Here is a 72089-nt window from a genome sequence, read left to right on the forward strand (position 1 = left end):
CGTAAGCATAAAACACAGTTAAAGGAGAGTGTGTGATTAATGCTAAAGTCTAAATGAGTGAACTAAATAAGAAAAAAAACGGTGGTAGTATAGTTTATTATTTTATAGAATCTTTTCAAAAAGTACTCTTGATCTGTCTTTGATTATATTACATTCTAAAAAAATAATCTTTTTTTTTAATTAAAGTGCTCTTTCTCCTTCCTTGAATCCCCTCCTTGTTTTTCTTTCTTCATTTTCATATTCCTAATTCATCTCATTTATCTCTTTTGTGGCGGTTGTATCTCTTCTACAATTTAACACTAAGAATGGTATTTTAAAGTGCTTTGTTTTCACCTCTTTCTTCCTCTATTGTCCCAAACCTCTCCTCTCTTTCTGTGTTTTGACGGCAGAAAACCTAGGTCGTTGAGTTCTAAGACTCCAATCAAACCAAATTTATAACTAAACCCAACCCTAGTATAGGGGTAAGTCCGGGTCGAACCTAAGGGAATGAGGTGTAAGCTATGGTCTCAAGTTAAGCTATCCCAAAGTCTAGGTAAACAGTTTGGTCTAAATGAATATGAAGAATGATATTAATTAAGGATAGTAGGGAATTAGGATCCACGTGCATTCACGACAATCATGCTAATTGGGCAAGAATTCAATCAATCGAATAATGCCAGGGAAGGTAGCAAATGCAATAAAAAAACACTTGTAAAGCTATTTCCTAGGATCAAACTACTGAAACTAGTGGTCTCTACGAGTGACTACCAAAGGAAAATCACAAAACAAGATCAACTGATAGAAGTAGCTTTCAAATCAATGTGTCATATCAATGAAAACTACAATGCAATCTAGCTTTATAGTTAAGGTTGATAACTCCTCAAGACATCACACACATGTAAAAATTATACTAACCAATTTAATCAAACTTAATCAATCAAAATCCCCTAATTAGCTATGAATTATCACTCATACATGCTTCACCACATCCCGAGCAAGTAATCTACTTACTACACATTGCAAAATTGAATAGAAAAACTAAACTAATCACAAATTTCATCATCAACATGTATTCAAATTATACTCAAGCTATCAAAAAATCAAATCAAACAATCAACTAGAAATTCAACCAAATGTCAGGAATCAAACACTAAAATTGCATTAAAGAGTAAAGAATTCTTACAAAACTTTGATAAAAAATTCAAAGAGGAAGAAGATTGAAAGTATCAATCATCAAAATCACCAAGTTTCTCTCTGCTAAGAACAAAGGTTTCCCCAATTTGAGCTTCTCTCTCTAAAAATTAAATCTAAACAAATTCTAGTCTAATCTCTCTTTAAAAGGAAGAAAATCTATATATAGTAAAACTAACAAAGGAGGAGTTAGTTAGACGTCAAAAAAGAACCCTACAAGCGCACCCTCTCCTCAATATGCACGGCTGCGGAGAAATGGGTACGGAATGGGGAAAGCAGAGCTGTGCGGACGCACCTCCCACCTGCGTGGTCGCGCCCCTACCCTGCGCGCCCGCGCCACCGTCGTGCGCGCCCGCGCCTAGGAGCAAGACATATTCTCTCATGCGTCCGTTGATGCCTGCAAGCGCTCCACTTGATGAACAATGGGAGTGGCAGTTTCTAAGAGCTTCCACGGTGGGTTCAACACCATTTTTGATGCCCACATAGCTTGAGAGCACGGCCTAAAAGACTTGGATTTTGCACCCCTTAACATTTGAGTTTTAAAGGGAGAGACCGACTTGCATCTTGAGCCTTACAAATTCCGAGAAAACACCATTAAGCTCCTTAAACATCACCAATCTCCTGAAATCAAAGGAAAAGCAAACAAATAAAAGACAAAAAGCAAAATAAACTAAGAAATGTAAGAAAACGGGAAAACAACTAAGGAAAACACAAACTAGAGAAATAACAAGTAAAAATAAAGGAAAAAGAGAGCTATAAAAGCGATTAAAATTCATTCTAAAAGAGGCTAAATGAGTAGGGGTGAGCATGAGACGGGTACCTGTACCGTTAGTACTAACGGTTTGGGTACCCGATAACCAAAATCACTAAAAGTGATACCCATAACCGGAACCGATAAGTTCGAGTACCCGGATTTCGGGTACCCGGATTTTCGGATCGGTTATCGGGTACTCAATAAGATATCCAATAATGATAATTAAACTTAATTATGTAGTTATTATGATATAATTTACAACTAATTAAAAACAATACCATATGATCTTGACCAAATTATTAATAAATTTACTAATCATTGATATTATAAAGTGATTATGAAGTAAAGTAAAAGTTTAGATTTATATTAATAGATTTAAGTAGGGAAAAAAGCAGAAAAAATGCTTATCGGATCGGATCGGGTAACCGTTAATTTTAAAATGATACCCATAACCATACCCGATAACAAATTATCGGAACGGGTACCCAAACCGTTATGGTTATCGGTTCGGGTACCCTAATTTTCGGAATGGTTACGGATCGGTTTTTGGGTTTTCGGTTTTTTTGGTAGTTTTGCTCAACCCTATAAATGAGTGCCATAAATGACACTCATCATGTTTCTTTTCTCTTGGCCTTTTCTACCTACTACATCTTTGAAAATTATAGGCAGCCCTTGCTCACTTCTCAAAAATTCCTTCATTTATTTGACCAAACTCCCTCTTTCTTTTGTTACTAATTATGCTTCATTCTTCTCCTTGTTAATTCCCTCTTTTTTATAATGGATATAAAATTATATGTTGTACTTGTTCCACTCACGCTCTCTGTCTCTCTCACACTCTTACCCCCTCCCCCCCCCCCCAATCTAGCACAAAGTCTTTATTATAAGTGCTTATAATTCATGATTACTAACTAATCAATAAATTATCAAAATTATTATAGGTTTTAAATGTTGAACAATTATCTTAAAGGTTTTTCTTTTATTATAACATAGATAGCTTGTTCGTATTGTGTTATTTTACAAAAGAGGTTTTAAATCTATAATCAATCTTCTATCTAATAAGAAGCACTTAAGTATAAATCTAGAATGATTCTACCAAAAACGTTTAAGAAAATACACTTTAATAATCTCAACTTTGTCCAATTTACTTTAAATAATACCAACTTTCGATTATTCTTAAATAATCCCAACATTCACATGCGTTTTCTTTCTCCAATCCCAAAGCGGTCAACGAAGTCAATTACCTCTTATTCTAGGTTACCTAACACATGTCAACACGTGATTAGTTCAATAAATTTTAAAATTAAAAAAAAAAAGAAAAAGGGGAAAAAAAAAAGAAAAATATTAAAAAAAAAAAAAAAATCCAAGCCACCAGCCACCAAAGGTGGCCTTCCTCTCTTAGCCAACCCTCAAATCACCTCCTCCCAGCCTCCCGCCACCAATATTCACTTGCAAATACCCCATACACCACCAGAAATCGACCACTAATTTTCGCCTCCGTGCCACTGCTCTTCACTATGCAACCATGAAACCATTCCCCTCCATTCCAAAAAAGTAATTGTAGAGCTTTAATGGCTGCCACAAAGGCTTCCATTGTGGTCGCCGCCGTTGATTCTTCATCTACCAAGAAGATTGCTACTAAAAGGTCGAAGCCCAATAACCAAAAGAGACCCCCGCCACAAAACCGCCACCAAACCGCCACCCAACAACCAAAAACCCGACCCCAAAACCGTCCAAAAACTTAAACCCTCCTTTCTTTCTCCTCCATATGCCGGCAAATGTAAACGCAAATAAAAATGGGGTGAGGATCAATGTTTCGGTATGGGGGAAAGGAAGATGGTCAGAATTGTGGGCTTTGGATCGGAGAGGATGCTTTCGAGTTGGGGTTGGTCGGTTGGGGAAGGAGATGATCACCACGGTTGGTAGCCGATGATATTGATCTTTTTTCTTTCCCTTTTCTTTAAATTTTTGTTTTTTTTGTTTTTCAATTTTATTTAATTTTTCTTAAAACCAATTGACATGCAACATGTGGCAAATAATTTGTTTTAAAAAAATTTAACTTTTTCTTTAGGTTACCGGTAATTGGGGTTGAAGAAAGAAAACACATGTAAAGTTGGGATTATTGTAGAATAATCAATAGTTGAGATTATTTAAAATAAATTGGAAAAAGTTGGGATTATTAAAGTATATTTTTCCAAACTCTTATTAGTGTTGTTATCTTTTGACCCCACCTTACCTCATCTCTTTCTTGTTTCATTGTTTTCCTTCTCCTTTAACTTCTCCCCATATTCTAAGGTTTTACAAAGTTCAAAAACTCTTTTTAACATGGTTTTTTTCCTTCCCATCTAAATTTTTCAATAACTTACATAATTAAAAAAAAAAAGTTCAATTGAAATTTATCCAAAAATCAAGGGATTTCCATTTGGTACCATTGTAGTTTTGGTTTTTCTATTTGGTAGCCAATCTTTATTTTTATTCCACATGGTACCATTGTAATTTTGATTTATTCTTTACTATAACATCCCGTTAAATGAAACGTTTGCTTTGTGCGATTTTGGTCCTTATTTTACTAATTTTGACTGCAAATTGTGATTCTTTAAAATCATAATGACCCTAACACTTTAACCAGACTTTTTTTTTTGCTAAACAAATCGAAATATATAAAATGAGACTTTTTCCACATAAATCGTGACATTTTAAGCGTTTTTTTTTTGTGCTAATTTTGACCTTAACCTTAAGGCCGTTAAGGGCTAAAACATCCTATTAAAATCTTAACCGATCAATTTTAATTTGTTGACACCCAACTTGAAGACTAAATAATTTATTTGATAGAATGCTATAGTAATATGAGGTGCATCCTCCCCCCACCCCCCTTTCTCTTCTTTTGCTCCATTTTCCTCTCTTTTTCACATTAGTTTTAATGGATTGTTTATTTTAGATCTCTTCGTACTTGATTGTAGAGTCAAACTATTTATTTATCCTTCGTAACCTATGCATAGCCACTTTTTTTTTAATGTTCCCTACTCATTCAGAAATTGTCATAAATTTTAGCAAGTCTCTTTCTACTTGCTCCATCCCTCCACACTGTCTCTCAACTTTCCTCCATCCCTCCCCTTTCCATATTACTCACCTCTCAACGTCCTCTTCTTTTCTCAATGCTAACTTTTATGATTTTGCAAAATTTGGGACTTCTCTTCCTATCCCCCCCTTCTTTTCTCTTTCAGCTTTCTTCCATTTCATTGCAAAAAATTAGATGATATCAATGCTTTTACAAAAATTGATCAATTTTAAGCTGGTATGAGAAAAATCTAAAACCATCCACATTTCCATTTATAAAGGAAGGATGTAAACTTTAATTAGGCCCAAATGCCAAAATTTGCACATGCTTGTTGTTTACCGCCCGTTCAATTTCTCAAGATTGATTGGGTGATTTATAATGCGTTATTGTACATAAAAGAGAATGAGAGAGAAAATGAAAAGAGGTTTCATTCCTCTTCCATTTGTTGTAGAGGTAAAAAGTGATTTTTTTTTACCCAACTTTGTATACATATAATTAAATTAATTTCAATATCATGAATTAATTTAAATTAGTGGATAAATATGATGACTACTTATTAATTTTATTGATTTCATATATAATTTGGTAATTTAAGGATGAGTTTCAAGCGAAGAATAAAAGTTGTTAGTTGAAGGTTGAAGATGAAATCGTCGTTAAAGAAGGTCGAAGCTATCTATATGATTTTGGACTGAGAATTATTTAGTTGATTTCTAAAATTAAGATAAATACAATACATAAGTATATATAAAAAAAAAAAAAAAAAATACTCTTACAAAAAGTAGCACATTGATAACATATCATGACATAAATAATGTGTTTAAGTGTCTAGGCAAGATGATATGACTAATTGGTTAGATGACATGATTATTTGTCTAGATTATATAAATAACTACTTGGATAACATCTTTAACACTTTATTTACTTGAAGGAAATGGAGGGAAAGGAAGGGAAGGGAAGGGAAGGGAAAATGAAAAATGGATTATCTTTCATATAGATAACAAATGAGGATGGAAAGGAATTGGAGGGGGAAAGAAGTGGAGGGATTAAATTGTAAGAATTTGATTTCTCCGACAATGAAGAGAATTGGAAGAAAAACTCGGCTTTTTTTCCCTCCCTTCCCTTTCTCTTCCCTCCCCTTCACCTCAATCCCCTTCCTTTCTTTCCCGATTATTTCCCAATTCTTTATCCATTGTATTCTATAATTCTCTTCCATTTCGATAAATTATATACTTAAACACGTATTCAATAATTTGTTATCGAGTATGGTTATTGGGTATAATTAGGGATGACACTGGGGTGGGTCGGATGTGGATGATGGTACCTTCATACCCATATCTGCCTAAAAATCTTATACCCATCCCCGCCCCACCACCCATGACGGGTACAATTTTCATATCCATACCCGCGCCCGCTGGGTACAAGACAAGATCCATACCCGCCCCAAAATCGTCCCAAACTCACTACCATAATGATGTATTGTATCACATTATTGACGATTACATCAAATTATGTTAAAAATTTTGCAAATTACGATTTGGGCGAATTGGGCCTTAAGGGGTATCAAGTTTCATAAATTTCAAACTCTTCTTAAGGAAATATGGGGCGGGTATAAGGCGGGTACGCGGGGCAGGTATGGGGAAAGTCTAATTTAAAATCCACATACGGCCCATCACCTACGGGGGTACACATTTTGTACTCATCCCCGCCCCATTACCCGCCAAACCTCCTTCCATACTTGGGCGGGGATGAGACGGGTCTCCCATTTAATCCAACCCACTACCATCCCTAGGTATAATTATACCCAATAAAAATGATACCCAACAACCATACCCGATAACAAATTATCGGAACGGGTACCTGAACCGTTATGGTTATCGGATCAGGTAACCTAATTTTCGAAACGATCAGATTGTAAGTTTCGATTTTTCGGGTAGTTTTGCTCAGCCCTAGACCATAAGGTAAATTTTATAATATAAAGTATAATTGTTAGAAATATATTTTATTGTTAGTAGGAGAGAAAAATCATTTTTAAAAAAAAAGTAGTATAAGTGTGGTTTGTAATAGAGAGAAATAATTAAATATTTATGCAAGTGGAGTGAGTACGTGAGAGAGAGAAATAATAAATTAAAATGGTAGTGGTTATTTACTGAAATAGGAAGTGTTGCAAGTCTTGCAACTATTATTAAACGGGTGTAAAAGAAAAGTGTTGCGATTATTATGCAACGGAGGAAGACAGGAAGTAGAAGCTACAACTAAAAATTGTAAATATCCAATCGACATTATATGCTTTTATTATTTGATATCTAATTTACGATTAAAATATTTATCTATCATTATTAATTTATGAGCTCATTCCCTAAATAATGTTACTAAAAGATCCAATTCCACAAATGATGTCACTTTTTTATAAATTCCCACTTTACCGTTTAAGCTATTTTTTACGGTTTTTTTGTGAAAACCGCTACTTGAAGTGGCGGATTATCTTGATAAACCGCCACTTCAAGTAGCGGTTTTTATCTTAGTAAACCGCAAAGTGGCGGTTTTAGGCATTTAAGAATTAAAAAGAAAAACCCTTTCATGTTCTAGTTTATTCTCTCTCCCTGAATCACGTCTGGCTTCTAGAAGGAAAAAAAAAAAAAGAACAACCTCACTCACATTTGCTCTCCTGCTCAAAGCCTCAAATACACATAAAAATAATCATTCAAGTCCCTATTGATGCCGCTAAAGAACATCTTCGCTTGACACCGGAGAACAGCTTCAGCTGTTGTCCTGCCGCCATCATTAGTACTTTCATTGTTGATGTTGTAATTTGGTGGTGGAGGGTTAGTAGTATAATCTATACCCTAATTTCAATCCAATTCTCAATATAAGCTCATTTCGTTTTTTTTTTTTTTCAATTCACTTGTTTATTTTTTCAATATTTGTAATTATGTAATCTAGATCTATTCAAATTAAGTATTAATTTTTTTTTTTTTTAAGTTTTGTTTTTGTTTGATTTGGAGTATTATCAATCTTAATTGGCTCCATTTTTTTTGTGATTTGTTTTTGTTTTTTGATTATTTGTTTGTTGAAAGAATCAGTTTGCAGAAATTCCAGCTCTGTATTTATTTTTAAAAAAAGTTACAACGGAAACCGATAAAAACCATACTTTCAGTTTTTGAAAACAGCCACTTAAGGGTTGGTTTGGCATTGTTGTGGTTTTCTGTTTTTTGATTTTTTATTTTTTAAAAGTATATGATATAATTCCTATAATGAATTCAAAAAAATAATTAAACTTATTAAAATCATGATAATTTTGAAAAATGACAATAGAAAAGTGGAAACACCTTTTTCTTGTTTCCTGTTTTTGGTTTTTGGTTTTCTAAAAATAGGAAACTGAAAACCAAAAATGATGTCAAACAAGCCCTAAAGTAGTGGTTTTTGCTGAACCGGTAAAAAAAATGGTTTTTTTTCCTCTTGCCTACGTGGATGGAATTTAGGGAATTTGTTAAAACATAACCGTAATTTAGGAAGTGAGTCTTTTGGCAGCATTATTCATGGAAAGGGCTCTTAATTTATAACCTTATTATATACTCCCTCCGTTTTTAAATACTTGCTTCATTTCTCCATGTGTGGAGTTATAGGAGAAGTTTGAGAAAGTAATAAAATAGGGAGGTAGTGGGGTAATTGAGAAAATAAAAAATTGTATAAAAAGCAAAAGTAGTGGAAGAATAAGAGCAGAGAGAGTATTATGTTGGGTCCACTCAGTGTAAAAAAAAGAATTAAATATTGTAAAAGCTTTCCAAAAAGGGAAATGAAGCAAGTATTTAAAAACGGCTGAAAAAGAAAAGTGGAGCAAGTATTTAAAAACGGAGGGAGTATTGCTCTCTCTGTTTTTTAACTTCTCATTTACTTTAATTATTCATTAACTAATTATAGCTTTTGATCTTATTCAAATCTTTTCAAAATGTAATATTTAAATATCAATTTTTCATATATTACATTTGTATGTAATTTAAGTTATAATTGGTCAAACATATGTGTTGAATGATAGATTATAAAACAAAATCCTTGGCTTCAACAATAAGGTTAAGCTTTTGGTTGAACACAAAAGTTTAAAAAAAAACGGGTTTACAATAAGTTATTGAATGGCGATGGTTATGACCCAATCTACACGTGTGAAATTTACAATGTGTTACCACTCTCATGTTTTCTCTCTCCTGCTTTATTTTCTTTTATTTCTGTTTCTTCTTTTATTTCTATTTCTTCTCTAGCTTTCCTCTGCTCTTCTTTTTCTCTCTCATCTTCTTTACCCCTCTTTCTAGTTTCTATCTCCTTTGTTCTTCAATTTCACTGTCGTTTTTCTATCTAATCTTGGTTTTCAACTTAATTTTGTAGTTTCTTTTGTTAATTCTTCTTTTACATCCAATATTGAGGTATTTATGTTCATATTTTTTTGTATTTTTGGTTATTTTAAGGTATGTTCATGTTAATTCTATTTTGATTTTGGTTTTCAAATATAATGTCGAATGTTAAGCTTTCAAAGAAGGAGACAATTGCTCCTCCTACTACTAGTTCAAACGAAAAAATTGAAGGTATATTTTCTGAATTTTGTGACCCAATTTTTTTTGAAGGTCGGCAGACAGTAGTGCGTTTTTGTAAAATATGGGTCACTTTTATGAAAAAAAAAGGGTCACTTTGTGATAAAAAAAAGGGGTCACTTTTGTGAAAAAAGGACCACTCCTGCGAAAAAGGGTAATTTTTGTGAAAAAAAGATCACTTTTGTAAAAAAATGGGTTACTTTTGTGAAAAAAGGGTCATTTTTGTAAGAAAAAAGGGTCACTTTTATAAGAAAAAAGGGTCACTTTCCGCAAATTGTTCGATGTACAATAAAATTATTGTAAATCGAGGGCATGCAAAAGTTTTTGTTGGTTGAAATAGTCCACTAATATGGTATCGGAGCCAGCGTGACACAAAGGTCGTGTGTTCGAATCTCATCAATTCCCCACTTTCAAGAGGAATATTTCACGCACGGTATGAGGAGGGCCCATGCTGCATCCACAGTGGAATATTGGATGAAACAGTTCTCTCTAGGTTTTCTCCTTGGGAGAGTTTTTTTTTCCTCTAGGGTTTCCCTTTTGGAGGGTTTTTCTAGCCTCTATTGCTAGGTTTTTTTTTGCATTTTTTAAGGTTTTCCTTCCCTCTTCTCTCTCTTTCTTTTTTTCTATTTTTGTTTTTATCTTTCTCTTTCATCTCTTTTCTTTTGATCTCAATTGTAAATATTTGTAGGGGCTTCCAACGGTGTTTTTTCCGGTGGTAAGCCCCAAAAAACTTCTTAATTGCTTTCAATTAATGGATCCATCTTTATGATGGTGTTTATTCAATTAGGCTCATTTCTTTTGTTTGTTCATGTGCTAAAGATTAAAGATTTTGGGTTTCATCGTTTCCGGAAGTATCTAGAAGGCCATGTGAGTTTTTTCACCCAAACAACTTCTCATATGTGGATCTCAAGCCGATTTAGTGCTAACTCACAGATTGTATTACTACCTCCGTTAATAGTTATTTGCAACAAAGGGGGTTTGTGCGGACTCCTAGGAAAAAGTTTTTAAGTATGATTATTGAAAAACAAGGGTATGTGCTTAAGGCCTTAACTATTAATCCTACTACTACCCAAAAAAAAAAAAAAAAAAAACACAATTACCCAAAAACCCAGAACCACCAAACCCAAAACCACCAACCACCAACAACCAACCGCCGGAACCACCAAAGCCATCGAAACCCACAACCCAAAACCACCACCGAAACCACCGGAATCCAACCACAAACCCAGAAAAACCACCGACGAACCCCTTAAATTCTTCGACGACCCATCAAAACTACTATACCCCCACCGAAACCCTTTAACGACCCACCAAAAACCACCATGACTGCTTCCCTTTGACAAACCACCAAAGTAAAACCACCCCCATGAACCACCATAATAAACAAAGAACCACCGAAACTCTTCACTTACCACCAAAACCAACCCCACGAACTCAGCAAATCCAACCACAAAAATCACCCCCACGAACCACCAAAATCACCGACACCCTCACACCAAGACCTAGACGAACTAACCCACAACCCACAAATTCAGATCCCAAACCCGCAAAACCAAGACCATTATCCCATATCTTAATTGAGTGTGTTTCTTCTTCCATTCATAAAAAGTGGTTGAAGGAGGAGAGAGAAAGTTAATGTTGAAGAGGATAAAGATGGAGATATTAGATTATGGAGAGGAGGAAGAGGAAGAAGATGATGGAGGAGGAGAGAGAAAGATAATGGGGAAGATGATGAATAGATGAATATGGATTGATGATTATTGAAAGATAAAATAAGCTTAATTAGATTAGATTAGTTTTTAATCAATTAAGGTTTAAATATGTAATTGATGTTATAAAGTTTTATGTAAGGGTGTTTTTGTAATTTCATTTAAAAAAAGTTTCTAAAAATGGAAAGATTTGGGAATGTTGCAAATAATAGTTAGCACCCGTTTTTAGTAAATGTTGCAAATAACTGTTGACGGAGGAAGTAGTTCGGATGAAGCTTTTTATTAAGGTGATCGTTCATCAAATATGTGATGTAACTAGTTATAGGGTGATTTGTACTTGTGTTGGAATTTTAGATTTTCTAGGAATTGTTTTTAAGTGTCGTTTGACTATCTTTCATTAATGAATTCCTTTTTCTTCACATAAAAAAAAATGATAATAAACAGTGATTACCACGCGTGACATGAGACCAAACCTAGTTTCTTTTATATAAATATATATATATATATATATAGAGAAATATATATGTAGCCCTTAGGGCTATATATAAGCATTAAATTTACTACCTAAAATGAAAATAAGTTGGGAATTCATGACAAAATCACGAGCAAATCGGTGTAATTAATGTTAATTTATCCTCAATATTTCCTCTTTAAGCTTCTTATAAATAGCCCTAAGGGCTATATTTATCATTTTCAAATTAATATCGACCAAAGTTAAAGCAGTGCTCGGAAAACCATGGATAACACCACAAGTAATTAAAGCATAGACATATATAACAGTGAGACATTATAATTCCAAGTTTTAGTCTTTTTCTTTGTTTTTTTCCATTAGATCACATTAATTAACAACACTTATAATAGTGAAGGTAATATAGATCATAGAAAAGTGACACACTATTGTAATTAATTAACTAAGAAGCTAAGCCAGGCTAGTACGTAATTTGTTCAATCAGTTTCAATGTTAAGAGCAGCAAGCTGTTGAATGTTCATCGGGTAAGCAACGTCGCTGCCTCCATTGAAGGCCTTACGCCCTAAGATAACGTTCACGTGTGATGTAGGGTGGAAGGCGTCCCAAAATACGTACTCGTCTCGGTTCATGCACGGTGTTTGGAACGGTAGACATGTTATTTGGCCTTGGTTGCGCCCGATTCCACAACATCCTCGGTCGATCACTTTAAATCCTGCATTTTACCATCCAACATAACGAAGAATTACAAAGTTAAAGTAGTTAATTTATATTTATGAAATTAATTAATCATCTAGGTCTTAAGAGAATACATGTACTAAACTACTATTACCTCAAATTTTATTTTGTTACACTAAAAAAAAGTAGTATGACCCTGATAAAGAGTTACAAGTAACAATTTTTGTTCAACCATTTATCTTTAATTTAATTTCTATCACCGCGATTGTGTGAATTTGAAATTATTGCATCCCAAATCCCAATACAAACTTTTGTATGAAACAAAATTTATAAATTTACACATAAAAATGATGGTAAGCGTACCATAAGTATCGGGACGAGTTAGGATGTCACGAAACATGCTAGCAATGTCGACGTAAATGAACTTGGAACCAGGGAGTTTAGAATTGAGATTGCTAAGCATGGTCTTCACATTGGCATTGAAAGGTTGTATAAGGTTGTTGACAGCGTCCGAGCATTTGCCCGTAGGGCTTTGTGCCAGTATGCTTGGGATGCACCCCATCATTCCTAGTCCGGCTATAGCGAATTTCCTCCCTCCAAGATTATACAATCTCTGCAATTAATTTATTCACATAACACGTTAAATTTACATAAAAAGTTAAGGCTCTATATTCTTTTCACCTGAAACTAATAACTTATTAAAAGTCAACGACTGAAAGGCTTACCGTGAGTTGAGTGGTGTATTGTTGAACCAAGAGATTGGCAAATTGTTGCCCGTTATATTGGTTACGAGTAGGGTAATTGGGCATAAGATAATTGTTAAGGTAGTCATTACTTCCCATTCCAACAAAGAATAAACATTGTGCCAAGCTTCTACCAACATCATCTGCCCCAAGATTTGCCGTAATTTGGTTTAATGTGTTCTCAAAGTTGCGCACTTGCTGATTGAATGGTATGCGTCCAACCTATCACCAAAAATAAAATGTCTTAAATTTTACTACTTGAAATTATCTACTAAAATTTATGTAATGTAAAGTATCAATGATGCATTTTGTATATAAGGAACATGTTTTTTAGGTACTTTTAATATGGTTACTTGAGACGTGTGGGACCATGAGATTAACGAAAATTTTTCCTAAAGTTGTTTCCATACATTAGAATTTTTTTTTTTTTTAAAAAAAAAAAGCCTTCTTTGGAATTCTTTTTTTTTTTTTTTTTTATGTATTTTAACTATATATGTAATATTCCGAGGCATTGAAGCTAATAAGAAATGTCTCTATTGTATAGTACGTCGATGTTTATTCAAAGAACTTTTTTTTTTTTTTGAGGGACAAAGAACTTAATTGTTAATCTAGAGTTCTCCACACAAATAAATGAGCAATAAATTAATTAAATTAAAGGACACATGAACAATCGGATATATAATAGATATTGCACATTTGCTCATGCCCTGTCAAAAAAACACCTAAATTATAGCATTGCCTTTACAATAAATTACTGAGAGCAGTAAATGATCTCATGCATGAGAATAGCTAGTCGCTTTTACAGCATCGGTTCAATTGGCTTGTTATAATTATTACTCTGTATTTAATTGGTACCAGGTTCTACCAATAGCATTCAATTCTTTGAAATTTATCCACTTGGTAAACCTTCCTACATGAGATTAACCAACCAAGATAAAAGTACCTAACATTGATTGTTCATATCATCCATAAATTGAAGGACAAATTAGTGATAATTTGAACACCAATTGGTCAAGCTAGCATGCGAGGACCAGAATTATTAAACTTAGTGATGTATGTTCAAAATAGGCACAATGACAGTTACAAATTACAAATTGGAGTACATATCGAGAGTTCAAATTATAACTCGATTACTGTGTACAGACCCTTGATTTATTTCTTTAAGCCAAGGCCTCATCCATATATTAAATTTAAAGTGTGCATATACAACTATGCAAGTCCCTCTTCTATTTTAAAATGACCTTTTTTTTTTGGAGATACTCTTGCTTTACTAATGTTAGGGTAATTTTTTTCAAAAAGAATTATTTATTTTATAGAATTTATTAGGGTAACAGTATTTTGATGCATTGATTATAACAATGAAATGTAAATTTTGAACATGATTGAAGTAACAGCATTAAAAAATATTAAAAAACAAATCTTAAAGAAAATAAATGGCTTACAAAATTTCTGCCAGTAACATCAAGAATGCCAGCAGCAGCTGAAGCATAATTAACACCGTAACGTACTTGATCCCCTCCTCTTGCTTGTGAGTATGCTGGTATTAAAGGCAGACCTAGTGACTCCGCTGCAATTACATATTTTAACCCAAAGTCATATTAATTTATTAAATTAATCATTTCATGAATGTTAAAATTTAAATTACACATGCATGCATAAGTTAATTCAAATCATGCAACTTTAAATCTATAATTGTCTAGCTTTCCATCCATCTACTTTTAAAGTTAAGTTGTTAGATCATACTCCGTAGTAATTTAAATTAGCAACGTGACTAGTGTGAGTCTGACACTAATTTGAAACGAAGAGAGTATCCTGTTATTTAGCAAATTTGCATGTTAAATACTCTTAATTTAATTGCTACACCCATAAATAAAAGCTCCTTTTTCTTGGGCAAGGGTTCTAGGTAACGAATTACACTAAAGTGATTTTTATTAAAGTAGTATGAAAAATAAGATAATGAAATAAATTTCTTATTTTTAAAGAAATCAAGAGAAAAGGTAATTAGTGAATTACGACTTTAAATTATATAGAGACAAAATTTTTGGATGAAATAAAATTAAGATAATACTCAAATCCTCAAATTCAACATGCATGCAAACACAAAATTTTGCATGAAATAAAAGAGTACAAAAAAACAAAAAATTAAAAAATTAAAAACATGTACCAATGGCATCTACAATGGTGTAGGCATTAGAGAAGCGACCAGTTGGACCGTCATTAAAGTCAATACCATAAGGAAAATAATTAGCCTTAGCAAAAGAAGGCAAATTATTATTATTTCCATTATCAATCAACGAGTCTCCAAACACAAACATTGCCGGCACCAACTCCTTATTCCTAGCCACTCCGCCATTCGATGGCGGTGTCGCAGTCGTTACGTCTCCGTAATCTTGTGCGACACATACATTCATTACCACCACTGCCACTACCACCACAAACACTAGAAAACTCCTCATTATCTTTTTTTTTTTTTTTGGAGGAGTACAATTTTGTGTAAGAAGATGTAATAGTGTGGTGTAAATAATGAGAATGTGTGAAAGTGAAGGTAGTATTTAAAAAGTGAAGGGTTAGAAGTTTGGTAAGAAGGAAGTAATTGCTTAAAATAAATAAAGACTTGTTTTGTTGGTAAATAAACATAAATTCTGAACACTTCATTTAATTAGGCTCAACTGTCCCACTGTGTAAGACGCCGCAGGAAAGCTGAAAATGAGATGTAAATCATGTTATGGCATTCAATTCAATGCATATAATTTTTTGGGTTTTGCTATATTATTATTTGTAGGCTCGTAGCTAATCGCCTAAGTTTTTTTTTTTTTCCTACGTATATTGTAGATTTATCATACTACTTACTTCGTATAAAATAAATAGCTAAAATTAAATTTGTAAATAGTTGTTAAAATGAATATTAGGAATAATCCAACATAACAACAAGTTCATGATAACGTTAATGTTTTTATGTTACTCTAATCCATTGATTACATTTGGTGTTCTTATACGATTATTAAGGAATTCTGATTTAGCACTTGTGATTGTGTGAATCTAAATAATTTAGATAGCACAATTGGGCTAATTATACAACAAATTATTAAAAGTCTGCCTTAATGAAGAATGTGTACATATAAATGAAAATTTGCAAATTGTAGCCATTTTCTTTTTTTTTTTTTTTTTTTTTTTGTCAATCCGAGCTCAATTCGGACCCCTAAAACCTAAAATGAACATTTTTAACACACAAACCGATGAAAAAATTATATTAGGGCAATTCATAATTTATAACAACTTTTGGGATGCAATTTGCAAACAAAATAAATAAATAAATAAATAAATTGCTGCAATTTACAAAATACAAGTTTTAAATGGCTGCAATTTGTAAATTGCAGCCAAACACAGCCTAAAGTATGAACCAAACATAGCCTAAAGTACAAGACTTGGCCAACAACCCTCCTTTCACATTTGAAGTCCCTTTTCTCATGGACACATGTTTATACGTGGTCAGCCACACCATTAATTATTTTATGGTGGTCACTTCACATATAAGTAATTAATTGAATATTTGGGATTACATTGTTGATGATCAAATGGGGTTAATTTGATAGGTATGTAAGGGTTAACGCAATGGGAAAATGAGATTACTATTATAGACAAGGAAATTATTCTCGTAATTTTGAAACAAACAAAGAGGGGCCGAGACTCTGAGAGTATTTGAATGAACAAATGGGGTTATGTCTTTTTAATTAATAGATGTTATGTGATATATTTCTCTTATGGACAAAATAAGGTTACCTTCCTGAATAATTGAGTTTCTAGATTGATGAATAAGAGCAAGAGTTAGGGCCTAATCTCATACGTTGAAATTCAGCTCAGTTCAGTTCAGTTCAGTTCAGTTCGGTTCAGCTCAGTTCAGTTCAGTTCATTTCAGCTCCTAATTTCCTTCTCTTATAAAATATTCAGTTCAGTTCAGCTCAGCTCAGTTCAGTTCAGTTCAGCTGAGTTCAGTCAATGAGAACAGGCCCTTACTCTTAATAACATATGTAGTCACACACAAGACTTGGTGTTTTCCATGTGGCTTGCTCACAGTACATATGGTCCATTTTAACTTAGACCCATTGCACAAAAATCCTGGACATGAGTTTAACTATAATGCTCCCTTCGTTCGTTTTTTTTTTCTTCCCTGGGCAAATTGCAATTGAGTTGCATTCGTTTAAGTTTTGATCGGGTTGGATTAGTTTGGGTCACTCAAGTTAAATTCTGATAAATTTATTATATTGGGTTAGAGTTGATTTCAATTTAGTTCAGGTCTTGTTTGAGTTAATCTTGGTTTGGAACGGGTTTGTACCAGTATAATTTATTCGGGTCAAGTTTGGAATAATTGAGTATCGAGTTCGGATCATATCCTAACAAGAGAACTATACACTCGAGTCAAGTTAGGATCAAATGTGGGTCGAATTGGTTCGGGCTAAGTACAAATCAGATGATTTCTCAAGTAGGGTCGAGTTTGAATTCAAGGGTGTAGGCCAAGTTTGTATTGTATAAACCTTGGGTTCAGATCAAGTTTAAACATGTAATCAAATCAACGAGTTTTAAATATTTATAATACTCCCTCCGTCTCCGATTGATAGTCACTTATGCCATTTTTGGGCACCTAAAATGTTAGTCACATTTGCTTTTTTTCAAGTACCATTAATATTATTTTTTTACCAAAATTCTCCAACATTTGCAAAAATATTTGTGCAAATTTAACTTTTCAATGTAAATTTTACTTTCCCATGCACTTTAATTACTTTATCTATCTACTTTTTTGCATACCCAATGTAAATTTACTTTTTTAATGTACTTTCTTTAATTCTCCGTAATTTCTGTGATTTTTCTTCAAAAGTGACTATCAATCGGGGACGAAGGAAGTAAAAGAGAAATACATCAAATCGGGTTATCCTATACTCCTAAGTATGTAATTAATGAAAATTCGAGTTCAATTAGGTTACTTATGTTGAGTTATATTGGATGACGTTCAATGCTCAAGTTGATTAAGGTATTAGATAGAGTTTCTTCAAATTACAAACAATTCAGTTGAATTCAAGCTACAGTTGACTTAAGGTCATGTCTAGAATAATAATGCAGGTTGAATGGGATAGATCTTAGCCTGTTCGAACTCAATCTCAGGTTATATAAAGTAGAACTTGATTCTACATTATGTAAGATCGGAATAATTACAATTCTTCTCGAATTAAATTGGATTTTAAGTTGTTTAATTTATCGATCAATAAAAGGGATCCTTACTCTTAAATACCTATAAGTTGTGAGAATCCGAACTTAGCTCACAAATGAGAAACCATAACCAATTAGATCAAGCTAACTTACTTTCTTTTGAAGTGAATTGAATAGAGAGGTGTCAAATTGTCAATATATAGTGGTCCATTAATAAATTACAAAAAATGGTAGAATGTGATACGACCAATAGCAATAGTCAACTTTCATACTGCTACAATTACAAACACTGCAGTTTCACCAACACCCCTAACACTACATGCCTACATTTACTTCTTTAATTTATCTATTCGCAAAAACAAAATTCGTCGGTGTAGTATTAGTAGTAGTTAGAATTTAACACACTACAATTTCATTTCTTGGAACTAGCTCATCATTATTGTTATCTTCTCTAGCCGCGTAAGTTTTGCAAACTGCACTGCTACACATACATACACTTGACATTTCAATATTTATGCACTTTCTTTTAATTCTTACTCACTATGATTTAATTTGACTTGCATGTCAAGAAATTTGAGAATTGGTTATTTAGTATTTTGCATTCAATAGTACTTGCTATATTTATGTCTTGCTTTACTTTATGTTTATTATTTCAAGGGCTGTAATTTTGATCTCAAAGCCTTGTAATCATATATAGTACTTCCTCCGTTCTTTTTTACCTAACTTGTTTCTTTTATCACGCTTGCCAATGCAAAACTTTAATGATCAATAATTAACTTAAATTCTCCATAAGTAAAAATTATAAGAGTTATATATTATGATATTACTTATTGAGACAAATCCAAAAATATCATACATGAACATTTTTTTCCTTACATATTATTCAGAAAAGACGGTCAAAGAAGGAGTGGTGAATAGTGTAAAAGTCAAAGCGGGTCAAGTAATAAAGAACGGAGGAAGTATGTGATTAGGCATCATCCCCTCCTCTCTACACTCTCCATATGCTTAGCCTAACTTATGCATGTATTTTGACTTAATTCAAAATGATGATCACCTTTCCAAACCCTACTAATTGCTAATTCAACAAAGACCATAAACATGCATATTTCAAAATGTTGAATGTGTTCAAAGTACTTTGCAATGTGCACTAAACCGATAAAAAATAAATCAACTATTTCAGACCCTAATCTTTAGATTTAATTTCGTCAATCTAAACCTGCTTCTTATCCAAATAGAGTCAATTTATTAAGGAATATATAATTCTGGTAAAATTATGGTGGCAACTCTTCTAAATTAAAATTATTAAACCATGCTCGTGTCCCCAAAAATAAGTAAGGAGAAATGTCCTTTCTAGGGAAATGCATGTGCTTCTCTTATTGATATGATTCTTTGTCATGTTATATGTTCCAATTAAGTTTTGTTGTATTATTCATCTTAGTTTATTATGCTTTATTTCTTCATTATCATGTTATTATTGGCCTCTTGTTCCGTCATTTATAGGTGGTAATAGTAAAAAAATCCAAAAATTAACAATGCTAAATAGATGTCACATATATCCAACATACAAGTTACTTTTTGTTAGTTGAAACGAACACTACAAGAGGGGGGTGAATTGTAGGTGAGTTCCTAGTGACTACTTTTTCAAATTATAAAACAGAACACAAAAAGAATTTTGCAATGCACACAGGATTTTACGAGGAAACCTTCCAGGGCCCAACTGGAAGTAAAACCTCGACCCTTCTAAGGGATTTCCACACAAAAACCAATCCACTATAATAGGGCAAACACCAAGTTATAAACCTATTATAAGACAGACCTTTACTCATAAGTTCCAATTAGAACTTGCTACACAGTAGGACTCTATCCTACCCAATTCAAGTTCCCAACTTGAATTCTCTCGTACTCTCACAATACTAACACACAGCTTTTGCACTCAAAGCTATATTACCTGTATGCAATATTGAATTCATACACACACACCCAATAACCCAACCAATTACAGAAAATATAACACTTAGAATATGTTAGGCAAGCAATGCACGAAATCCGAAACTAACATGACAAGATAAAAGCTTGGCAAACTTACACAAATTAAGCTCAGAGATTTCTTCACGCAAAACTCACAAAAAACTTATGAAGATGTGACCTCTACTATTTATACAAGATTAACTCGTATAGCTAGTAGGGTTTTTCAAAAGATAAATAAGTTAAATTAACTAAATCACAAAATATAGTTTTAAGTAAATCTTTTAGAAGAAAATCTTTTTTGAAAAATAAGATAAGGTAAGTTTTAGCAAAACGAATAAAATCTTTTGTTAAAACTGATTTTAAGAAACAAAACAACTCGAAAATCTTTTCTTAAAATTTATCTTTTATCTTTTTTCGTATTAATTATATTTTCCAATTATCTTGTCACGCTTCTAATAAATTTCGTGCATATCTATTTAACATATTTAACAATATATCTAGAAGATAAAATCTTAACTAAATTAATATTGTCGTGTCGTGTTTCTGTAATCTTGAATTACTTGGGCTTCACGCAGATCAGGAACAAGTTCCTGCTGTCACTCGTTCTCCAGTCTTCAACTGGAACTTCGCAGAATAAGTTCCTTTTAGAACTTACTGTCTTCAGCTTGCATCCTCCAGGTTCCTGTTAGGGAACATTTCTGTTAAGGAACTCAATTCTTGTTAGAGAACTCTTCTTCTATTTTGCTTGACTTTTCTTCAATGGCTCTTCATGTCTTCATAGTCTAAGTTACTCTTCCACCTCCAAGGTCAACTTCACCTGTACTAATCAAACACTTATAAACCTTTATTAATTGAGTTTGCTTTAGTTTAAGTTCATCATCATCAAAACCTTTAAGCTTCAACACTTTTATATGTTTATCATCGTCAATAGTATGATTAGTTCTAACAAGAAATTTTTGACAATTAATCCTTACAATTATTGCTGTTTTAGGAATCACCACCTATGGTTTTTTTTTTTTTTTTTTTTTTTTTTTTTTTTTTTTTAATTAAAATCTACCACCTACATTTTATAAAAATGATAAAACTTCCCACTATTTTGAAAGATAACATCATGGTGGGGCCCACAAAACGGTATTTCCTTCCTCTTTCAATACTCAGTAGTCTTTCTTCTTCATCTCCTTTTTAATTTTGCACAAATACTAAAATCGAATTATTAAATTAAAAAATTTAGGGTTTCAAAATCCGTTGTTCTTGCTTCGAATCTTAAAAAAATAGGGTTTCTAGCAATTCGATTTCAAGATATGCCTCAATTTATATTGAAGTGGAAGAAGAGGCAAGTGAGAATCGAGTGACGAAGAAAGAAAATGGAGGGAATTAGCAATGATGACGTCATCTTTGAGGGGTTGGTCAAAGTGGTGGGAAGTTTTTGTGTTTTCATAAAATGTAGGTGGTAATAAAATAGCAACAATTACAGGTGGTAATTGTCAAAAAATCCTTCTAACAAATTGTAAAATTCTATTATGTAACTTATGATTGAAATAAATACTCCCTCCGTGTTTTTTTAAGTGTTACACTTACCAAATTCAGCCGTATTTTAATAAGTGTTACACTTCCTTTTTTGGTATAAAACTACATTAAAATATTATATCTCTCTCCTCTCATGATCCCCACCCAAACCCACTACTATTTTTTTTTATTATATCGCTCCTCTCACATTCATTACTTTTTCATAAATTATTAACCCCACTATCTTTCTTTTACAATTTTTTAATGCTCCAACTACCCCACTTACCTCTTATTTTATTTAAGTCAATTAAATTGCCTAAAACTATGTGCCGGTCAAACTGTAACACTTAAAAAAACACGGAGGGAGTAAGGGCATGTTCACTTTAGCTTAATTTCAGTTCAGTTAAGTTCAGTTCAGCTCCAATCAGTTCAATCCGGTTCAGTTCACTTCATTTCCTAATTTTCTTCTCTCATAAAATATTTATTTCAGCTCTACTTAGTTCAGTTTAGTTCAGTTCAGCTCCAATCAGGTCATTTCAGCTCAGCTCATTTCTATAAATGTGAATAGGCCTTAATTTTGATAACTATAATAAACTTATTTTGAGGCTAAGTGAGGTGTCAAAATCTTCCATCGATATGCACCAACAAATTAAAAGTATAACTAGTGTTAGGCCCGGGCGATGCCCCGAGTTACTGCGTTATTTCCATGACAAAAATCTTTATTAATATTTTATTTTTATTGAATGGCATGTAATATGCTAATAGTTTAGTGGCTAATTAAAACGTTGAAATTTAAACTTAAACTTGAAGTTGTGGGTTCAAACCTTCTATGAACCATATTTTTAGACATGGAGTGAAAATCGGATTAAATGAGAAGAGCGCCACGTGGCACCTAAAATTCATTTGGAACGCCTTGAGGAGAGCGCCGCCGCGCCACGTGGCATCTTAACTTCTTTAGGAACGCCTTTTAATATATACTATAGATGTATGTTAAGGTATTTCGATCTAAGCTTTGCCTGAACTTGTTTGTTTTAGTCGATAACAAGAGTCATATTAATTGGAAGGGGGTGTAGTAAGTAGTAACTAAAAAATTAAATAAAAGCAAACCAAACACATTGGTTACAATACATAAATCCATGCCATAATTGAGTGTATTATACAAGCAACCACTAAGCAAACCATGACACAAAGTTTCAATAGTATGATCCCAAACCTTACATAAGATAGAGATATATTACATAGAGATTCGATTGAGCCAAATTGTATCTCAATTTTATTCATTAACTACAAAGAAATATAGGTTGTTAGTACACTAACTAGTATTGGTATATTTCATTTGGTATAGTAAGTGTGTATGGGATGTTAGTTGTCAGTGGTTCAACATTATAAAACCCATGTTGCTCTTCAACCTGCAAGTGTGGAAGGTGATAAATAAGTTTATACATTGTAATAATTTCTCTGTTCGGAATTAATTGTGATACTAATAATGAAATATAATATGAGCAAAATGTCAAGTAATAATGATGATAAATTAAGCTACCTTTTGTTGAAGATACTTGTTCGCTGCCCTCAGGACACCCTCCTTAACAATCAAACCAAATAGATTTTCTATTAAATTAAGAAAACAATAAATAGTAGAGCGTAAAGATTAGTATTATAACAATAAGAATCAAATGTAAGCATTTTAATTAAAGCTTTTTAGTTGACTAGAAAAAAAGCCTGGCCTTTTAGTTTTCACTTCCGCATTACAAATTATATGTTTATAAGAAGTTCTATAATATTGCAAGTTTGCAACATCACCTGAATTTGCATGTTTTTAATAAAACAAGTCCATAATATTATTATGCTTATTAGCCATTGTTTTGGAAAAAAAAATATATATATAAAAAAGCTCTATTATATAAGCCAGCTCTTAAGAACTGAAGTTAATATGTCCCCCTAATTTCTTCCCATGTTTTATTTTGCTTAAAATAATATCAAATACAACTTTCCCATAATTAAACAAAATCAATCCAATTGCCAATTAAATGAAAAAAAAAAAAAAACAGTTGGATGATTTAAACTAACCTTGTTCTTTAGAACTTGAATCTCCTGAAACATAATTTTCATCTGCAATTGGATAATGAGTAAATTAGTTGTGGTCATATTATAGATATATACTATGTACTTCTTTTAATCCTTTGGGAATGAACATCCAATAGAGGCCCCTTAACCAGTGGCTTGACAAATGCCCAGTTATAAACGGCCCAACAAACCTGGGCTCTGATACCATGATAAATTTTGAAACAATATGAAATGGGCCTGGACAACCCAAATAAAGAGGAGGAGAGTTTGGTCCACAAACAAGGCTTTGGAGCTTTTACACTAAAACCAATTGGCAATAGTAGGAGTAACTCCTCTACCTTATAAAGTGGAACTATCTCTCCTCTTTCTCCAATGTGGGACACTCACAAGTGGGCTATAGTGGGTTTCAACACCTCAACTTGGTGCAAAGAATAACATAATGTAGTAGGGCATAATGAATGAAATATATGACACTAGAGGCCCCAAACTCCGTGATTTTATTGGTTTTTAATTTCAATTTTATAACGCTACTCCTTAATAATGTGAACACGGGTTATGATACAATATTTGTGGGATAGATGAAGTATTAAATTGTTTTTTGTCAGTGGAACTAAAAAAGTTAAAAGGAAATACAAAGTAGAGTAGAATTAAAAAGCACCTTGGTAGCACGAATTTGGTAAATCCATGACTCGAGATGCTTTTCCAGTGCATGCAGTTCATCCAATGTCATTGCTCCTTCTGCCCCTCCAAATATGGACCTATTTCCAGCTCAATTTTTTTTTTTTTTTTTCCCATTTTTGTAGCGAATTAATCTCATGAATTGCATGTATATAATCAATTGATCTATTGCATGTATGTGTATTGATGTATTGAAACTTCGTACATGATTAATAAAAACACGTAGGTATAGTGCATGGTATATATGTTAAATGCGTAGTAGTATGGTGTGACCAAACTCTCCTTCTAATAAAGTTTATACCACATGTACGTCCACATGTCCCTTAACCACATTGATATTAAGTTATCTAATTATCTTCTAACCTATGTATGATTAATTGCAGCTTTATTTTGTATGATAGTATCTGACCAAATTTGTTTGAATTAAATTTATTTAAAATTTGTTTAACTTATGACTGTGCAAATTAAACACGGACATAATAGGGCCTAAGCCAAGCCTACTATAAATCCGATGCTCATAAGTCAAAAGACCAATTGAAAATAAGATCCAGTTACCTAATCAAGTAAATTCTTAGTGATCATAAATTATGTTAGGCCATGAGCAATTCATCATTCATAATATTCAATTAAAGGGAAAAAATGGTGATTTTGAAAGGGAAAAAATTAAAAGGATTTAGCTTCTAACCTTTTCTTTTGGATAATTAATAAACCAATAATAAACAAATAACTAAAAGAATTACTATGGTGATGGTTCTTATACCGTACCAGAGCCCTTTCTCAAGTAATTTGATCTCATGTGTCATCATGTTGACTTCATCCTTGGATTCCTATTCCAGAACAAACAAAAAAAAAAAAAAAAACAAAAAACAAAAAAGCTAAATAATTGATAAATGAGTAAATCTTTTGCACATATTATGTGTATATTCTCTATCACTACTGGTGTAACTTTGTAAAACTAAATAGTACAAATATTTAACCATGGCATATGTATCTTACTACGCAAATGTATGAGAGGTAAAGATTTCCAAAAATTCTTTGATGGACCAATATTCTTCCAAAAGCACTTAGAGGTAAAGATTATAATTTTTGAAAGAGAAAAATACATTCATATATTAGAAAAACTTTTGTATACACCCGATTTACACTAATATTAGGCCCTGTTTGATTCACCTTAATTTTGCTAAACTAAAATTATTTTTACTGAACTTAAATTATTTTTACTGAACTGAAATTATTTTTTTTTTACTGATTTTCTATTATAATTCTTCTTTAAGAAAACTGAATTTTACTGAACTGAACTTATTTTTACTGAACTGAAATTATTTTTACTGAACTGAAATTAATTTTACTGAACTGAAATAATTTTACTTAATATTATTTTTTTAAGGTGAATCAAACAGGGCCTTAGTGTACATCGAGCAGTATAATAGTAACTTTTAGCTAATTTTAAGGTAACTTTTTTGCCTTTTTTTGGGTAACTTTAAACATAATACAATTTTTATATAAATAGACAACAAGAAAAGTTTTATAAAGGTAATTTAATTACATTCAATCACTAATAATTGATTTTTAGTCATTTAAAATGTGATTCTTTATTAATAAAGCGTAGATAATTTTTATTTATATTGGGCTACTTTTATTCATATTGGGGTAACTTTTATTCATTTCAGGGATAACTTTTGATCACTTTAAACTATCTTTATAATGGATGCACAATATTGTACATCCCATTTTTTTAATAGTATGTGCATATATTAAAACATTCAACGATAATAATGAAGACATTGACTTAACATTAAGTTAATGGGAGAAGTGCAATACCAGTAAGTGCTTCTGTGTGACACTGTCACATTCAGCTGGGAGAAAACCACTTGTGCACTTCATGTACTTCTCAATCAGCCCTTGCATGGTTCTTTATAAAATGCACACTAGCTGGTTAGCAACAATAAGTAAAAAGTACATAACAAAAATGTAATAGAATAAATATGGAATTTTTGCTTAAATTATACGATTGCTTTAATTTATGGGAAATTCTCAATGGTAGCCTCCTGTTTTTGCTTATTTCCAATGGTAGCCAATTTTTTTTTCGATTATTTTTGGTAGCCCTCTACTGTTAAAAACTTACATCCGTAACCTTATTAAGCCTAAAACCGTTAACTAACCGTTAACTTTAACCATGGTCAACTTTTTTTGTCTCTATTCAACCATTCTCTTTCCTTAGCTTCCCTTCTTTCATGGCTTCCTTCCAGCCTGCCACCACCCAACCCCAAAACCCCCACGACAACAAGCCAACCACTACCCCTATCTTCTATCTATCCCTAAAAATACCACAACAGGCAGCCGCCGACGCCCACCGTAGCCAGGCCAAAGCCCAGCTACAACCGCGACCAATTGATGGCTTGATGCCCAACCACGGCAGCAGCAACCCCCTGCCCCGCCCTTAAATTTGCCGACTTGCTGCTAGTTTGAGCGTCGTAGTAGATTGACTGAGCACCCTGCCTAGCCGCAACAATGCCTAACGGCGTAGCCAGGCATAGTGCCTAGCCACGCCATTGGGGTCTGGGCTGGGGTCGGGGTCGGGGTTTGGAGAGAAAGAAAGGGTCGGGGTTAGGGGAAACATCGTGGGGTCTAATTTGGATTGCCGGCATGAGGGGTTGTTTCGAAGGTGGACGGAGGGAATGGGGATGTTGGTCGACGGTGGCCAGCGGGATTCTGGTCGGTAGGTGGTTCCTGGGATGCTTGTCAATGGAGGTCAAGGCTGGTTGGGGATGGGTATTTTATTTTCTTAATAATTTAATTTTTAAAATTAAAATAGTTAACATTTTTTTCCTTTTTTTTTTTTGAATAGTTTAACCTTAGTTGAGTAGTAAGTTAGATTTAACGGAAAAATCATCATTAAGGTCACGGTTGTAAAATAATGAAAGTTTAGGGTTACCAAAGATAATCGAAAAAAAAATTGGCTACCATTGGAAATAAGCAAAAACAGGAGGCTACCATTGAGAATTTCCCTTAATTTATTATCTAAATACCTAGTATGTTTTGAATATAACCCTATTACATATGCGTTTGTATTTTGATTAGGGAAAATCATGTAAAATCATTTAGAATTATCTCATAGTATATTTTCAAACATTAATATTTTTGAGTTATTATTAATTTGATAATCAATTGATATCATGATACTTGAAATTCTAACATTTTATCTCTATTGATTATACACTTGGTCATGCATAAATTCTTAAATGAAACTGGTTCACACTAATTTATTGTGGACCACTAGTATTAGAGAAAATATGGTTGTTTTATTAATAATAATAAAAAAAAGTCACTATAATAAAAACAAGGTCACTATGTTTAAATTAAAGTCATTTTGGTAATATATAGGCTATAAAAGGTTAATTTTTTTAAGGAAATATTTTATACTGGTTAATATGAATCATAAAGGTCACTATGTTCAAATTAGGGTCATAACATCGTATTCAAATTCACAATAATATTAAACGTTATACAAGTTTTAATAAAGGTTACTATGTTAAAAATAAGGGACACTCTATTCAATATAATGTCAGTTGCGTGTGTATAAATCTCGGGTCCACGCAAGACTTTGTCAAAAGAGGTGGTCGGTTTAGTCCAAAACCCAAACTTTGGCCAAAAATTTGCATCCTATCCCAAAATTTTGGGCAACACAAAAAGGTCTTTTTTGGCAAGTCAGAATTATATACTTCCTCTGGTTTTTTAGTTGACATCTTTCTATTATATCACGCTTACCAACACATGTTTTTAACGATTAATATCTCTAATTATCAACATTGTAAAATTATAATAAGTGGATATTAATAAAATATACATTGAAACGATTCAAACAATAAGATCCCACATGAATTTCTTTTGTCGTATCTATAAACCACAAAAGCGAGTCAAAGCGTCTTGTGTGAATAGTGTAAAAGTCAAACGGTGTCAACTAAAAAAAACGGAGGAAATAAAAATTAACTTTTTTTTTGTAAATAAAAAAAGAAGTTCTAAAACACACTAAATATCATTCATTAAAGCCATGCATACGACATCTACAATTTACAATTAAGATAATGAAATCGAATTCAATAAAATCAAAGAAGAATTAATCGGGGAAGGGCTATGATTCCAAATACATAAATATAACAATTAGGGACATTCCCGATTTGTTGTCTCATACAACTTTTTGAATGAATCCGTCATTGCTTTGTAATTTTTTTAGAAAGAAAATTCTGGTGCTAATTTGAATTTGTAATAACCCGAATCCGAGCAATAATCAATCATAGCCTCGCACAACTGGAGACCAAATTAAACACAAACTTAGCCTTGCCTTTCAAAAGATTTCAAAAAACCTTGTCTTTAGAATGAGATTGAAAAAGACTTGTCTTTCGAAGGATATAAACCCTAATTTTTGAGGAAGACATTATTATAACCTAAGAAATAATAATAATAAAAAAAACTGAACAGAAATAAAGATTGGGGCTTTTCACCAGTGAAATTCAATGAAAGCCCCTTCAAAATTAACAAAGGAGGCTAGTTTAGGAGAGAGGAGAGAGAGAGGAGATTAAAGTAATTTTATAAAACTTAATTTTTAAGTTCCCCGAAATCCATAATAATGATTAGGAGAGAGGAGAGAGAGAGGGGGGAGACTAAAGTAATTTCATTTCTTAACTTGTATCCCAAAAACACACTAATTACACTGATCTACGCGTGTTTTTATCATGAATTCCTAATTTTATACAATTTTCAAAAGTGTTTTTAATGCTATATATAGCCCTAAGGGCTATATATAACATTATCCTTAATTAAAACCTATGTCGAAATATTAAATCATTGGAGTTTCAAGTAATTAAAATTAGAACAATATTTAATTTGCAGTCTCATCATTTCATTTTAACAACACATACATGAATTCAATTTTATTGAAGACTCCAACAAAATATATATATATATATATATATATATATATATATATATATATATATATATATATATATATATATATATATATATATATATATATATATATATATATATATATATATATATATATATATATATATATAATTAAAAATAAAAAAAAAGAAAAAAAAAAGAATTTAAACAAATATCCTACTCTCTCTTATTCTTTTGTTCGTTCCTATTGGAATATTGACACTGTAATTTTTTTAAATTACTCACAATAAATAAATACTTCGTAAATCATAGTCATATTTATTGGGTTTATTTGTTTCATTTCAATGAATACCTTATAAATAAATTATTATAATTTTTTTTATTAATATGGATCTAAAAATATTTATCGTAAAATTAATAAACTGTCAAACATATATATATAGGGGGAGGCTCTCGTGAGAATTTTTCTTATGTGAGAACACTTTTTATGTTCTAAATTTTTACTCGTATGTTCTAAATTTTAAACCTGATGTTCTAAGCTTTTTCCCAGATGTTCTAAATTAAATAAAATGTTCTAAATTAGAACTCGCATGTTCTAAACCATAAATTAGTTAAGTTAGATATTATAAATTTCGAATGACTTATTCCGAAATTTTAACTTATATGTTCTAAATTTTAAAACGTGCGTGTGTTCTAAGATTTTTAGTTATATATTCTAAATTCGAAAGCATATGTTCCAATTTTGACTCACATGTTCTATATTTTTACTTATATGTTCTATATTTTTACTCCCATTTTCTATATTTTATACCAAGTGTTCTAAATTTTTTATTCATACGTTCTAAATTTTAAATCAGATGTTTTAAATTTTAATCATATGTTCTAAATTTCATAAAGCAAATTTTTAAAATTTTGACTCTCATGTTCTAATTCTTGAATAAGATGTTCTAAATTATTGCTCACACACATGTTCAAAATTATTAGTCATATGTTCTAAATTTAAATTTGAGTCGCATATTCTAAATTTTTACATACATGAGATTCTAATTTCAATTAATTCAAGCTAAACCAGTCAAATTATCAATATGTATGGGGAAAAATCTACCCAAAGATCGTTTATGTGTTTAGTTATATGGTATGGACATATTTGTTTATAAGAGTAAGGCTCGTTCACTTTACCTTATTTTTGCTGAACTAAAATAATTTTTAGTGAACTGAAATTATTTTTGCTGAACTTAAATTATTTTTACTGAACTAAAATTAATTTTACTGAACTGAATTTATTTTTGCTAAACTGAAATTAATTTTACTGAACTGAATTTATTTTTGCTGAACTGAAATTATTTTTTACTTTTTTTCTATTATATTTATTCTTAATAGTTACTAAATTTTACTGAAGTGAAATTATTTTTACTGAAATGAAATTATTTTTACTGGACTGAACTTATTTATACTGAACTAAAATTATTTTTTACTGAACTGAAATTATATTTGTACTTAATATTTTTTTAAGGTGAAGTGAATAGGGGCTAATATATACTTATCCATCATAGCTAAGGGCCTGTTCCGATTGACTGAACTCAGCTGAACTAAACTGAACTAAACTGAACTGAACTTATTAATTAGTGATTTTTAACTACGGATTAGTGATCTTTGATTATTTATTGATTATTTATTACTATACATATGTGTATATACAAATGTACATATTAATAATAATAATAATATTATTATTATTATTATTAATTATTGATTATTATTATTATTATTATTATTATTATTATTATTATTTATTGATTATTATTATTATTAATATTATTATTATTATTATTATTATTGTTATTATTATTATTATTATTATTATTATTATTATTATTATTTATTGATGATTATTATTATTATTTATTGATTATTATTATTAGTATTATTATTTCAATTATTATTGTTATTATTATTATTTATTGATGATTATTATTATTATTATTTATTACTTATTGATTATTATTATTATTATTGTTGTTGTTGTTGTTGTTGTTGTTGTTGTTGTTGTTGTTGTTGTTGTTGTTGTTGTTGTTGTTGTTGTTGTTGTTGTTGTTGTTGTAATAAGAGCTTAAAAGAATGAAATTTGGCTTTATATCATTAGCAATATCATTAGACGTCAATTAAGAGCTGAACTGAACTGAACTGAGCTTAACTGAACTGAACTGAACTGAACTGAACTGAATTTCAACGAAAGAGAACAGGCCCTAAGGTGACCTAATTTTATCTAAGGTAACCTGAATGCATCATACGAGTAACCTACATCATTTTTTTTTTCTCTAAAGTAACCTCATATTTGTTCATTTCAATGTCCCGACCTTCTTCTTGTGGTTTTATAACTTTTTTTTTTTTAATAGCTTGTGGTTTTATAACTTAAGAGTAAGCCGCCCCCTCTTCTCTCTCCTCTAAGGTGGTTATTTTTTTTTTTTTTGGGAATTTAAGTAGAAAACAATCTAATTTTCTCGGACCCTTGTTCTTTAATTTAATTCAGTTTTTTGCATTGTTTTGCTTGTTCTCTTCTTTTGTAAAAGTTTATCCCAAATTCCGGAATTTTGTCAAATTTTTTGGGATTTTTGTTCTTTTTATGGATGAGAATTTTATTTTTAGGAATCTAATAATTGTTGGGAAGGTGATATGAATTCATATGGGTTTAGGGTTTGTAATCAACTTTACAATCAAAACATCATTTCTCGAGTCAAGTTTAAAACGGTGGAGTGTGAGCTATGCAAAATAGTTATGATTTTGATTGTAAAAGTTACGTTACCTCTAAATAAACACGTGATTTACAAATCTTTATTATTATTATTATTATTATTATTATTATTATTATTATTATTATTATTATTATAAATATGTAGTCTATTCAATAAAGATATTATTGTTCTTTTAAAAAAAATAAAAATAAAAAAATAAAAAAAATTGTGTAATAATCAATATAAAAATAACTTTACTTGTTTGATTGATAATTTTATTTTGGAAAATTTGCAAATTGCAGCCATTTAAATTTTTTTTTTTTGCAAATTGCAGCCCAAAAATTCATATAAATTGTAAATTGCAGTCCGATTCAACTTTTCATCGGTTTACAAGTTGAAAAATCTTAGATTAAGGTTTTCCGGGCTACTTTAGTCCTTAGGGGTCCGAATTGAGTTCGGAATCAGCAAAAAAATATCACAAGTATCTTGTTTTGCGTAACAAAAATGTATCGATTTGTGGGAAACTATAAATATGAGACACTTACGTTTTTTTTTTTTTTTTGCTGATTTCGAGCTCAATTCGGGCTCTTAAGGACTAAAATGACCCCTAAAACCTTAACCGAAAATTTTTCAACATGTAAATCGATGAAAAAATTGAATCGGGCTGTAATTTACAATTTATACGAACTTTTGGGCTGCAATTTGCAAAAAAAAATTTAAATGACTGCAACTTGCAAAATATGAACTTTAAATGGTGCAATTTGCAAATTTTTCTTTTATTTTCTATCATTTTAAAAGCCCTAGTTTGATTACCACTGTGACCCTGTTACTCAATTACATTAATTTCTTATGCGTAAAGTGATGATATTATTAATTAATAATGTTGGTGATATGATCACATATATATTAAAAATTTGCATTAAACATAGAGTAATGATAAATATACTAAAAATATAGAGTAATAAATTAAAAATTAAAAGGGAAATCGTTCTGCGCACCCCCAAAGTTTTAAAAAATGCACCGTGTACCCTTGAAAACTTTCAAATGCATCATGTATCCCTGACTCCCTGATGTTTGTAAAAAAAAATGCACCAAATACTCTAATCCTCTAACAAATGCGCATATCATAGACTTATCAAAATAAAATCATGCCCACATATTAACTCACTTTTAATACTTTATACTACGTATTTATGCAGGAAAACATCCTAAGTACTTAAATTACATCAAAATTTGAATTCCGACTATCATTAGAAATTCTAAGCTTTTGGGTAGAGGTGTAAATTCACATAACCGGATGGAGTTTGTGTCGGGTCTATTCGGATCGGGTCTGTTCGGATCAGATATTTTCGGGTCAAAATTATTCTTATAACTCAGGTCAGGTCAAGTTGGGTCACGTTCAGGTCGGGTCAAATTCGGATCATGGTCTATTGAGTTGAGGTCAAATATGGGTCGGGTCAATTCCAGATCGATCGGTTCATATACGGTTCAGATAAATTCGAATCGGATTCAAAATAAGTTAGACCGGGTTAATTTTGGGATGGATGAATTAGGGTCGGGTTGATTTCGGTTTGAATGATTTCAATTTGGTCAAGATTCGTTTGATTAAAATAATGTTGATTCAGTATTTGGTCAATTCCGATTCAAATCATTTACGTGTTTGCTAGATTTTATTTGGTCAAGTTGACCGAATTCAATTTTTAAACTAGAGTAACTATTGAATTTTTACCATATTATTGGGTCGATATCAAGTCATCCATGTGTTATTTTTCATATTGCATGATTAATTATTACGAAGTGCGAAGAATTGGTTTTCTCATTCAATCAACTCTTGTGTAATATTTATCTTGGCGCCAAATTTAGATTGAATAATTATCGATGAGTTATGATACCTACATACATAAGTGAGACAAATAGTAATGAATTAGTGATAGATTGATAGATTGATGATAGTCACATATAGTGATATACAAAAAAGAATGTCCTCTTTTTAAGGTACTACTGTTCAATTCTTTAATCTCATGAGGCTATGAGTACTATTAGTTTACTTCTTTACTAATCCAATTTAATTAATATATTTGTTAGAGTTTTATACTTTCTAACTTATCAATAATTAGTAAATTTGTAAATATATGTAGTATAAGAACTTGAAAAAAAAGGGTCAATAATAGGTTAGGTTTAAAATTATGGCCGGGTTAAAATCGGAACGGGTAAAACCGGATCGATTTAAAATCGAGACGAGGTAATATCAGTTTGGGTTAAAACGAATTTGATTAAATCGGTTATTTGTCGGGTCATTTTTGAATCGGGTTGAGTTCAAGTCGAATCAAACCAGTTCGGTTTGAGTTCATATCGGGTCATATCGGGTTCAGGTTGAGTTCAAGTCAAATCAAATCTGTGTGGAGTTAAGTTCAGATCGGGTTAAATTCGGATTCAGATTAAGTTTGGGTCGGTTACAGATCGGATTTGGGTCTTGAATTTCTCGGGTTAAATTGGATCTATTACAACTCAAAACGGATGATTTTTTTCGGATCGGTTTAATTTTGACACTTCTACTTTTGGGTGTTAGAATTTGCTTTATTAACTAAGTTTACTTTATAATTTTAATGGTGTAACATTATAGTAGCATTAAACTGTAATAATTTAATAGAATTTGATGTTTAGGGGTCTTAATTTAACAAAATGAACATTTATTGTGAACCTAAGGGTATTTGGTGCAAATTTTTACAAACCTAAATGGTACACGATGCATTTAAAAGTTTTCAGGGTACAAGGTACATTTTCTAAAACCTCAAGATACTTGGAATAATTTCCCTTTAAAAAAGTATAAAATTAGTACATAAAATTTTTAAAGATTATAGAATATATTCTATCTCATCAATCCCTTAATCTTTTCTCCATATGAGATATCTCTACCTACAATTTGACAATTAAAAAAACGGGACGACCAATTGATGCTATAATCTAGAAGACTTTTAAGATAATGAAACCATTAGTCCAAAAAGCCAAAAAGGTTTTTGAAGTTTTAAATTTTTTCATAGTTTCAAAACCACAAAACAACTTAAATCTGCGTAATAACACGTAAAATTAGACAGTTTTCCCCTTCTACTCCTTTTTGTACCACTCCTTATTTTGCTTATTGCTTACTGCTTATTCATGGTTTTCAATGTATTAATATATATATATATATATATATATTTTTTTTTTGACAACGTCAATGTATTAATTTGATTATGAATACTTTAATTACACATTGTTACAAATCATAAAAAAAATTCACATATTGAATATATGATATATTAACAATTACAACAAGATTTTACTTAACTATATTTTATTTTACTCTCTCCGTCCCTTATGGGCAATTTTCACGAGAATTAATAAACATAACTAAGTAGTAAAAGTACATTAAAAATGTAAATTTACATTGGATATACAAAAAAGTAGAGAAAGAAAGGAATAAATGTACATGGAAAAAACAAAATTTACATGAGAAAGTTGAATTGACACAAATATTGTTACAAATTGAAATTTTTTTTGATAAAATATTACTCCGTAATATTAATGTTACATGAAAAAAAAGCAAATAAGACTTAAAAAATGAAACGGAGGAAGTATATAATAATGAAAATTTACGTTAAAATTCTAAAAGTTGACATTCATAAGAGATATGATTCAATAAGGCCCTGTTCTCTTCACCTTTAAAAAAATAATATTAAGTAAAAATAATTTAAGTTCAGTAAAAATAAGTTTAGTTAAGTAAAATTAATTTCAGTTCAGTAAAAATAATTTCAGTTCAGTAAAAATAAGTTCAATTTAGTAAAATTTAGTTTTCTTAAAGAAGAATTATAATAGAAAATCAGTAAAAATAATTTCAGTTCAGTAAAAATAATTAAGTTCAGTAAAATTAAGTTCAGTTCAGTAAAAATAAGTTCAGTTCAGTAAAAATAATTTCAGTTCAGCAAAATTAAGGTGAATCAAACAGGGCCTAATTAACAGAAAGAGATCGATGTAGATTAAACTTCTGGTTAAGTGCATCAGTTCTATATGCTCAATGTTTAGACAAGAATATTTAAGTGAATTTTATTTTATTTTATTTATTTAGAAATAAAGTATATTCAAGTGAATTTTATTTTAAGTGTGCGACTGGGTAAATTTAGAAATTTAATACTTCATATACGGGTAAAAAAAAAAGTAAATGAAAGAATATTTTATTCACACATAAAGGGAGTATCAGGAAAGATCGAGAGTTAAAAAAAGTTTTGAGTGAAAAAAATATATATACTAATATAGATGAATATTTACATTCTTTTTTTTTTTGAAACAAGATGAATATTTAGTATTTACATTTTAAAAAAGTAATGCACTTATCTAAAATGGCTAGATAAGTCAACTGATCGATGGACTTATATAGGAGGTTTTTTTTTTTTTTTTTTTTTTTTTTTTTTTTTTTTTTAAAAAAAAAAGAAAATAATATCAACGAAGGGAATAAATGATTTTGTGTGATCAAACTGATTGGTAGCATAACCACAAAATAAAATGCCAAAGGTTATATTTTATTTAGCTGATCAACATTTTTCATCAAAATAACCAAATCAAGTCAAGGGTCTGTTTAAACGGTTTGGTTCCTCTAGTTTTGTCTGAAATTATTTGATCTAAAATTAATTTATTTTATATAAAAATATTTCATAAGGAATTTATTTTATTTTATCTGAATTCATTTTATTTTATTTTATCCGAACTTATTTTAATTTATTTAACTTTTTTCAAATACTCTATAAAATGATCACAATTTTTTAATTACGTTTTGATATAAATTTTTTCTAAAGCAAACTAGATAATTCTTGAGCCATCCTCGGTTTTAAAAATTAATATAAAGTAGTAATTGAAATATAGAAGTCTTTATATTTTCTTTTTTTGAACAAAATTAATTGCCATTCATCAAATGAAATCTAAATTATCAAATACATGAAATAGAATCAAATAAAGGTGATAATTCCCTCCAAAAAAGACTCCACTTTTAGGGTATGTTCACATTTACTTAATTTCAATTCAGTTAAGTTCAGTTCAGCTCCAACATCAATTCAGTTCAATTCAGTTCATTTTAGTTCAGCTTCAATCTTTAGTTCAGTTCAGCTCCTAATTTCTCTCTCTTGTAAATATTCATTTCAGTTCAGTTCAGTTTAGTTCAGCTCCAATCAGTTCAGTTCAGCTCCAATCAATTCAGTTCAGCTCAGTAAATGTGAACATGCCCTTAGTAGTTATATGGATTAGTTTGTGATACATGGAGGATTAAGGACAATAATCCACAAAAAAGTTATAAGAAATTTTAAGGACAATACTCCATAAATACATATAAGAATTACGGAGTGTATATATATTATTCTGTTTGAGCTTAATTTTTTTTTTTTTTTAAAATTGTTTTATTTCAATCATGTGAAACTTATAGATAGCAATCTCATCATAAACTTCAATAAATATTCTACATAATGGAACCATGACCACTTGTTTATTAGAGTTAAATTTCTAAAACTCCAAATGTCACTTGTTTATTAAAGTTAAACTTTTAAAACAAATCCAAATGACACATCATATGAAGAAAGTTAATTTTAAAAGAGTTAATCATATTTATAAAATTGTAAATATTTAAGTTTCAGCTTATATATCTATATTCTTACAATTTAAAATGATAAATCTCATATCTTTCAATTTATTTGCTCACACCTATTACTAAAATATGTAACCCAACTAAAAATGTATTGTGATTGTTAAGTTAATATTTTTTCTTACTTTATTTTTTGCCACAAAAATGTGTTAGCTTTCAAAGAAGTTCTTATAATAAAAACTAACATTCCAATTTTTGACATTTTTTTTTTTTTTTGACAATTTAAATACTCATAAGTCCTAACTAATACAGATTATAAAATTCAGGTTACTAAATAATGAACAATGAATTTTGATGTTTTGCAAAATTAAAGTTTAAATGGCACTTTTCATGAAAACATCAACCTCAAAATAAAGGTAACTAATCTATGTTAATATTTGACCTAAATTAATTATAAATTTTATTTTCAATATACATATAGTGACCTGGGTCATCAAATTACTCGAGCCAAAAACTAATCAAAGATGTTACACGTAAAATGTATAGGTACGTACCCTTTAGTAGCAAGTTCATAGAGTTTGCCTTGAGGTGAAAAAACAATAACCCCAATATCAGCATCACAAAGAACAGATAACTCCTTAGCCTTCTTCAGCAACCCTGCTCGCCTCTTGCAGAACGTAACTTGCCTATGCACCGGGTTCACTATCCGCTTCAGCTGCACCTTTCCTCGCGCCATTCTATCAGTTTTCGATCTCCAATTAAGTTTCTGTATCGATCCTTCACTCGTTCTTTAGAAATTATTAACCAACAAACTAATATTCGATGATCAATGAAATATTTTTTGTAATATAAATTTTTTGTGAGTGTTTTTTGAATGCTTAATAGCAAACAACCCCCCACTAGTTTGAACTAGCTTCGGAGTTGCCGCTTGTAATTTTGTGAGTTTTTGCTTCTGAAATGAAGCGTTTGTTTTCTTCATTCTTAGCTCTTGAGACCTCTTATATATACAAGTACAACTATTTTTTTACAAATAATTATAGGATGGTATAGCTTTATTATTTTTTTTTTTACCGTAACTTTTTATGTTGGACTGTCCCCCAATTAAATTTTATTTTTGAGAAATTATTTATTAAAATTTAGTATCACTTTTATAGTGCTATTACAAGGTGGCAAAATATGGCTTAAAATTAAATTATTCTGATGCTTTGGAATGATTTATATAGTTGATTATTCAGTGGGTTTGCGAATGTTAGACAGTCTTTCAAGGTTATTATTCTTTGTTAAAATTGAAGACACTTGTACGGATAAAGGGGAGTATGATCTTAAAGAATCACAAGTTATTCATCAAAACTAAAGCCAATTAAAGGTGGGATATTACACCTATTGGCATGTTCCAAGCTCACAAGTGCTTAGCCCTGGACGATGTCATGAATGGTGTGTTGCACTGGTATGTCCGCGTGTGTCATACGTACGAGTTTGAAATTTGGATAATTTCAAAAAAGCTCTAGTCAAAATTTTCAACATACCTAACTTTGAGAGTCAACTCTATCAAGCTTGCCAAAAAATGCTGTAAAATGTGCCTTAAGTATGGTAATTTTTTATTAGCACTTATGATGAATAATACGGAGTATATATTTGTCTCACAGATATAATTGCAAATTTTAAAGGTCATCACTTTATAATGATTGATATTAATAAGATTGATCAAATTTTCATTTAGTTTTAATACAATATATATATATTATACGGACTATCTTAATAATAATACCTCTTTATTGCAAATAATATAAAATGGAGATAATATATATTTCATTAAAATTGTATACGGAGTATGCTTATTGTAGAATTTAATTTATTGTTTAGGGCTTTCATTCAGTTTGGGTATTTTAATTCCTAGGGCTTATGGCTTAAATTAAATTAGGAGTTTTGCTTATTTCCACAACTAAAAATTTAGGGTTCTAATTTGAGCAATGAAAAATTAGGGTTTTCTACATATTCAACAACTTGTAATTTAAAGTCCACAAATTTCATATTAGTAATTCCTACATTGTACCTCGTTCATCCTTGTTTTCATTCACTACTTTCTGCATTTACTTTGCCGTCCTCTTTAGCCATTGATGTAGTATCACCCTCTGACATAGAATTACTCAAAACAACAAGAAGATGAATAGGAAAGAGAGAGATGACAACAAAGAAAAGGGTTTTAGACTTTGTCAATTTTCAAAAATGGGGATGAATTTGGAGATATGCTTAGATTATATTAAGATAGTTAAAGGTGGAAGGTCAAAGAACATGAGTGAAAATGGAGGGAAAGTAATATAAATTTAGGAAGATAGCTAGAGACGGTTAAGGACGGGAGTTAATTAGGTGGAAACCGTAGGAGTGGGCCCCACAAATGGCTCAATTGGACAAAAACTATTTTATTAGGGGTGTGAAAAAAAAACCGTAACCGTTAATCGGTATAACCGACTCATTTTATAGGTTAATTAACCAAACCATTAAAAATAAACAGTTACGGATAACCGAACCGTTAAATATAGCGGTTAAGGATTATGGTTATGGTTACACTTTTGAGTAAACAGTTAACCGATGGTTAAATCGTTAAAATAAAAACTAATTTATATATATTTTTTTTTGGGAAAAGAGAATTATAATTAATTAAGTTAGCCCTAAGATAATATTTATTGATTAATCAACTAATTTGAGTTTATTCTTGTTTACATCCAAATTAGTATTAGAGCTGAATCTCTTGGAAGGGCAAAAAGTATTGATTTATAATTTATTTATTGATTAACGATTAACCGGTAACCGTACCGTTAAGAAATGGTTAACCGTTTTTTAATGGTACGGTTACGGTTTGTGTATTTAAGTAACCTCTCTAACGGTTAACCATGTTGTAAGGAAGGTGTTCCCATCGTAGGGGATCCTTCTCCTTAGATGCCCATGACCCTTTAAAGCCTAGGACTTTACACTTGTTAAGGTGTATTAGGATTTGAATTCCTGACTGTTTGGGAGACCTTTGAATTAGAGATGATTCTATCATATACGCTTTTTTGTAAGAAACAAGTAGGAGTCGCCAATGAGTTTTAGGAAAAACCCATAAACCTCGTTCATGCCTTTCTCCCAAGTAGGGTTCAAGGGATATTTAGCATGAATCATAAGTTTACCCATGCCCAAATTGGTCTAGAAAACTAGAAATGAGTTCGGGAGCAAGGGTACTAAGATAACGTTCCCTTTAGAGGGGAATCGCGATCCTAGCCACCTAGTGCGGCCTCTACTAGCTCTTCCTTTGCACAATTTCATTGCCAAACAATATATGCAACGTGATACCTAAAAACTATGTTAATTGATTTTATTTACACACATTAATTCACATAGGAATTACATCGTAAGGTCGTTATTCTTATTTAATCAAATTCGTGAAAAGAACAATAAAATAAACAATATTCGCCTTGACTTAGGTGATCAACCAACAATTATTTTATTCAATTCTAATCTTGATTAACGAAAGAATACTATGTGAAATCAATTAATTTATTATTTTAAGGCGATCAAACAACACTAATTAATTAAAGTTCTTTTAAACAATAAAAATAATGGTGATTTAACTAAGTTCTCGGGAATTTACCACTTCTCTTTGCTAGATCTCCGTTTAGAACACTTATGGACTCCTTCTTGTTGGGGAACCTCCACCGTAGTCACAAAATATCGAAAAAGGTGAGTGTTTAGGACAAGAGGGTTTGGATATACTAGTTCACAAGTATTCTGCCAGAGTTTTGGTTAATTTTCTGTGTTGAAGCCTCGGATTAGGGTCTTATTTATAGGGAATGATTAGGTTTAGGGTTTAGAGAATTTTGCCGCAGTAGGTGTCGCGCGCAACTAAGTAGGTTGCGCGCGGCTGTCGCGCGCGGTATACGCGCGCAACTATTTGTCTTGCGCGTAGCTCTATGGTAAGATTCGATTTTCCAATATTTTAATATTCTGGATCTTACGCGAGCGCATCTCTGAAAGTTGCGCGGCCTGCCGCGCACAACTTAATAAATTGCGCGCGACTGCTGAGCGCGACTTTGTGAGATGCACGCGATATTTTCCGCGGCAGCTTTTATTTTAACCTAGACGCTCCTAAATCCGTCATTATTGGGTTTTAAGCACGGGCTTAAGCCTAATTATGACCGGGTTTAGTTAATTTGGACCTTGTGTTGGCCTTGTTCTTTTATCTGGGCTAGTCTTTTGTGTTTTGTGGCTTAACCAGTTATCCATAAGCATTCTTTACTTTGATCCAACACGAAGATGGTTTTATTTATCGTCGTTGCACTTCCTGTCGGGACAGGAGGCTAAAAGTAGATGTCTACAGTTAGCCCCCACTTTGATCGAGTCTAGAATAGACGATGATCAAAGTAGTCAAGGAAAAATCCGAGACTCATTCTATGAAGTTCTCCAAGGTTAGAGAATCTTTCAGTAAGGTTTAAGGATGTCGAAACAGTACTTGGTTCGCTAAGTGTTTGAAACAAATAGCTATTAAGGCTAGAAAAAGTTTCCCCTAGTCTTAATGCGCTAAAGAATCTAGATTGATCCTTTGCAATTGTAGAATGCTTTTACAAGTAAAGGTGTTCTGGGTGATGTCAAGTCATGAGAAGAGATCGGTTTTAAAAGAATAAAAGGGGATGATTTCCTCCCAATCATGTCATCGTTGGTCTAAAGTCCCTCGATATGTCATTGAAACTTTAGCCTGACTTTAACAAAGTAAAAAGAATGAAAAGCGGTTTTCGATATGCGAATTGAAAAGGGGTCTGGTATTCGAGCCGAGTCCGGTATTCGAGTCGGATGTCCACAAGATAGAAATACATGTCTCAGGACTAGAGGCATATATCCAAATCCAGTGAGAGAGAAGAAAGTCAGCAACTCTCTCAGCAGTTTTGTCCACAAGATGAGTACACGTGTCTCAGGACTGGGGGCACGTGACTATATGGGTGCGACATCGTTCCGTCGCTCTTTATACAGGGGGTGGACGAACACCCTAACTGTCCGATAAGTTAGTAAGCTCACAAACTACCGTATTTGCTTCCCTTCACGAAGTGCCTGTTCCTGAAGGTTCGACGCGCCTGTCGACTCGTGAGATAACGCCTACAATAAATAGTCTACCTTTTAGTTCCGAGAGGTAGATCTCGCAAAGCTTGGGTTGTGGTGAAATTTTATGCAACACCTACGCCGTACAATTTTACGTTGTACGCTAGGCCATTTGCATTTTTACGCTGCATGAAAACGCCTTCCTTTTGCTTCAAGAAGAAAACTCGGACACTTATATCGTCAGTACAGTAAAATGACAAACCTGTCTATGGGTTCTTTTACGTAAAGCACCACCATAGAACGTCTTAAGGCATGCTTACGAAAAATGTTCAAAACATATGCTTGGGGAAGGCACAAAGCACGATGTGCATGCAAAGATGATGCAAAAATCTATCAAAGAAGAAAATAAACTACAAATGCAAAGCAATTAAAAAAGGATTTTGATAATTCGCGCGCTATTACGTCTAATAACGAGCGAAAGCCGTTGAAAAATGATCAAACGGATCAAAATCCGGATACCAGTCATTTTAGTGACCAGTATCCGCGCGCAACTCAGTAGGTCGCGCTAGCCAGGCACGCGCATCTTTCTGAGTTGCGCTCGTGTGTCACGCGCAACTTCTGAAGTTGCGCCGACATTCAGTTCAGCAAAAAGAAAATCGCAGAAGCGATTTTTCATTTCGATTTCTCTTTCTTTCCTTCCTCCATTTTCGCCCCTTTCTCTCTCTATAGAACTCAGATTTTCGTGATTTTCGAAGCTAAAGGAAGCAAATTTCGTTCTTAATTCATTTTTGCCATAATCCAATGTAAGTCTTTTGCCTTTTTTGCTCTTTTTTGGCTAAATTCGAACGATTTTCGAATCGTTAAACCCCAATTTTTGAATTTGAGGTTTTTCGATTTCGTCCATTATTCTTGAAATTGTTTGTTCCATGTTGTCATGCTATGCTTAAGGAGTGTTTTGCAACAAATTTAATGAAAACATGGTTAAGTATTGAACCTTGTATGAGCATTTCTTCGCTTAAGTTCGTTCTTGCCTTTTTTTGCTTGAATTCTGCTCGAATTTGTTTTTTTTTTCTTGCTCATTTTGGCTATACTTGTTGATTATGAAGTAGATTATAGTATTAGAACTAAAATTACTTTCATAATTCATATTTTGTAAATTTTGAAATTGATAAATGGCGCGAAGTATATACTTAGTTTTTTTTGCCATATTCGAACTTCAAGATTGTTTGGTAGACGATAATTGCGTTTTGTTGTTACTATTATTTGCCTGAAAATAATTGATTCCTTGAGATTTTGAAATATAATCTCTTGAATACTTAGTTGAAACTGGTATAGGATGGCTTTTGTGGATGTTTGAAAGCCCGCATTTACTGAGTTTAATTGTAGGATCGTAGCCCCCAAGCATGGGTGGCATTCGATTTTCGTGTTTCATCCTATCGGTAGCCGTTCTGCTGTCGAAATAGATCTAGAGCACGTTTATTAGCTTAGTTTAGAAAGTAAACTAATAGAGAAACCTCGTTTATCATAGCATGGACTCGCCTCCATTCGTCGATGCTGAGGAGATTTTAGTAGGTCCTGACGAGGTAGTTCGCCCTCGAAAGAGGGTGACCCGGCCTCGTGGGGAGGTTCGAGAGCGATGTGCCGCTGCTGATCGGCGTTGCCAGGAGGATGTGGTCTGGGAGGCTCCTCCCAACTAGGACCCTAGGGTCCTTAAGTGGGACCCAGACCATCACGTCTCGGTTCGAGGGTGGCGTGGCATCGTGAGTTTCTTACGCCTCTTTTTATTTCCCTCTTTTCTTTTAGGAACCGTCTTTTATTATCTTGGTTCTTCTTCTATTTTTTTAGGGTGAGTCTAGCATGAGACTGTACGGTTCTGGTGACTTGCGGACCCGTTTTAGGAGCTTATCCGACGTGGTAAGGGACATTGTGGAGCTTTCCGGGATTGGCCGCGCGCTGGCGACTCTTCGGGACTTGTCGAGTCAGTCTGCTTTGTCAGCTTTCCTTCGCGGATTGCTGGAGTTTTGGTGGGATTCCACCAACACTTTTCACTTTCCATGGGGAGAGATGACGGTCACCCCATACGACTTCTCTATTATTACGGGTTTCCCTTTTGTAGGCGAGTCTATAGTTATAGAGACCGTAGCGGGGTCAGACTCGAGGCTGAGGGACCTCGTGGGGGATCGTCTAGCGGCGGTCCTTCATGTGTATCCTCAGACTTGTCCATACTCGATTCTTGCCAACTAGTTGTTGGCTGATGAGGTTGATCAGCAGTGCACACTTGAGCAGCTGGCTCGGATATACATTGCCCACATTCTTTCCGTCACTCTCTTGAGTGATCAGGGAGAGCGTTTCCCTATCGAGTTACTTACTTGCCTCTCAGACTTGGGGCAGGTAAGTAGCCTGAACTGGGCAGAGGTGTCGTATGCCCGTATGCTTAGAGCTATGGGCAAGGCAACCCGGGTAGTGGATCCTGCGACATCTATTGAGGTGCCTCGGATTTCCCTTACATGGCATGGTCGTATCCTTGAGGTATGTACCTTTAAGTTTTCCTTTTAACTCATATATACATTTTTTTTTTCTTTTTAAGCCATTTTTCTTTTTGTTTAGGCTTGGGGATACTCGTACCTGCCTTTCTTAGCCCCCAGGGTGCTCGGGGCTGCTTGCTTTCCTATCGGCCATTGACTGGCCATGGTTAAGAAGAAGCGAGCTACTTCAGCCGGTGACTTTCGCCAGAGGATTCTTTCGGCGACTCGTGCGTCGGTGAGTATTTTGACAACACATGTGACATGTATATCTCTTTTCTTTTTTTATTTTATTTTATTTTGTTTTTATGATTTTCATGTGATTGTATTAGATCGATCTCTGTCCTTGGCGTTTGATCGTTGGAGTTCCTGAGGATATCCGGTCTGGCATGGTTCGTTTCCAGTTCCGGGCTCTCTACTCGGGAGTTCCAGTGCTGTAGAGGACGGATGCTTGGTTTTTAGGAGAGAGCGTTCTCTGGCAGCATTCGTCAGAGGAGCCTGTGGTCCCTATGGATCCTTCGGTCCGGATGCTACGTCCGGATTTTCTGTCGACCGAGGATCGAGCTCAGGCGATCCTTGATTATGCGACAAATCAGCTGGTGTTGCCGGATGCTTCCTATCCGGCTTTTATTGCATCCAGGCTGACTCCTTTCCCAGCTTTTGTTCCGGTTAGTATCTCGATTCTCTTTTTTTGTTTATATTTTTTTTTTCGGAACTTCGACCCTCTTTTTTTTATCGTTTTATTTTTTTTTATATTTTTTAGCGGGTCGAGCTAGGTGGTTGGGTGCCTCCTTCAGCGGAGATCACGTATACCGATGCCGTTGGATTGGTAATTCGTGAGATCCTTCCAGCAGCGGAGGATGATGAGGGGGTACCATTTGTTCTTGAGACGGTTGAGTCGGTATGTCCTTTTGTATATGTACTTAAAATACTTCTACTTTTGTTTCATATACATTTATCTATTAACTGTCCTTGTATTTTTTTTTGGAACAGGTTTCGCGGGGGACCGTGAACAGCATGGTGAGGACCTTACGTGCTTTCCGAGCTGCTTATCGGAGAGCCCTCGTGACTTTGTCATGCCGTGATCATCGGATGATTGCGGTAAGTTTTATTTATATATTTTTTTTACGAAGTTATTACATTGCGTGTATTAATCTTCGGTTTGAGATTTTACAGGATGTACAACAGCCGTCTAGCAGTCGCAGAGCACCCTGAGCCCTTTTGTACACATTTTATTATTATTATTTTTGTAGGAAACATTGTACATAGGTTTCTTGTTTTTGTTGTACATATGACACACATTTTTTTTTTGTATATGTCATATTATTATTTTTTTTGTTTCCATGTGTACTTAAAAAAAACAAAAAAAATTTCCGAGGGAGGGAAAGGGTTCCCGACTTACCCCCCTCAAAAAAATAACAAAAGAAAGAAAGGAAAAGGAAAGAAAGAGAGAAAAAGGAAAAAAGAAAAGAAAAAAAAAGAAAAAAAAGAAAAAAAGAAAAAATAAAATAAAATAAAATAAAAAAGAAAAGGAAATAAAGAACACAAGAGTTAGCAACAGGCAAGCATATTATTAGTCTTAAGATTTCGTTAAGATTCCGTTATTATGTAAGTCAAAATACGGAAATAATCCTAAACCACATGTCGCAACAGAGGAGACGCGCGAATCTGAAGGAGTTGCTCGCGGCTGTAGCGCACATGTGATTTAGTTGCGCGCGCCACCTGTTTCTGAACTTTCTTTTGGGCAAAAATTGCCGAAAATTTTCCCATCTTGGGTCTATTTAAGCATGGCTTCGTATAGGTTTCTAATCATCTCGCATTCATTCGCTTAGTAATTTTATAAGAACTAAAAGAAATAATCTCTCTAAATTCTTATTTTCTTCTTTTCTCTCTCTCTCTCTCTCTCTTTTTTTTTTTTTTTTTTTTTTTTTTTTTTTGTTTGTATAAATATTGAACAATGGTAAAAACCTTTGAACAACAATTGAAGCAATGGGTCACCTCCCTTTCAAACGAGGATAAACTAGCTTTCAAAATTTATCACCTAGATCCTCTATTAAACTATATGCAATTAGTGATTAATTTTGACTTCCTTCATGACGCGGTTAACCATTGGGATTCCAACCACCATCTTTTCTTATTTAAAGGGGACGAAATTATTCCCCTTCCTGGTGAGTTTGAGGTCTTGCTAGGCTTCCCTACAAATACTCTCCCCGTGACTTATTCGCCTACATTGTCAGATCCCAAACCTGTTTTCCAAAGATTTTTCGGCTTGTCTGACAATGACATGACTAATATTGGAACTGATGAAGGCGTGAATTTAATTCAATTTATTGAACATTTCGTCGCCCCTCGTGACAACATGACTAAACAACGCTTCAAAATTCGTGCTTTATGTTATTGTCTTGTTATCAACTGTTTACTTAGGACAGGCAAAGAATATGGAGACTATTCCATGGTGTCTGTAGTCATTCACCCGCTCCTTTGGCTTTGGCGGAAACCATTCTATGCTTGAATCACCTTAGAGGAGATCCTAACGAAAATGGCTTCACGGGGAGTCCACTCCTATTACACGTAATTTTATTTTTTATTTTATTTATTTTATTTTTTTTAGCGCATGTTAAGGAGTTGCGCTGGCACTGCCAGTGCAATCTCCTATGCTCCGCGCGGATGGCGCGCGCAACTTCTCAAGATGCGCGCGTGTAGACACCCATTTGTGTCTCCCCAAAACCAAACCCAGTGATGAGTACCTTTCACGTCAAATCATAATCGAATGAAACGAAAGTGTGGAAAGGTCTAGTGTTGCGGAAAGTTTTTATTTCTTTTCTCTTCTTTCTGTTTTTGAAAACTTATTTTAAGAAAACAGCCAATCCAGTTTGGTTGGTCCATGATATGGGTCCAATAGTAGTGTAGTTGGATGGGGCTTGCAAAGACCTTTCCAATGATATATTATAAGCCCAATTCCGATGAATATTGAGGAAGTTATGGCCAATTTACTAAACTGGACCCGGTTTGAGCTTTATGTGCGGCCCAATGATCTAGGGGAGGGCCTAATATGATTTATCATTCCTAATGCAATTAGGAATGGTTTTAGTCTTCTAGAATCTTCTAGAAGGTTCTTTTCATTCCTAATTCAATTAGCATTGATAAGTTGACTTTGTTGACTTTTCAGAGTTTTAATCAAAATCAAATAGCATTTTCGAAGAAATTATATTATTTTATCCTCCAGTACGGTAAACTTATCGGATTTTCGAAAATGCGTTAAAATCAAGACTGGCGTCCAACCCCAGGCCTTGGCGCCAGACGCTAGCCATTGGCGCCTGGCGCTAGCCATTGGTGCCTGGCGCCAGCTAGCCAGGGTTGGCGCCAACCTCGTTTTGTGTGCGTCAGACTCTGTTTTGTTAAATTATCTTTTTTGGCTGATTTTCACTATAAATATCGTATCAAAAATTCCGTTTTCATTCACCTACAATCATTCACCAATTCTCTTCATTCACAAGTTTTAATTAACATTCATCTTTCTTTCTTACTTTGTTTTCATACAAAATTCCGCATTCACAAGATCTAGAAACACCTAGCCATATTCGAAGTTGCTTTCGCTCTAGACGTGAAAGGTTTAATTTCTGAGGGTTTGGTCCCAAATCTCTCTTTCAATTATTTAATTTAATTGTTTTGTTTATTATTTTCCTTGAAGTTACTAACGTGTGTATTTTGTTATTAGAAAGAGGTACGAGGCATCAAAGTAAGTTCTTTAATTGATTAATTGATATTATGATGTAGAAATCATGTTTATATTGTTATTATGATATTCCTAGTATCATGTCTAGGGTATTTTTTAATATCAAATATGCTTAATATGATTGTTACGATGCTTCCTATATTCTTCCTAATATTTATGATTGTTAGTATCATGTTAGGGTTAAAGATTTGATTTTTATTGCTTAGTGACATGCTAGGGTTTGTTATTAATCTTGTTAGTATCATGTCTAGGATCTTGCTATTTTATTATGCTTTAATATTAACATGAACATGATTATGATTATAATTGTTATAATTTATGATAATTTATGATTATTATTATTATTATTATTTTTATTATGATGATATTATTCATGATGATTTATTATTGATTATGTTGCTTGATATATTTATTATTATTGCTTGATCACCTTTTATTGCATGTTTAAAGGGAATTGGTACTTGTAACCACGCTTAATAAGATAATTAATAATCTTGTTAGGGTTACTTTGATTATAATTCAAGTGATCACCAATAATAGTTTATTTGTGCATTAATATTCAACCAACATATATAAACAGGTTTAGGGTTAATCCTATTGATTGCATGTTAGTCAGAAAGCGCACATGAATACGATCAGAATAAAGTAGAGGCCTATTATTAGGGCAGGTTCAATCTCTTTTAGGTTGGATTTGTACCTTCATCCCCGAACCCTTATTTGGTTCTAGACCTTATGGAGTTGACGATCTCTTGGATCGTTAAGGGGTGTAACCTTCATCCTATGAACGGTTTACAAGTTCCTAAAACTTGTTGGCGACTCTTTTGCTCTATCTTGTTCCCTTTTGGACGCCACCGTACTTTAGTGTATGATCACAGTGGGGTTCAAGCTAGTGGGATTTTAAAGGATTGAAAATATTCCCTACAGCGCGCCACCTGCTCGTGTAAAATCGCAAACTGATTTTTTTTTTTATTTTTTTTATTTCAGATTTGGCTCATGGAGCGTTTGCGAATAGTCGACCAGCCACAAAACATTGAGGCCAACGGAGTGCGGACATTCCCTGGACGTCGAATCCTTTACAAGCATAAGAATGAAGAGGAGTGGACGTCGTTCTTTTGTCACGAGGTTCCTAACATACGCTTCTTGATTCCTTGGTGGAACATAAATAGTATGGTTGGGAGTAGTCACAATTGCCCTTACATTAGGCTTTTAGGCCTATCTAGCGCTACTTACATCTTTCCTTGCAGGGTAATGAGACAATATGGGATGAAATAGATTATACCCCCGCAAGATTGTGACGCACCCAAGGATGTGTATTTTAGACCCGAGCGAATTTTCCGTTGGATAGAGTATTGGTCAAGTCTTCCAAGATGGGTAGTGCAAAATCCTACTGCGATCATTGTATTATCTTCCATTTATAAGGCTTGCATGAATACGGTGAACAAGGGCGAGTTAAACAAAGCCCGTTCACAATATCAAATTGCCACAACTCGCAATCCACCTAAGCCTCTAATGCGTTCGACCACCACTACTCCTCCTAGTGGTCAAAACAAAGGAGTGAGAAGAAAATTAGACTTCTCATATCCTAAGGCACGTTCAAAGGAATCCAAAAAGAAAGATCATTCCAAACCCGCACAAAAAGGCGTGATAATCAAGGAACCTTCGCAACAAACCCGAAAAAGGACTTTAACAAAAGCTTCGGAAAAAGGAAAAAGGGTTGAAAAGGCTCCTATTCCCAAATTGAAGAACAATATATGGGTCAAGAAGAAGAATGTAGGGGAGAGTTCTAAGGTTTCTGAAAAATACTGCGATGGAAACTACTCCTCCATTATCCGTGACAATCGAGGATATAGTGAAGCCTTAGAATGTTACACAATTTTATTATGTTTTTTTTTTTTGAATAAAGTGTAATCACTACTATGCCTCTCCTTTTTTTTTTTTGCTTTACAATTTAGTTCAACAATGTCCTTTCTATTTATTTTTTTGAATGAAATAAAATGAGCTTTATATTTTGATATTTTGATATGACCGAATCTTATAGATTGCCTACGTATTCGCATCACGAAATCAGGACATTGCGTAGTTCTTTTTTCTTTATATATATTCTTTTATTTTTTTCTTTAATTCCTTAGGTAAAAGTTAAATGAAAAAATTTAATCAAACTTTGTTTAATAGAGAGTTAAATCAAAGTTTAATTTTTTATTTTCCGAGTATATGTTTATGTTTATGAAATGCCCTTCTTTCATTGTAAATTGAAGTTACAACTTCGTTCAAACAAAAAAGTTCGGGTTCGCAGTTTGACAGTCACGTGGAGCGCGCAACATCTGAGGTTGTGTGGGCATGTCGCGCGCAACTTAATCAGTTGCGCGTGGTATCCGCGCGCAACTATTCCAGTTACGCGCGACACTTGTACTACGAGTGTTTCGAAAAAAAAATTTATTTTTATTTTTGTGCTATTTTCCCCCCAAGCGTGAAGATTTTTTTTTTCATGAAGTTCGAAGAAAATCTGAACACTTAGAATGGTTTATTATTCTTGAATTACCCCCCAAGTGTTATGTATTTTATCAAGTTGTTCGATAAAATGCATAACACTTAGAATCTTTTAGTTGAATGCTAATTTAAAGTTGGTTGTATGAATGAACGAGTAATCCGGATTTCATATGTAATATTTTTTAAGTCGATCAATGTTTATTAATTGGCGAATTTCATCTCCTCCAATGTCCATTAATCCGACAGCTCCTCCTGATAGGATTTTAATCACGCGGTAGGGACCGATCCAATTAGGTTTAAATTTTCCTCTTGGATTAGTGGGTGGACACCTAACCTCCTTTAGTACAAAGTCACCTTATTTTATGTTTCTAGGTTTTACCCTTTTATTAAAATGACGCGCAATGCGCCTTTGGTAGACTTGTACATGATGCAAAGCTCTTAATCGTCGTTCATCAAGCAATAAGAGCTCTTCATACCTCGCTCTTACCCATTCAGCTTCCGGCAGCTTACTTTCGAGTACGATGCGTAGGGATGGTATTTTCAGTTCGACTGGTTGAACTGCGTCCATTCCGAAAACTAAGGAGTATGGAGTTCCCACTATTGATGTTCGTATAGACGTTCTATAACCCCATAGTGCAAAATGTAGTTTATTTGGCCAGTCTTTATAATTTTCTGCCATTTTCTTAATGATGACTGTTATATTTTTATTTGCCGATTCTAAAGCTCCATTCATTTGAGGTATGTATGGGGATGAGTGATGATGTTTTACTTTATAACGAGTTAAGAGGGTCTCAACTTCAGCTTTGAATTGTGATCCCCGATCACTAATTAGTTCGTGTGGAACTCCATATCTACAAAATATGTTTCGTTCGAGAAACTTTGCGACATGTTTAAAAGTGATATTAACGTAAGAAGCAGCCTCAATCCACTTAGTGAAGTAGTCGATGGCTACTAATACGTACTCGTGCCCTCTTGCTCATGTTGGAGAGACCTTTCCAATTATGTCAATTCCCCAAGTTGAAAAGGGCAAAGGGGAAGTGAGATTATATAGTTCAGATGGTGGAAGGTGTTGTAAATTAGCAAACATTTGGCACTCTGGACATTTCTTGACATATTGTATGCAATCATGTTCCATAGTGGACCAAAATTATTTTTGCGAGCATTTTACCATTCATGTGAGGTCCACAAACACCTTTGTGAGTATTCTCCATAAGGCGTGTGGTTTCGGGTTGGTCTATACACAACAAACTTTGACCATTAGGTCCTTTTTTGCATAATTGACCATTTAATAGACCGTATTGAGCCGCAAGTGTTCGTAAAGCTCGTTGGTCTTTCGATGAAGTATTTTTGGGATATGTGCCATGAGTAATATATTGGAGGATATGATCATACCAAGGATTGTTTCCTTCGATGTCATTTATTTCCTCTATTGCGTTGCAATATGATGGTTCTTCTCTTCTATCAACGCATAATGACATCATATTTAAGTGATCTGGAATGTTGATCATTGAGGCTAATTTTGCTAGCGCATCGGCAAATTGATTATCATCCCTAGGGAGATATTTGAAGTCAATATGTTCAAAATTCTCGATGAGTTGCTCTAGGTGTGCTTGGTATAATATCATTGTGGAGTTCTTTATTTTCCATTTTTTTCAGTATGTGATTTATAATCAAACCGGAATATCCATATACCTCTAATTTTTGCACACCTATGCTAGCTGCTGCTTCTAATCCAATAATGCACGCTTCACATTCCGCGGCATTATTAGTAACCTCAAAGTCTAATTTTACAGAGATTGGAGTATGTGCTCCCTCTGGACTTATGAGTAACACTCCTACGCCACATCCTTTTTGGTTGGATGCACCGTCGAAGTACATTACCCATTTGTCATCTTGTGTCATGAGAATCTCTTCATCCGGAAGATGAGTAGTTTCTGCATGACTTGTTAGAATTGGATGTTGAACCAGAAAGTTGGAAATTACTTTTCCTTTCATTGATTTTTCTGGAATATATTTTAACTCAAATTCGGCCAACATCACCAACCATTTGGATATTCTTCCTTGTATAGGTGGTTGTTCAAACAAATACTTTATCGGATTTTGTTGAGAAATAATATGAGTGGTGTGTGGTAGCATATAATGTCGTAATTTTTTAGTTGCCCACACTAATGCTAGACTCGTCTTTTCTAGAGTGCTATATTTTGTTTCATATTGGATGAATTTTTTACTTATGTAATATATTGCATGCTCGACTTTTTCTACCTCTTGTGCTAACATGGCTCCTGTGGCCGTGTCTGTAATTGCTATGTATAGCCTAAGAGGTAGTTTAGGTACTGGTGGTGCTAAAATTGGTGGACGTTTGACATAATCTTTGATTTTCTCAAAGGCCTTTTGGCATTGATCGTCCCATTCATGTTTTTCTTCTTTTTTTCAATTTTTTGAATATTGGCTCACAAGTCATAGTCAATTTGTTAATAAATCGACTAATGTATTGCAATTTGCCAAGGAACCCCCTAATTTCTTTTTTCTGTTTGAGGGGGAGGCATGTCAACAATTGCCTTTATTTTAGAGGGATCAATCTCAATACCGCGAGTGCTTACTACGTATCCGAGTAACTTGCCAGAAATTACCCCGAAGGCACATTTTTGTGGATTTAATCGCATGTTATAATCTTTTATGCGAGTGAAAAATTTGCGTAAAGTTTTTATATGTCCCATTATATCTTTGGACTTTACGATCATATCATCCACATACACTTCTATTTCTTTATGCATCATATCATGCAAGAGAGTCGTAGCCGTTCTTTGGTACGTAGCTCCTGCATTTTTTAAACCAAATGGCATGACTGTATAACAATACGTCCCCCAAGGGGTAATAAAGCATGTCTTTTCTTCGTCTTCTTTTGCCATTAAAATTTGGTTGTAACCTGCGTATCCATCCATAAAGGATAACATCGCATGTTTAGCCTTGTTATCTACCAATATATTAATATGTGGTAGAGGAAAATCGTCTTTAGGGCTAGCCTTATTAAGGTCCCTAAAGTCCACACACATGCAAACTCGTCCATTCTTTTTAGGGACTGGGACGATGTTCGCTACCCATTCTGGGTAATTACATACGCGAATGAAACCTGCGTCTAATTGTTTTTGTACTTCTTCTTTTATTTTTAATGCGACGTCAGGTTTTATTCGTCGAAGTTTTTGTTTTACTGGTTTAGAGGTAGGGTTCAAGGGAATGGTATGTTTCGCGATTTCCCTATCTATTCCAGGCATGTCCTTGTATGACCAAGCAAACACGTCTTCGAATTCTTTAAGCGTCGATATGAGGGTCGATCGCTCTTCCGGATTTGGAGTTAAGCCAATTTTGACTTCTCTTTTATTTTCATTAGTTCCTATATTGATTGTTTCAGTTTCTTCAATGATAGGGTTCTTTTGTTCTCGTTCATTCATTAGTTCAACCAACTTATTAATGTTATCATCTTCATTAGATTGATTATTATAGCATTCAAAAGATTCAAAAGAAGGCATATACTCGGAAATAGAGCTCATATTATTAGAATCAAAAGAAAGTACATTAAGAGAAGAATCCTTTTTGGGATCTTCATCCTTAGAACTAGAAAATAAAGACTCAGTAATGGCCACAAGGCCTAAATTTTCAGCTTCCCTAGAGTCTATAATAGATCCGTCGTCCGATTCTTCAAACATCTTCCCTTCGCCTGTGACGATTTCCAGCCTATCGCCTTTGTGACTGGTCCATTTGAAAGATTTCTTCCATCCATGCTCCAAGGTTTCATTAGAAGGGGTGATCAATGAAGTTGGGTCAAAAGCTTCATCCTGGATGGCATTTTGATTGGTCATTGTAGCGACATGATTTTGCTCTAGTCCAAATAGCAAGTTGAATGCTTGCCTATCATAGCACCCCGGAGTTGAGTACTTTGATTTAACGATACTAAAATCGTCATCCAAGAAGTAGCAATTGTGAAATATTTCGAATCCAGGATTCTTGATTCCTTCCAAAACCAATGGTTCTGGAAAGTCATAGCATGGGTAGTGTAGGGAATAAATTCAAGCGTTAACCCCGTAGCTTGAACCCCACTGTGATCATACACTAAAGTACGGTGGCGTCCAAAAGGGAAGAAGATAGAGGAAAAGAGTCGCCAACAAGTTTTAGGAACTTGTAAACCGTTCACAGGGTGAAGGTTACACCCCTTAACGATCCAAGAGACCGTCAACTCCATAAGGTCTAGAACCAAATAAGGGTTCGGGGATGAAGGTACAAATCCAACCTAAAAGAGATTGAACCTGATCTAATATTAGGCCTCTACTTTATTCTGATCGTATTCATGTGCGCTTTCTAATTAACATACAATCAATAGGATTAACCCTAAACCTGTTTATCTATGTTGGTTGAATTTAATGCACAAATAAATCATTATTGACGATCACTTGAAATCATAATCAAATTAACCCTAACAAGATTATTAATTATCTTATTAAGCGTGATTACAAGTACAAATTCCCTTTAAACATGCATAAAAAGGTGTGATCAAGCAATAACAATAAAATAGAATCAAGCAACATAATAATAATAAACAATAATCATCATAAATAAAATAATCATCATCAAAATAATAATCATAATAATAATTATAATAATCATAAATTATAACAATTATAATCATAATCATGTTCGTGTTAATATTAAAGCATAATAATAATAGCAAGATCCTAGGCATGATACTAACAAGATTAATAACAAACCCTAGCATGTCACTAAGCAATAAAAATCAAATCTTTAACCCTAACATGATACTAACAATCATAAAATATTAGGAAGAATATAAAAGGCATCGTAACAATCATATTTAATATTAAAATTACCCTAGACATGATACTAGGAATATCATAATAACAATATAAAAATGATTTCTACATCATAACATCAATAAATCAATTAAAGTACTTACTTTGATGCCTCGTACCTCTTTCTAATAACAAAATACACACGTTAGTAACTTCAAGGAAAATAATAATCAAATAATTAAATTAAATAATTGAAAGAGAGATTTGGGACCAAACCCTCAGAAATTAAACCTTTCACGTCTAGGGCGAAGGCAACTTCGAATATGGCTAGGTGTTTCTAGATCTTGTGAATGCGGAATTTTGTATGTAAAAGATTAGTTTAGAAAGAGAAAGATGATGAATGAATTAGAAGAGAATGAGAGAATTAAAAACTGATTGTAGGAGTATGAAAACGGAGTTTTTACGTCATTATTTATAGAGAAAAATCAGCCAAAAAGATAAAATTAACAAAACAGAGTCTGGCGCACGCAAAACAGAGCTGGCGCCAACCCTGGCTAATTGGCGCTAGGCGCCAGGCATAGCTCCAGGCGCCAATGGCTGGCGTCAGGCGCTAGTCGTGTTTTTGACGCGTTTTCGAAATTCAGATAAGTTTGCCGTACTGGAGGATAAAATCGTATCTTTTCCTCGAAAATGCTTTTTGATTTTAATTAAAACTCTGAAAAATCAACAAAAGTCAATTTATCAATGCTAATTGAATTAGGAATGAAAAGAACCTTCTAGAAGAATCTAGAAGTCTAAAACCATTCCTAATTGCATTAGGAATGATAAATCTATATTAGTCCCTCCCCTAGATCATTGGCCCGCATATAAGGCTCAAACCGGCCCCAGTTTAGTAATTTGACCATAACTTCCTCAATATTCATCGGAATTGGGCTCATAATATATCGTTGGAAAGATCTTGTCACGCCCCATCCAACTACACTACTATTGGACCCATATCATGGACCAACCAAACTGGATTGGCTGTTTTCTTAAAATAAGTTTTCAAAAAACAGAGAGAAGAGAAAAGAAATTAAAACTATCCGCAACACTAGACTTTCCACACTTTCGCTTCATTCGATTATGATTCGATGTGAAAGGTACTCATCACTGGGTTTGGTTTTGGGGATACACAAATGGGTGTCTACAGAAGCCCCCACTTTGACTGAGTTTGGAGAAACGCAAGTTTCAAAAACGAAAGTCAAAGTATCGATAGGGACGGAGAATGACTCAGAACGTTCTGCGATCCTAAACCATTCTTGTAACGCCGATACCTACAAACTAGCGTTAGTTAAACAGATAAAAGAGTTAAGAAACGCGTATCTTGCACCGTCGAGCACATGTCTCTAAAAGTAACCGATTGTTTTGACGACCTCCTGCAAGCTAGAGAATGCCATCCCGCTTGAAAACCGCTATTCCCGTAACTGCTTCCAAATTAGAAGATTGTTTCGCCTGAAACGATCCTCCTTAGCTATGATAATATTCCACGTCCAAGGGAATACTATCGAAGATTTCTTCACTTGAAACAATCCTCAATTGTTTGTGACAACTCTCCACAATCTAGGGAACACCACCTTGCTATTTCGATGTTCACTCGTCTCTGAGCAAAGAGCTTCCTTTTTTTGGATATGTTCACGCGCCTCTGAACAAAGAGCTTCTTCTTTTTTGAATATGTCCTTCTGAATGATGTGTCCACGCGTCTCTGAACAATAGAGCTTCTTTATTACATTTTTTTTTAATATGAACTTCTAAATTATGTGTCCACGCGTCTCTGGAGCAAAGAGCTTGATAATAGGATGCCCACGCGTCTCTGAGCAAAAGAGCTTGTAAATAGGAGATTTTTGATGATATGTCCACGCGTCTCCGAACAAAACAACTTTTGAATGATATGCCCACGCGTCTCTGGAGCAAAAGAGCTTGATGGAAATGTTCACGCGTCTCTGAACAAAAGAGTTTGAATATAGGATTGTCCACGCGTCTTTGAACAAAAGAACTTTTGATGGAGATGTTCACGCGTCTCTGAACAAAGAGCTTGAATAATATGCCCACGCGTCTCTGGAGCAAAGAGCTTTTGATGGAGATGTTCACGCGTCTCTGAACAATAGAGCTTCGGTATTTGAACGTTTGTTGCGATAATGTTCTGAAGAAAAAATTCTGAAGACCAACGTTTGTCGATCTCTAAAGCTCTCCTGAACTTTGCTTCCGCTAAAACCAGTATGTCGGTGTTTCCGTGATGATCCAATTCTTAGGCGCTTTAAGATAAGTGAGATGATCTTTCATCAGGTCGACCACTTATTGTGATTGTAATCAAACTGACTACTTAATCATGTCAAATTGCTTATGGGGGCTAACTGGCGTACCAAGGAACCCGAAATTGCTGTATGAGGTCGAAATCACCTTTCTGAAAGGCTTCGAGCTCTGCCGCTGCTGAAATATCTCTGGCGCCAAGAATTGACTCTGTCGCCGAACGTTGTGATAGGGTCTTCCCTATTCTGCTGCACCTGTATTTATTTTTTACTATAGAACTTTGCCAATCTCTTCAATTATCTTAGGGTTGACCTAAGGTTTAGCATTGCTTGACTCATTGACTCGACACGACTCAAGGCATAAACTTGACTCGCTGTGATTGACTCGAGGTTGACTCGGCTCAAAGTGAAATGACACATGTGTTAGACTCAAATCAAAGTGATATGACACGACATGAATCAATGTGTACATGACTTGTGTGTGCATTATAATGTGATCGTGCGACTCGAAAATGCAAAAAAAGCAAAAATTTTCCGTCATTTTTGTGGAGGGGGAGGGTACCGACTTTCTCCCGAAAAAGAAAGACGCGAAAAAAGAATCGGAAGTTTTTGAAGGTGCATGTTGAATGAGCTTAGTAAAATGTCATTTGATACTATCTCTCAAGGTGCAAGGATTAACCCATCCTAGGCTATCTCAACTGTTGACTCCATGATGAAAGTATTTGGGTAACTTAGGCTCGGAGGCTAAGCACTTCATACTTCGTGATGCAATGACGATTACGATTGATTTTGACGAAGCATGCTTCAGCGTTAAGATTTCATGACAAAGGGTTCCTAAGGGAAATATATTTGGTCATGTATCTGTGCAGTGTGTGAAAGTGACACTAAAGCTAGGCCGCAAGAGCTAAGTGTGTGGAAAGATGTTATTTGTTAAAAGAGTCAAATGGTGGTGACTCTTAGGCTAGGTAAGCTAATGATATAAGGATCAAGCCCCCAAGTCTAGCTCTACATGAAAAGGGATGAGCATAGGAGATCCCTTGATATGATCATGGTGTAAGTGTGTGAATGTGAACATGAATGCATATTTATTAGGGCCGCACCTCGATGTGAGGTTGCCTACGTATCCGTTAGGAATCAGGCCGAACGTAGCTCTAGCCGAACTTTGCACAAGTGTGTATACCTCAAAAAGGTCTTTTAAGGGTTGTAACGTGGTTAGGCTAAAGGTTGAAGAAGAAGGGGATAAAGGCTCAAGACCCTAGATAAGCCCCCAAGGTGTGCAACCTCGCTTTTGAATTTTTATATTTTTACTTGAGTTTCTACTCTTTTTTTGGCTCTCTTTGCTTTAGCATTTATTTTATTTTTATAAGTGTGGGCAATCCCGATCATGCGGTCTATCACTCACTTGGCATTCATGTTTCTCAGGCACGGTACCGAGCACTCGATAAGAGACGCAATCTGAGACGTGTTTTTATCAAAGATATTTTCATATCAAAGACATTGGAACACTTGCCCTTTTGTACACTTTTATTTATTTTTTGCTTATTTTAAGTCACTCAAGCTTTTGTTCTTTTTTAGAATTGAACAAGTTACACACTATCCCATCCCAAGGTTAGGTAGATGTGGATTGAAAAAATGAAGGGTCTATCGTTAGACGAGGATCAAAGTGGTTTATGAAGAAAGGATTGTATACCTTGTGCTTAATTCGACATGGATTTTTCTTTTCTTTTCTTTTTTTTTTTTTATTTTTTTTAATGCAATATAATGAAATGATCATATGCGAGAAAATAAATGCTCATTTTATTAAAAGAAAATATATAATGATCCTACAAAATAGATCTAAGGAGAATAAAAAGGTGCCTATGCTAGACTTATTGGGGAAAGGGTAAAATGAAAAATAAATAGAAGAAAGAGGTCACGAAATATTGTCGTTGAAGCTCGCCTCTTATCTTGTGTTGTTTCCTTTATCATCACTCGCTCTTCTTATTAACTGGAGGCATGAGAAGATAGTTGTTATCAATCAAATGTTGGATATCCTCCTTTAGCTTCCAACAGCTCTCAGTAGCATGACCCCTACCTTGGTGGTACTTGCAGTGTTCGTTTGGATTCCAACTAGGCAATCTTTTCTTAAGTGAGGGATCTTGAATAGTTCTAATGGGAGTAATGATTCCCTTGGCATGGAGTCGATCGAAAGCATCATTGTAGCTAATTCCAATAGGGGTGAAATCCTTTCTCAGTTACTTTCGATTACCCATGGCTAGGATCTCACTAACGTCGAAAGTACCAATACTATTACTAGAGTAGGTGTTTTCGGAAGAAGAAGGATAGTCGTTCTTTTTCCCTTTACAGCCACTGTTACCATCGTTACTAATCTTGGCCTTCTTGTTGCGCGGAGGAACATGAAGGAGATTTGAATCAATGAAGTCTTGAACACGATCCTTGAGGGCGAGACACTTTTCGATAGTGTGACCGCGACCTTTATGGTATCGACAATAGGAATTTGGATCCCAATTGGGAAAATATTTTTCAGATGGAGGGTCTTGACTGGGACCAATGGAGCGAATATGACCATAATCATGTAGATAGTCAAAAGCTTCATTGTAAGTCGTTCCTATCGGTGTGTATCCTTCAATGGTCCGTTTTTCCTGTAGCTTAGGAGCATTGAGTTCTTCGTTAAACTCTTGGCGAGAATTTTGTTCAATAGCCATCACCCGATTTGCTAATCGTTCTACCACATTCAAGAGCATGGCAATGACATCTTGCAGTTTTCGAACGTCCTCTTTTAGACTTGACGAGTCTTCCTTGGTATTATCTAAGAAAAGACTTTCATCTTCCTCAATTATGGCCACTTCATCGAGAGAGGTTATATAAGCCATCTCGATCATGGGCTCTCCTACAGGTGTGATAAGAAGTGATGGATCGAAGGATGCTTGGTCATCTTCGATGGCTAGAATCTCGGAAGTTTCATTGTTATCGATCAGATCTTGAATAGCTTTTTTGAGTTTCCAACACTCCTCAGTGTCGTGACCCTTTCCTTGGTGATATTTACAATGTTTATTAGGGTCCCACTTAGGTGGCCTGGCTTCTGGAACTGGATCTTTGATGGGCCCTATGGGCATGACTAGTCCTTTGTGGTGTAACTTCTCGAAAGCTGTTTCATAACTCATACCAAGTGGAGTGAACACCCTTTTTGATATTTGGATTCGTGGTTTAGAGGCGTTCGTGGCATGTACTTCATGAATGGGAGAAGAAGAAGGATGGTCGTTCTTCTTTCCTCTCGCACTATTATCTTTCAGAAGGTCATCTTCAATGTCAATGCCTATATTATAGACATCCTTGAAAGTATTTAAATTATGTTGGTACTTTAAGTGCCTTGAATACTTCCCTTGGAGATTCTTGATAAACATCCTCACAGATTCTTTTTCGGTAGGAGCCTTGACCATATTAGCGGAAGTTTCCCTCCATTTATTGAAGAAAGAAGTGAACCCTTCGTTTTCTTTTTGTTTTAACATCTCAAGTTGTCTTTGGTCTGTTTCGTCTTGGATGTTGCACTTATATCTATCTATGAAAGTGTTTGTTATCGACTCCCAAGAAGAGGTTTTTTCTTTCTCGAGAGAAAAGAACCATTGTTGACAAACGGTTTCGAGAGATAGTGGGAATAGAGAGGGGAAAACCTTCTTATCGATACCCTTAATACTCATTATAGTTTCAAAAGCTCTTAGATGGAAATAAGGGTTATCTATTGCCTTGAATTTGGGGATATCAGTGGCGTTGAACTTATGTGGAAGAAGTTCCTTGTCCAACGAGACCCCTTGTGAACTCATGCCCTGAAATTTATAGTCACTAGATAGCTTGCTTAGACTCTCTTGCATGAGGATCATTTGTTGTTGCTTTACGGGATCATCGATCTTGAGTGTGAGTAGCTTCAGTGTCTCAGTCACGGTAACCAATTGGTTCCTAAGATCATTGATTTCCTCTTGAGTTGCCATTATCTTCTTAGCCTTCCTCTTTTGACGAATTGGTTTATCAAAAAGTGAGACTTGAATAAAGAGGTTGTTCTTGATTAATCGCCCTTCTCTCCTCGACCAAGTACTGTGGAAAAGGAATTTGGGGATACTTATTGTTAATTATTTGACTCAAACTTTATTCAATATGCAATGGATGGAGGAAGTGAAGAAAGATTGGAATAGAATGTGAAAGAAGATTTAGATGGAGGGATATGAAGAATTAGGAATAGAATATACCCCCCAAATTAAATGACGGAAATACCGACTTATGCATGAACCTAAGACATGGCCATAGTGACATGTGTACTGAAAGTGTGTGCTAAGACTAGTGAGTGTAGGTGATATGTTAAAACTCTTGTGTAAGACCATAGGACTTAGTGCATAAACTCGATTAACGACTCAAACAAGTACTATTGACAGCAAAACTTAACCGAATTAATTAGCAAACTGATTAATTAGACACTAGGTGATGACTCGACCAATAATCCGAACTGTCAGCTAAACGACAGAACTGGCGTCACACTGTGTAGCTTGGCGCCAGACAAAAGAGTTGTCGCCAGGTGCTACACTCCACAGAGTGGCGCTACAGTCCAGAATTTGGCGCCAATGCTGGAGCTTCAATCTGGGACTGTTTTCGGTGTTATTAATCAGCTGGGGTATGCCTAAAGTCGTACTAGGTCAATTCTGATTAAAATATTAGACTTTATTAAATCAAATTAATTAATTAATTAATTAATTAGGCAAAGTTCTTTATGTCATTAATTTATTTAATCTCAACACAAGTCAAACAAACGGTTAAGAAATCATAAAATATATGCACAACAAATAAAGCACAATTAGTCAAGTAGGCACAATATGATGCAATGAGTTCGCAACCTAACCATGGCTCTAGTTCTCTAAAGTTTGGGATATGGTTTAGTCAATAGAGGGTCCATGGTTAAATTGTCCGGATGCACCGCGCGGAAGCCTAACCGTGAAGGGTTGGCGCGAGTGGATGGGACACTGCGAGTTTAGAAAAACTCGCTTCCATGGTTTGGTGAATTCAACATCTCGGATGTACCCTTTGTTGCACAGAGCGTTCAATCGGGTAGATGGAGCATGAATTCCCAGAGGGTTATGTCCATATGTAGAACACACATGGGTTTCAGAAAAGTGAGAAAAAATGCAATCAGGAAGTAGGATCGAGCAAACAATACGAAAAACCGGTCGAAATTAGAACGCATATTTCTGGCTCGGTATTGGGGGAAGTTGGCGCCAGCAATCAGAGACTGGCGCCAGTTTTTAACTGTAGCGCCTGGCGCCAATGCTGGCGTCTGGCGCTACGACTAAAAGTCTGGCGCCAAGCTCTGGCCCCTGGCGCTACTTCCCACATGCCTCAACAGCTTTCTGTGCTCGATAAAATTTTCCAGTTTCGCGCGGTGTTATTTCGGTCCTAGTTGTGAAAGATATTTCTCAAATTTCCTACGTGTAAAATCCTATGTTTTTAACTCATTACGGATGGTATTTCCAATGAGATCTTTTTTTATGCATATGACAATAATGTTAATCAAAATTACGCACATGAAATACTTAGAACATTTCTAGTCTCATCCACTAATTCTAAATCATTGCCGAAACAAATTCAGGAATTAAAATAGAAATCCTCCCTAGTGGAGTCACCAAAAACTGTAGGGAATAAATTCAAGCGTTAACCCCCTAGCTTGAACCCCACTGTGATCATACACTAAAGTACGGTGGCGTCCAAAAGGGAAGAAGATAGAGCAAAAGAGTCGCCAACAAGTTTTAGGAACTTGTAAACCGTTCATAGGATGAAGGTTACACCCCTTAACGATCCAAGAGATCGTCAACTCCATAAGGTCTAGAACCAAATAAGGGTTCGGGGATGAAGGTACAAATCCAACCTAAAAGAGATTGAACCTGCCCTAATAATAAACCTCTACTTTATTCTGATCGTATTTATGTGTGCTTTCTAATTAACATACAATCAATAGGATTAACCCTAAACCTGTTTATCTATGTTGGTTGAATTTAATGCACAAATAAATCATTATTGGAGATCACTTGAAATCATAATCAAATTAACCCTAACAAGATTATTAATTATCTTATTAAGCGTGATTACAAGTACAAATTCCCTTTAAACATGCATAAAAAGGTGTGATAAAGCAATAACAATAAAATAGAATTAAGCAACATAATAATAATAAATAATAATCATCATAAATAAAATAATCATCATCAAAATAATAATCATAATAATAATTATAATAATCATAAATTATAACAATTATAATCATAATCATAATCATGTTCGTGTTAATATTAAAGCATAATAATAATAGCAAGATCCTAGGCATGATACTAACAAGATTAATAACAAACCCTAGCATGTCACTAAGCAATAAAAATCAAATCTTTAACCCTAACATGATACTAACAATCATAAAATATTAGGAAGAACATAAAAGGCATCGTAACAATCATATTTAATATTAAAATTACCCTAGACATGATACTAGGAATATCATAATAACAATATAAAAATGATTTCTACATCATAACATCAATAAATCAATTAAAGTACTTACTTTGATGCCTCGTACCTCTTTCTAACAACAAAATACACACGTTAGTAACTTCAAGGAAAATAATAATCAAACAATTAAATTAAATAATTGAAAGAGAGATTTGGGACCAAACCCTCAGAAATTAAACCTTTCACGTCTAGGGCGAAGGCAACTTCGAATATGGCTAGGTGTTTCTAGATCTTGTGAATGCGGAATTTTGTATGTAAAAGATTAGTTTAGAAAGAGAAAGATGATGAATGAATTAGAAGAGAATGAGAGAATTGAAAACTGATTGTAGGTGAATGAAAACGGAGTTTTTACGTCATTATTTATAGAGAAAAATCAGCCAAAAAGATAAAATTAACAAAACAGAGTCTGGCGCACGCAAAACAGAGCTGGCGCCAACCCTGGCTAATTGGCGCCAGGCGCCAACACTAGCGTCAGGCGCCAATGGCTGGCGCCAGGCGCCAGGCCTAGCTCCAGGCACCAATGGCTGGCGTCAGGCGCTAGTCCTGTTTTTGACGCGTTTTCGAAAATCAGATAAGTTTGCCGTACTAGAGGATAAATTCGTATCTTTTTCTCGAAAATGCTTTTTGATTTTAATTAAAACTCTGAAAAGTCAACAAAAGTCAATTTATCAATGCTAATTGAATTAGGAATGAAAAGAACCTTCTAGAAGAATCTAGAAGACTAAAACCATTCCTAATTACATTAGGAATGATAAATCTATATTAGGCCCTCCCCTAGATCATTGGGCCGCATATAAGGCTCAAACCGGGCCCAGCTTAGTAATTTGGCCATAACTTCCTCAATATTCATCGGAATTGGGCTTATAATATATCGTTACATTGACTTTCCTCAGGAATGGAAAGTATCATCCGGTAGGTTTCTTCAGGCTTAGAAAGCTACCAAATTCCTCAGTCGGCTTCCCTCAGGCATGGAAAGCGTTTCAACGAATGTCATCCGGTGTATTCCTTCAAGCATAGGAAGCTGCAAAACTCATTTGTCACCGATACACTGGTGCCAGATATGTATTCTATCTTTTTAATCTTTTATCTCTGGAATTAACATTTTTCTGCAGGTATCGGCGTATACAGAGTGATTTAGGATCGCAGAATGTCTTAAATCATTCTCTATCCCTATCGGCTACTTTGACTATCGTTTTCGAAACTAACGTTTCTACAAACTCAGTCAAAGTGGGGGCTTCTGTAGACACCTAAAAATTTCTCCTTAAAACCAAACCCGATGATGAACAACCTTTCACCGCCACAATTGGTCGGGTTCAGTATTTAATCCCGAGAGTGCTTACAAAAATCGTATTTACTTAAATTCAATTTTTGAATAGTCCATGGATCAGTCTTGATGTTTAGTCAAAGCATAGTTTTTAATTTTAGCCTAAACCTTTTTTTTTATTTTATTGTTTTATTATTTATTTTGGCCCAAAATTTTTATTTTATTTTATTTTACTTATTTTCTTATTTTAGCCCAAATAATAATAAAAACAGAAATGACCCGAAATTATCAATCGACACTTAAAATGCTGAACGAAATTAGGGTTAAAAATGAATTTAGACGGAAAAGCGGACTGAAAACTCCCGCGTCACGGCAACAGTCCACCGTGTCACGGGAAACTTTCCTGTTTGACGGTTGGGTTCCCCGTGACACGGGACACCTGCTGTGACACGGGGGTTTTCGTGTCCTTTCCGCGTAAACCCTTAACGCGTTTTCTCCCCCCGTTCACTAAATATTTCCCTCGTCAAACAAAAGTACACCGTGTCACGGGAATGTTTCCCGTCTGACGGTGGGATTTCCCGTGTCACGGTACACTTTGCCGTGTCGCGGCATACTTTTTTAGGGATTTTATCATTTTAGGGTTCCGTGTGTTCCCTCAGCACATTTTTTCTATAAATACCCCCTCATTTATGATGTACAGGGCATCAATTAATTCTCTATTTTTATCTCTTCTATGCTTTAGCCTAAACACTAGCCTACCCTTCTTCTTTCAAAATTCCTTCTTTAAGTACTCCAAGGAGTCCATACTTTAATCGTGGTTCTGTCCTTAAGCCAAGGCGTGAAAGGTAGAACTGTTTGAGGGTTTGGCCCCAAATCAACTCTACTTAATTTAATTTAATTTAATTATTGTTTTATTATTATTTCCTTGAAGTTACTAACTCGTTTATTATTTTGTAATTGCAAGCAAACAGAATCAAAGTAAGAATTATGTTCCTTTTATTTTTATTACTTTTCTAACGATTTTATATTGTTGGAATTATTGTTAAATTGCTTCCAATATTGATGTTATTCTATTATATTTTTTTATCATACATTGCATGTTAAAGGGAATATGTAATTGAAAATCACGCCTAATAAGATAATTTGGACAACCGGTTTAGGTTCCTTTTTAATCTTGTTATTTAATTCAAGTGATCACAAATATTTTAGAATTATGTGTTGCATTAATATTAAACCAATTTAGCATAATAATAGTTTGGAGCAAATTGAATCTCTGTTTGTATGCCTTTGAGATCGCAGGAATGCTTTTCACTATAAGAATCGAGTAGAGGCCAATACAGGCGAATGTGACTCCATAACTCACTTCGTACCATCATCCCCGATCCTCTTTTCGTGGTTCCGAACCATATGGAGTTAGTAATCTCATGGATTATGAATGGGGTGTAACCTTCACAGGTCAATCGTTGTTGCCTTCGTTGTCCCTTTATCGTGGTTGCCTTTTATGATCCGTGAACGGTTTACAAGTTCTTTAAAAACTTGTTGGCAGCTCCCTACTTTATTTGTCCCTAATCGTATTATGTCAATTCCCACTTCCTATGAGTGTCAAGCATATTCACACATGCTTTAACGTAGGAGCACTTCAAATGATGCCTACACTACCACACCAATAATAAACCCCAAAAATGAAAATAAATCCCGAAAACACCAAAAAACGAAAATTAAACACAAAAAAACGAAAATGAAACCCAACGAAATGAAAATCAACCCCAACGAAACGAAAATCCACCCCCAAAAAATCAAAAATTAACACCACAAAACGAAAATTAGCCTAAAAATCTTAAATTAACAACGAAATCGAAAAAATCCACACAATTATCCAATAAAATTCATAAATTAACATAACAATTACAAAAATATACAATTATCCAATAAAATTAATAAATTAACATAACAATTACAAAAAAATTAACTAGATCTACAATCTAACCTAAATTAAAACTAGATCTACAAAACAAAAACCTTGAGAGTTGTCGGCTTTGTTATTGTTGTGTCGTTGTTGTTGCTATTGTGTTGTTGCGGTCGATGTTGGTGGTGGTTGAAGTTGTAGCGTTGTTGATGTTGTTGCGGTCGATGTTGGTGGTGGTTGACGTTGTGGTCGATGCTGGTGGTGGCTGGAGAGAGAAGAGTATGACGGAGAGAGACAAGATATAGATAAGAGGAAAGGGAAGAGGAGAAGATGGAGGATTGGAGAAGAGTAGAGAGAGAAGAGACGGAGAGGAGGGGCAGAGGGAGAAGAGACGGAGAGGAGGGGCAGTGGGAAAAGAGGAAAGAGAAGAGGAGAGAGAAGGAAAATGAGAAGGGGAAAGTGAAAAGAGGCGGAACGCGGAATAAGGGGATTAGGGTTAGTATATAATTTTTTTTCTTTTTTTTAAATTATAATTCCGACGGATTTTTTCGTCGAAAATTTCCGACGGAATATTTTTCCGTCGAAATTGGCCTTTTTCGACCTAATATTCCGTCGGAAAGTCTAATTATTTCTACGGATTTTCAGGTCCATCGGAACCGATTCGTCGCTATTTGAACTGATTCTTGTAGTGAGGTCAAATGGATCTATTGGATAAGGTGGGGTATATAGGTTGAATTTTTATGAGATTAATGGAAGGTTGAATTTTTAAGAGAAGACCGAGCAAAGGTTGGATTTTTAATTTCCATTTTTCCTATAAATAATTCATTGATTCTCATGAAATTCCTCTTTGAAAAAATCAACATTTATAATAGAATAACTCAAATACTCCAAGCTTCTAAAATCAAACCTTGTATAAAAACTCTTTAAAACAATCCAACATACTTTTTAAAACCAAATTCCTTTAAACATAATAAATAATTTAAAACCATTAAAAATATGATATTAAAATCAATCCTTCAAAAACACATTTATTAAAACAAATATAAAACCAATTCCTCCAACCATACTTTATTTCATAATTCACAATTCAAATCAATTTAATTCAATCACTAATAAAATCATATAAAATATGCTATTCAAACCAATCACTTTTAAAGGTATCTAGCAACATAAACGTACCTTGATTCCGAATATCAATCAACACTTCGCACTTTCAAAGTTCATTCACAAATACACCTTGCAATTAACATAACCATAAGGTTATCACAACATATTTAGACATAAACCCAAATCTAATGTGCATGGAATATAAAACTCTTTTAAAAAAAATACTTTAATATAAAATTATAACTTTGAAATAGATATTTATATTTTAGAAAACTAACCGTGAAGAAAATAAAAGAATAGGATTAAAGATAATTGAATTTGGGCTGGAAAGAATAGGCAAAACTTGTAGAGCGTATAACTCCTTCAATATAACTTTAAATTGGGTGATTCTTGAGCTCAAATTCAAGTATTTTTCTATAGGAACAATCTTTTGTGCAACATCAAAATCCCAAAAACTGACAATAAGTGCCCGAAAATTGTCTTCAAAGGTATAAGAGCTAATTTTGTTTAGAAAAGAGGAGAAGAAAAGTTGGAAAAAGGTTGAGGGAAAAGAAGTGTAAGAGAGAAGAAGATAATTGAGTTTTGGTGTGAAGAATATTAGAGGTATAAAGGGGTATTTATAGGCTAGCTCATGCAAGAATTATGGTAGGAGAATGTAAGAAGAATTATGGTACATTGGTTTAAGGAAATTACTTGGAGAAGAGAGTCGAAGAATTTAGGAAAGTCTAGTTTATGGTGATTAAGGAATGAATAAATAAGATAAGTATGTAGTCATGAAACATTAAATGGTAAATGACTTTGCTTGGGGAATAATCAAGAATAATTTAAAGCAAATAAATTATATGATTAAATCTTTGTGAGATGGAGAATATGAGTTATGGAAATAAAGAATTTTAGGAGGCTAATTAAAATACAAAACTAAAAAATAATTAACCCAAAATTAACATAGGGTGGCCAAAAATATTGAGCATACCCATGTTCATATTTTCGGACCTCCACTACTAGTTTTAGGAAAATATTTTCTAGATTTTTAGGATTAAAAATGATTGTGTAAATAATATATTTTGTATAAAATAATTAATTAAGAAAATACCAATTATTCACTAAATAAATTCACTAAGAAAATAAGATTTTCTACACTTATAAATTCCAAAAATCTCGTTAATTAATTTAGGAATTTTGGCCCTTTAATTTATTAATAAGAAATATAATTTTCTTTTGTTAATTAAAATATTTGAAAAATATATTATAGTTTTATTTTCATTAAAATAAATGGATAATAAATCTTATCAAAAATCCAAAATAATCATTGAGTTTTGAAAATGTTGTTGATTGGCGGAAAAATTCAAATATCAATATGGCTCTAAAATTCAAATAGTAAAATAAATTACTTAAAATACCCTTTTTAGAAAATACTAAGTAATTAATTAAATAATTAGAAAATACACTTCAACATAATACGGGTTATTACATTAGGTCGCTATTAATCAGGATTAAATATGTATGCGCATATTAATGTAGGCCTTACTATTTATCAGATGAGCTCGATCTAAATGGATTTAGTCTCAAAATAAAACTACTTCATGTGACAATTCAAAGTCCATAAACACTTTAATTGTAATCTAGCTTGAAAAACCTTTAAGCATCATTGCACTTATTTCGAGATAGGTTGCCAAATCTAGATTCTATGGTTAGCTCCCACTTTGATTAAGTCTTGAAAACACGAAGATCAAAGTTGTCAAAAAATTAATGCGAGACTTATTTAATAGGGCCCTTAAAATACAAGATCTCCCCATTGCAGTAGTGGTTATCAAAATGAACCTCTATTCACTAAATGTCCAAGTATCTAACATCAAAGGCTTAGGTGTTTCTCACTCGGTCATTGAGAACCTATTCCAAATGATTTTAACAAAGAATGATGATAAAGGAGAAAAATCCCTAAGGAATACCAGGATGAGCGATGATATCTACTTATGACAAAATATCACTTATATATCCATGTCCACAAGATGAAAACACTAATCCTAATATCGACTAGGGATAAAGTATCTAAATTATGGGACAATGTAAGGTTTACTAGACCTAAACACTGCATTTTGCATTTAGGTCCATTATTAATTAATATTAAATATGCATGAGCATATTTAAAATCTAATTAATAAGAGTACGAATGAACTCTAAAATGATTTAGTCTCAAAAATTACTTCATATGATCTTTCAAAATCCATAAACACTTCAACTTTGATCTAGCTTGAAGAACGGGTTTTTGTATCCTCATTACACTTCTTTTCAAGACAAGAGACCAAATGTAGGGTTTACAATACGAAGATTTGTTTTATAAATTGCAAACACTTATTTAGTATAATCAATCAATCAATCAATCAAAGCCTTAATCCCAAAAGTGGGGTCGGCTAACATGAACCAAATTTGATTATTCCGTGTAGTCATCAACATAAATCTTTCTCCTCCATCCCTTACGATCCAAAACTTCATCCTCACGTAAATCCATGCACTTCATATCCTTCCTCACTCCTTCCAACCAAGTCATCTTTGGT

General features: G+C 33.7%; 2 protein-coding genes across 2 annotated transcripts; both read right to left on the reverse strand.

The window, feature by feature from the left end:
- Window positions 1–12055: 12055 nt before the first annotated feature.
- LOC145637926 (GDSL esterase/lipase At1g71691-like) lies at window positions 12056–15682 on the reverse strand. The gene is made up of 5 exons (XM_081688926.1): window positions 15320–15682; window positions 14598–14722; window positions 13138–13377; window positions 12776–13025; window positions 12056–12449 (listed from the first exon to the last, which is right to left on the reverse strand). Exons 1-5 carry the CDS (start codon window positions 15609–15611, stop codon window positions 12214–12216), a joined length of 1143 nt encoding a protein of 380 aa, XP_081545052.1. The 5' UTR covers window positions 15612–15682; the 3' UTR covers window positions 12056–12213.
- A 7259-nt stretch (window positions 15683–22941) lies between these two features.
- On the reverse strand, window positions 22942–38769 carry LOC145637927 (agamous-like MADS-box protein AGL12). The gene is made up of 7 exons (XM_081688927.1): window positions 38373–38769; window positions 26395–26485; window positions 25339–25400; window positions 24554–24653; window positions 23899–23940; window positions 23372–23413; window positions 22942–23240 (listed from the first exon to the last, which is right to left on the reverse strand). The coding sequence occupies exons 1-7, from the start codon at window positions 38552–38554 to the stop codon at window positions 23148–23150; spliced, it is 612 nt and encodes a 203-aa protein (XP_081545053.1). The 5' UTR covers window positions 38555–38769; the 3' UTR covers window positions 22942–23147.
- Window positions 38770–72089: the final 33320 nt, after the last annotated feature.

This window comes from Chenopodium album, chromosome 7, assembly GCF_948465745.1.
Source record: "Chenopodium album chromosome 7, dcCheAlbu1.1, whole genome shotgun sequence".
In the NCBI taxonomy this organism is placed as follows: domain Eukaryota; kingdom Viridiplantae; phylum Streptophyta; class Magnoliopsida; order Caryophyllales; family Amaranthaceae; genus Chenopodium; species Chenopodium album.

Coding starts and splice junctions, on each gene's coding strand:
- LOC145637926 (XM_081688926.1), bottom strand. CDS start 15,611: ATGAGGAGTTTTCTAGTGTTTGTGGTGGTAGTGGCAGTGGTGGTAATG. Junction 13,378..14,597: donor ATGTTACTGGCAGAAATTTT/GTAAGCCATTTA, acceptor TTTTGGTGATAG/GTTGGACGCATACCATTCAA. Junction 12,450..12,775: donor AACTCGTCCCGATACTTATG/GTACGCTTACCA, acceptor GGTAAAATGCAG/GATTTAAAGTGATCGACCGA.
- LOC145637927 (XM_081688927.1), bottom strand. CDS start 38,554: ATGGCGCGAGGAAAGGTGCAGCTGAAGCGGATAGTGAACCCGGTGCAT. Junction 26,486..38,372: donor TATGAACTTGCTACTAAAGG/GTACGTACCTAT, acceptor CATTTTATAAAG/AACCATGCAAGGGCTGATTG. Junction 23,414..23,898: donor TTCAAGTTCTAAAGAACAAG/GTTAGTTTAAAT, acceptor TTGATTGTTAAG/GAGGGTGTCCTGAGGGCAGC.